This window comes from Natator depressus, chromosome 1, assembly GCF_965152275.1.
Source record: "Natator depressus isolate rNatDep1 chromosome 1, rNatDep2.hap1, whole genome shotgun sequence".
Lineage (NCBI taxonomy): Eukaryota > Metazoa > Chordata > Testudines > Cheloniidae > Natator > Natator depressus.
In genome coordinates this window covers 88,866,054-88,938,142 of record NC_134234.1, presented here as the reverse complement: position 1 = coordinate 88,938,142, position 72,089 = coordinate 88,866,054, and the positions used below count along the sequence as shown (strand labels likewise).

At 42.6% G+C, this 72,089-nt stretch overlaps 1 protein-coding gene across 1 annotated transcript; it reads left to right on the top strand.

Annotated features, from left to right (window-relative positions):
- The first annotated feature begins 13,573 nt into the window (after positions 1-13,573).
- Positions 13,574-34,687, top strand: LOC141998130 (uncharacterized). Its single transcript, XM_074971156.1, has 5 exons — positions 13,574-13,808; positions 15,310-15,380; positions 17,387-17,795; positions 18,375-18,834; positions 34,534-34,687. The coding sequence occupies exons 1-5, from the start codon at positions 13,574-13,576 to the stop codon at positions 34,685-34,687; spliced, it is 1,329 nt and encodes a 442-aa protein (XP_074827257.1).
- Positions 34,688-72,089: the final 37,402 nt, after the last annotated feature.

Here is a 72,089-nt window from a genome sequence, read left to right as displayed (position 1 = left end):
CTGAGCAGAGGACCCCGGACAGCGCCCACCGCTCCTCAAAGGTGTCAAGGGAGTCGGTGGACGCCGCCCAGAGGAACTCTGCCTGGAGGCGTGAATGGACGGAGGATCGGAAATAGGCCCCGCAGTCGCAGGAGACTCCATCGGCCAACCTCCTCACCCTGGTTTTATAGATGGCCACTTTAGCCAGGGCCAGGAGGAGGTTGACCAGGAGGTCCCGCGACTTAGTGGGGCCACGGACAGGGAGTGCGTAAATAAGAAGGTGAGGAGAAAAGTGCAACCAAAACTTTAATAAAATATTGGTGAGGAGCCGGAATAGGGGCTGCAACCTGGCGCACTCCAGGTAGACGTGCGCCAGGGTTTCCCTCATGCCGCAAAAGGGGCAGGTGTCCGGGATTGGGGTAAACCGCGCCAAGTACACGCCCGTGCTCACGGCCCCGTGTAGGAGCCGCCAACTGATATCCCCGGCGGGCCTCGGGACTAAGGTGGAATAGAGGCTGGCCCACCGGGGCTCCTCACCCTCTAGAGGTGGCAGGAGATCCCGCCACTTTGTGTCAGGGCGGGACGCGAGGGTGAGGACATGAAGGGTGTGGAGCACGAGCGTGTAGAGATGTTGTTTTGGCGCGGTCTGGAACCGGACCGGCTGCAGATCGTGCAGCCGGCTCACGGTGAAGGGGCGGGGGGGTCGGTCTGGTCCACGGGGCAGGGGCCCGATGAAAAGGTCTGGAGGGCCTGGGGTGGAGGGTGGGCGGGGCGCGCCCTCTCGCAGGACCCGGTCGAGGTAAACCCCAGCAGCGGGCGGCAAAGCGGCCCTCACCTCCTGAAGTACGTGCAGGGCAGTACGAGGTCTGGAGAGCCCCATGCGCTGAGCGAGCGTCAGGGGATCCAGCCAGTCTCCCCGGTCGTAGTCCAGGAGGTCTCCGACTTTGGTGACTTCTGCCAGGACCAACCTCTGGCGCACTGAGGGGGACTCCGCCGCCTGCACACGCAGGTAGGGGTTGTGTAGCAGGGGCTCCGCGAGGAGGTCTTCCCCCACGGAGGCCGCCACGGACCTGGTCGCTGCAAAGAGTTTCCAGGTCCGGAGGAGGTCCTGGTAGAAGACCGGCAGCCCGGAGAGGTCTCGCGGAAGACCCCTCGGATGGAGATAAAGGAGCTGCCGGTCATATCGGAGCCCTCGGAGGCGGCGCAGGAAGGCGTGCGCCAATATGCTCCATGCCGGACTACCTGCACCATAAAGGAGCCTCTGCAGGGCTTGGAGGCGGAAGACATGGACCTGAGTGCGGAGACACTTCAGGCCCTGCCCTCCCTCCTCCAGGGGCAGATGGAGAACCCCTGCAGAGACCCAGTGCAGTCCTGACCAGAAGAACTCCAGAATCAATTTCCGGAGGTTGGCCAGGAAATCCGGGGCGGTACATCAGAGTAGTAGAAGGCAGATATATTGGCCACTGGATGAATAGTTTTCTGTTCCCTGAGTGACCAGAGCAGGGGCTGTGCTAGAGCAATCAGGAACCTGCTAGAACCAGTTAAGACAGGTAAACTAATTAAGATACCTGGAGCCAATTAAGAACATACTAGAATCAATTATGGCAAGCAGACTAATCAGGACACCTGGTTTAAAAAGGACCTCCCGTCAGTCAGTGGGGGGCATGCAAGGAGCAGGGAGTGAAAAGGTATGCTGCTGGAGGACTGAGGAATACAAGCGTGATCAGGCTTCAGGAGGAAGATTCTGCTGTGAGGATAAAGAAGGTGCTGGGGGGAGGCCTTGGGGAAGTAGCCCAGGGAGTTATAGCTGTCATGCAGCTGCTACAGGAGACACTGTAGACAGCTGCAATCCACAGGGCTGTGAGCTGGAATCTGGAGTAGAGGGTGGGCCTGGGTTCTCCTCATCCTCCCCAGCTCCTTATTTGATATAAGAGGAGTTGACCTGAACTGTGGGTCCCACCAGAGGGGAAGGTCTCTGGCCTGTCCCCCAACCCAGTAGGTGGGCCAGCAGAGACTGCGGGGATTGTTCTCCTCCTTTTCCCCATGCTGGCCAGTGATGAGATTAGTTGAGTGAATGGCAGGTTTGAGCCACTGGCAAAAGTGAGGAGGAACTTTGTCACTATATATATATATATATATATATACACTGTTTTCCTTTTCCTTCATAAGATGAACTGTGACCAGGGCCGGCTCCAGGCACCAGTGTTCCAAAGCAGGTGCTTGGGGGCAGCAGTTAGAAAGGGGCAGCCATGTTTCTGCGGCAGCAATTTGGTGGCAGCTCCTCTGTCCCGCCGGCCACGATGGCAATTTGGCGGCAACTTCTCTGGTCCGCCGGCCGCAGAGGCAAATCGGTGGCAGCTTCTCCCTTTTGCCATCCGTAGCGGCAGTTTTTTTCACTGCTTGGGGCAGCAAAAACTGTAGAGTCGGCTCTGACTGTGACTATTCTGGGATATATATATATATATATATATATATATAATGACAACAAGGATCCCAGAATAGTCCTAGTAGATCTTATGAGGGAAAAAGAAACCAGTAAAATCTCAAGAGGAATTGTAGATATGACTAACTTCATTGCAGCTAAAGGCTTCTCATTGAATAAAAATGAAGAATTTGTTAATGCTTATGTAGAATGGCTTGAAATATATTTCCTCTTTAATGGAAGTAAGGACAAAAACCTGTAAAGCAATATTTTGTATTATAATAGGAAAAAAGCTCAGATGTATTGACAGCTTTAATGTCACCACAAAAACCTAGTAAGAAGAGGGTTTAAGGATTTAATTGAGATTTTAAGGGGACAGTATGTTCCTGGAACAAACTGTTTGTAGGATAGTACATGCTACTGTTGGAAGAGCAGCAGAAAGAGGGAATATGATCAAAGAAACTCAGAAAATGAAAAGATAGAAATATTGTAGGAATAGTGTTAAGTGCCTGGAATATGTTATGCTTTGTTTACTTACTTTAATCAGATCTCAGTAAAAATGGTTTACTAAAATCTGTATCTTCTCTTTTGACAATGTGCATCTAGCAAACTGAAAGGGATCTCCTATACATTTAAGGGACTATATTTGCCATCTGAAATATAATAAAAATAATAACATAGCCCAACATAGATTTTTATTCTGGTGTAATGATACAAACATAGGCTTATAATTTTATTGAGGTGAAACACCATCATGCCAGTTAATAACTGTTTGAAACAAATTAAGATAAGAATTCAATGTGAAAAGAAGAGAATAGTATTTAAACAAAATATTCCCATCAAAATACTGTTTTGAAGAGGTAAAATTTTGCTCCATAGAAATACTACATTGCTTCGTGAGCAGTCAAATAAAACTGAAAATTCCTTTTACGTTCAGCATTGAACATGAAATGGCTGATAGCAACAACAAAGAAACTCAAATGCATGTATTTCAGACACAAGCAACAGCTGTTATAAAGTAGAAATAAAAGCAACTCTGCACACAATCCATAAATAGGAGCTGTCAATTGGCAAAATCTGCAGATGCTCTATAAGAGTGGTAAAGGCAAATGGTGGGATTTATACAATTTCCTTAGCCAATCATGGAATGAGTTTACTCCTATACATGGATAACTGTTTGTTTGTGTTTAGTACTTGGAGTCTTGCTTTAATAATTCTGTCAATGTAGTTCAAACCGCAAATGGACTAGGCTTTCTCATGCTGTTTAGATGAACCAAAACATGACAGCAATGTATCTAACCCATACATTAATGGATTCAAAGGCTATGAATACAACACTGAATCAAGCTTCCAGATCACAACAAAAGAAAGAAAACAAAACATGTCCTGCAGTCCTGCCTTTTGAAAGAAGAAAGTAGACACAAACAAATGTAGGAATTTACTTTGCTCCATTTATGAAGTGTGTTAATGCTTTAATTCTTTCTTAGTGTGAAGAAGTTTTCTAAGAGATCAGTCCATTTTACAGTTGCTTTATAATTAAGTCAAAAAGAACTGCTAAAGAACCCGATCTTGCTTAAACCAATGGGAATTTTGCTACTAACTTCTTAGCATCCCATCACCGGCTCCCCCTTCTCTATCTCACATACATGAGCTACTTGTCTTCACTTTGAGGACCCTTAACAACCTATTCTCATCCTACCTATCACCTTTCATTCAGTATCAGAAGGTCAACTCCCACCTCCAATAGGCCAATAGTGCCCATCTCCATGACCTACTTGCTACATTTTAAAACAAGCACCTTTTGTGCTTTCCCCCATGCTGTCCCTCACACCTAAGAGAAGCTTCCCATAAACATCTGCAAAACTAACTCATTATCCTCCTTCAAAACCCTCCTTACAACGCTTCTTTACCCATGATGACTACATAATACTTGACAATGGTTAGGCTGTTGCTGTGCTGAAACCAATGCCTGTCATGCTGACTAGTACTTTCTTCTGCTTCCTCCTCCGTCTGTATCCATCTGTTGTCCTTTGTTTTATACTTAGATTCTAAGCATTTTTGGGCAGGGACTGTCCTTTTGTTCTGTGTTTGTCCTGGTCCATGAGTAGCACCCCTAGCTGATATTGCAAATAATAAACAACAATAACTGCTTAAGAAAAGTGATCAGGACCAAAGGGCCTAATCCAAAGAACACGGAAGTCAGTGGAAAGAATTCCATTCATTTCACCAAGCTTTGGATCAGATCCCAAATAAATAAATAATTATTGTGTAAAACAAACAATGTGTGGGAGGATTTGGAAGATCAGGAGAGAGAAGGTGGCTGTGGGATTTCAGTCATTCTGTAATAAAAGGGTAGAGACTGGAATAAGATTACACTTACTTAAAGGCATCTTATTTTATTTTCCAGCTTGACTTGTTTCTTAATTGAGGAAAAAGCTTTGCTGACAGTATTTCTGAAGAAGTTATTCATTTCCTTTTCTTGTAGATTCCAGCTGCTGGCTCTTTCTGGACACAGGAAAGGGATTAATTGAGAGAAGAAATGGGTGATAACCACAGAACACGCAATGTTGTTAAATTGTAGTTTTTTAAGAAATATACCTATATTTAGGAATGGCACTCATATGAGCACAACATTTCTGTGTGGCAAACGTATATTAACCCCACATCATAAAATAAGAAGTAATCTGATCAATAAAACAAAAATAAGATATGTACCTATTCCAGTATGGTAAGCAAGAAGAACTGCAATTACCTTAGCAAAGCTTGAGTGAAATAATGGAGTCATTTCTAGTCTTTAAAGAAATGGTGGATCACCATAATCTGACTATTTTAGAGTTCAGTAAATGTACTATACTTAGGAAAGCACAATGCCACTCTGGATATAAACCATTAAGACACAATAAGCCAGAGTCATCCCTGAAGTAAATTCATTGAATTTGGGTGATTTACCCTCGGGGTGAATTTGGAGTTAGGGGCAAGGCTGAACTCGTATGAAAAGGGCAAAGGAACATATAACATCTACTGTTAAATGGAGCTCTTTTTCTTGTCAATGTGCTTGAATCGACAAGTAGAAATGCTTTGAGTGAACATTATTTACAAGTGACACAGGGGAATGTTCAATCAGTACAAGGCACAGAAATAGAAATGAGTACATAGTGTAGCAAGCAGAGTCCACTGAGCAGTGAAACAGGAGGAAAAGGTTAGGCAGTAATAGCAGGCAGAGAATCAGAGGGTAGTGTAGTTGATTGTTAATGTGGCAGTGGAGACCTGCAGCAGGGTCACAGGGAGAGAAAAATGCCTGCTAGACATATTAACATCTTATTAGTATTCTAAGTGGCCAGAGGCAGCCACAGGGGTAGGAGGGGGAAGAGCTAAAGTACTATTACAACAGCTAATAATGTTTCTGGCACTCTTTGAAAACTGGTTTGCTCCATATTACTGTACGTTAGTGATCATAATGCCCAGTTGTCTCTCAGTTTAATCCTTGTGAATCAGGTTGGCTCCTATATTAAGCCCAGGGTGGTGTAGACTCACTTCAAACTAGAGGCATAATTTCCAGCTCTAGAAGACATACCCACACTATCTCTGATTGAGTTACTTGACTACAACAAGAGGGTAGCCACCCCAAGTACCTACCTGTCTGAGACATTAGGCATGTGTAGCCCCACCCAGCATGCATGCTGCTGTGGCTGCACTCTGTTATTAGTGTGCTAGCTGTATCAGAGCTCATGCATGTATGTTTCCTCCCGCTGGGAATCACATTTTCCAGCTTGAGGTGTAAACATATTTTCACACTCCAGGACCCCCAACAAGCTGTTGAAATGTTCAGTTGGTTCCTGAAATCTGGATGTCAGGCTGCTCCATGGGTCAGTAATTATTCTGCTTAAGCCTGTGGCCCATAGTGTGGCATTAGCAAGCATGTCCAGTTTATGACTGGGAGGAACTTAACCCTTCCTTTTCAAGAGGCCAAGCAAAGGAGGTTTATAGTCAGCAGGATTCATTGCACAGCGGCTTCCCACTAAGAATCTCAGAATGATTCAAGTGGTCTCAGAATAGTGATTGTAAATCCAACAATGCACTGGGCTTGGCTTCCTCAGCCCAGTCAGGTCCTCCATGGGCAGTTTGGCACAAGCTGCCTCCTGAGGCTTAGGAACCCTAGGAGAAGCAAGGGATTATGGCATTTGAGTCTGTGAGATAAGAGCTGGACATAGTCAGTAAGCTTGGATTACATGAGGCATAAGGGATATTCTTGAAACCTGCAAAAATGGGAAAGACAAAAGCCAAGACCCCTGTTAATATACTGACCAGAATCATCTGGAAGAGAGAGGAGATTATCTAGAACTAGTAGTTCTGTCATGCTGCTCAGATGGTTGAAGATTCCTCTGTCAGAGGTGGGTTTCTGCTCCAGACTGTAGGAGCTGAAGAGGGGAGCCAGAAATGTCATGCCATTATAGAGGGAAGCAGATGCTACTCATTTGGGAGAAGAAGTAGGGGGGTCTGATCCAGAGAGCCCATATCAGCATTAGAAGTTTCATTAATAGCAGGGTAATAACTTAGATGGATATCAAGCATTTTTCCCCACAAAGGATCCTCCTGGAGTCACTTAGTGACTGAAATGCACCATTATCAGGGGAAAGGGGAAATTGTAGTCAAAGACAAAAGTGCTATTTTCTTATAAAAAGATACCCTTGGGATCTTTAACATCTAGGCAAAGCAGTTACAGGACCCTGCTTTATAAAAAAGTATCTCCACTATGTAAAATGATTCTGTAACGGTAACACCAAAGGCTCCAAGTTCACCCTCTCTTTAATTACAAATCAGATCTGTCCTCTTTAGGACTATGAACAGGTTTGTTGGCTTGTTTTTTTTCTACAGAAACAGCACAAACTTGTCCTTCAAACTGAGAGTTAATCTGGTACTTTCTGATATATGCAAAATCCCCAGTAACCCATGCATTGTCAGGACTTCAGTTTGGCATTTCATGCCAAGGAGAGCACTTTGAGAAGTACAGTTCCTGCTAGAACTATGCTATTATACTATTTGTACTAGTTCAGTCCTGATTCTGGGGGAGAGAGAGCAACTGATGGAGGATTGAGTTTCCTGTTTCCTTTCATACAAATACTGATTTAGACCATCCCTAGCTGATACCTGAGGGGCATGATAGTTCCTGAAAGTGACCTTTTAACAGTGTCGGGTGCTGCTAGGTCCAGTCAGACCTTACTTCTAGGATATGTTCAACAGTTCCTGAAAGGAATGTCAAGAGTGTGAAGTTCTCTCCATTATCCAGAGTACGTTAAATTATCTCTACATGGAGATGATATCACTAATAGCAGAACCTGATAAAGACATATTCGTAGCAACCAGCAGACTCTAGGTTAGACATCTGTACACACATCTTCTGGCTTCAGCAAAGGGTTTGTTTGTTTTTTTTTCCAGGAGAAAGGGGGCATGGCCAAGAAATCCTTACACCAGGGAAGTCTCCAGCTGCTGGAACAGCACTTTAGGAGCTGCTGTCCTGCTGCATCCAGGATTAGGGAGTCACAAAAGTAGCTTAAAGCCACATTTACACCTCTTCATCCAAACTGAGCAAAACACTGAAATTAATTCCTGTAATTGTGGCCCATAATTTTCATTATACACTGTTCTAGTAGCAAGAGCATTGGTTTGTGACATATTCTCAATCTTATTTACCAGCATAAATCCAGAATAACTCCAGTGATTTAATTATCATCCATGAAAAGGAGAACAGGATTTGGCTCATTATTAGTACCTTTGAGGTTGCATGATGCCACTTTCACTAGTTATGTAGTTTACTTGAGAGATATTTAGACATGCTGAGAACAGGGGCGGCGAGTTATATCTCCACGTGGTGCCTTAGCACCAGCAATATTCAGAGCCCAAGGGCCCAGCTCCACCAATATTTGGGGCCGGGTGTCGTCCCCTCCCCCCCGGCCCACCTGCTGCCCCCCGTTCCTCCCCCGAGTGTCCCCCAGCCCCTGCTTGCTGCCCCTGTGCGCCTTCCCAGGCCCCGGAGCAGAGTGTCCCTGGTTGCCTCTTCCATCCCTGGCTGCCTCTTCTGAGGAACTCCATGCTGCCCCCCCTGCAGCAACTGCTGCCGCCGGGTCCTAGTGCCCCCCCGCCATCGACTGCCATGGCAGACTGACTCTGAGCCTGCCCTTCCACCTCAGACCCTTCCCTTCCCCCCCCCCCATCCACAGTCACTGCTCCTGCCCCATTCTGGGCAAGGAGGCAGCCCCATCCCTCACCCCCAGTGAGGCTACAGTGAGGGGCACCAGGAGGGGAGGAGGTGCACGCAGCACCCCCTGGCACCCACCACAGGGGAGGCGAGGGAGATTCCTGGACCTGAAAGGGGCCCTAGGAGCATGTGCAGTGACAGTGGTGGGGGTGAATGTGCTGCTAGGGAGGTGGAAAGGGGGGCTCCTCCCACAGAGCTCTCTGCTGCTGGAAGGGAAAGGGCTGGGGGGAGTCCTCTCTGGCCCCTGTCCCAGAGCACCCTGCCTGCACCACAAACTCATCCTCAGCCCTGCCCCAGCCAGAGCTTTCGCCCCCCCACACACCCTCAACACTTTACCCTAGCCTTGATCGCCTCCAGCACCCCAAACCCCATATCCCACGTCCCAGTCAGAGCCCTCATCCCCCCTGCACTTCAACCCTCTGCCCCAGCCCTGAGCCCCTCCAACACCACAAACCCGTCATCTCCAGCCCCAGACAGAGCCCTCATCCCCCTGCACTCTAACCCTCTGCCCCAGCCCTGAGCCTCTCTAACCCCCCAAATCCCCCAGCCCCAGACAGAGCCCTCACCCCCCACACTCCTATTCTTACCCTGAGCCCCTCCCACACCCCACAGCCCTCACCCCTGCACCTTCTCTCTCCGCACCCGCTCCCATTCCCAAACTCCCTTGCAGAGCCTACACCATGCACACCAATCCCCTGCCCCAGCTTAGGGCCTGAACCCCAGACCTCCTCCCCCACCCAAACTCCCTCCCAGAACCTTGGGCAGGTGGGGGGCAGAGTTTGGGGGGGTGGAGTTTGGGCAGGGGCGGGTTCTGGGCACCTCCAAAAATTATACAAACCTGCCGCCTCTGGCTGAGACTGTTTTTATGGGGAATAGGTAAAAGTCTGTTTTGAGACAGGAATACCTTATGTTTTCCCATGTGGATTATACATAAATCAAGTGGAACCACTCATCCTTCCTTTCTTCTGCACACTGTCTTTCTTCTGAGTTTTTCCCATTAAACAATTTCTAGCAATGGTCATTAACAAAAAGTTACCTAATACAAGAATAACATCTTTCTTGTTATGTTATATTCTTATGTCATGACAACATCTTTTGTTCAAACAGTGATTTTAATTGGCCAGCATGTTTCCTAACATTCTATTTGGTTCAGTGTTCCTGTGCATTTAATATTCACCTGGCTATTCAGAAACACAACACTGACATTTTTTTAAATATATTTCAATGCCCGTATTGCCCTAAGCACTGTTCTGAATACTAAAGTTCTCTTGGCTGTTCCATTACAGTCAGTTCAGACAAATGATCTGGCAGCACATGATTGTTTTAGTGTAATCTGGCATTTAGCAACACTGAGGACAGGGGCTGGCATCCTTTGTTTTGAAACAGCATTTGATTTAACACTGAGCTAGCTCCATTTACAAGTTTAGTGAAGTAATACAGAGAGCATTTGGGCCCCAGACAGCACCCAGAATGTGAATGTCCTCCAAAAAGATCAAAAGAACAAACGTCTGATATCTTGTGGGGGAATATTTTGGGATTGGTGTTGGTGAGGAGGGTGTTTTGCTCTAGCTGACCTCTGAGTACTTGTGGGGAGGGTATTGTGTCTAAGTGGGCTCCCGTTGAGCTCTCTAGTGGACAGCCTCTGTTGGGACCAGAGAATGACCCTGAGAGGGGGGAAAAAGTGTCATGGCTACAAAAATCAACTCAAGATTACAAAAAAAATAAATCTGTAAAGTATGATGAAATAATAGATGCAGGTTTTAAAGACATAATGTCTACAATATACCAGCAACAAATATCTGGTCTGGATGAGGCTTCATCCAGAAAGAATGCCAAAGGCAGATACCACCAAATTCGAATCAAAGATCTGAAGTCCAAAAGATCTACATATGCCTCACAATCACTGGCAATTTGCTTTCATGCTTTCTTTTTGCTTGTTTAAATACCAATTCTATTTTCATTTCTGCATGGCTAATTATAACACAGAGTGGATGCACATTTATCTAAACACAAATACTTCACAGTATCATTTGTACATGCAAGATGCTAAATACTATTAAGGCATGATTTTTATCAAAGAATGTTAATCAAATAATTTAAAACTATATAGGTAAATGTAAATGCATGGCAGAAGAGCCTGAGCTTTTTCCTTGATTTGTCTACTCTCTGCTAAGCCTTGGGACAACCTGAGGCTGAAGAATACATTCTAAAGCCAGTAGGGACCACTATTATCTTCTAGTTTGACCTGCTGTATAAAGCAGTACAGAGAACATAAATTTATAGACTACTTCTGAAATGAAAAATATTTCAGGAGGATGTCAATGAAGTTATTTTTGTTGTTTTGTTATATGTTTGTGGAATACTGTCTACATTCCAACTACATAATTATCTTGTAGTACTTATATGATATTTACTAGCTTTTGTATTAATATTAGGAGTGACAATCATTTCAGAGAATTGATTTCTAGAAATATGAATATGGAAAAATAGGCAATGTCATACAGACAGAATCTGCATGAAGTCAAGGCAATCCTATTTTCCTTTACAAATATTTACTGGGACTGGGAAAAAGTAAAACAAGAAGAGCTGGTAGCAAAACTTGTTCATAGGAATGGTATATATTTACAAGGTTTGTATTTCATAACGACTGCATCACTTGAATTTCCAAAAGGCAAAAATTGATTTTAAAAAATGAACTTGATCAGAGGAAATGTACGCAGTGCTCATTTTACAGTTTCATTAACTATTTGGAACATAGTACCAATATACTACATAAAAAGTTAGTACTAGGTACTGAAATTTACTTTGGGTTAACAGAAAAATGTTCCTGAACATTGTTTACAATCAATAGTGTACAACTTGACTTGCTTGCTTTCAAGTTAGCTGTAAGAAATGTAGGAGTATGTCACAGAACTGTACATGAAGGAGACAGATTGGACAAAGATTTTTATGCTGTAGAAAGGCTGCATCATATACAGAGGGGGCAGAATTATGGTTTGATGGGCTACCATAATATGACATTTTTTAATTTTCAAATGCTTGTCTTTTCAATTTAAATAATGTACTTTTAATATAGATTTTTATATGTAACTTCCTAGGTACCCTAAAAAAAGGTAAAATCAAATTATATTACATGCAACTATAACAACCCCCCCGCCTCCCCTTCATCCATCATCATGATTTAAACTCTGAAACTTCAGCATTGAAACACAAACTGCTACTATTTGACTTACAGAATTAACTACAACAAGGGTCATCAGGAGAAGACTTTATTCCAGGGTGTGTGTGTAAAAAAAAACAAAAAACAGATTAGGGCCATGTTCTGGGTCCAGGGAATGAGGATAATCTATCCCAGCTCCCCACTCTCTCCCTTGGCACAGCTGCTTTAGCAGCAGCCAGGTTGTCTGCTTCTGTGGTTCCTTGTGCAATATGTAGTCACCCCAGGCCCAGCCTTTAGAAAGTGCACATTCAGTTATTATTTGGGGATGCTGCCAAAATTTTCCTGAGTAATTCAACTCATAGTGAGGAAATGGCAATTTTCAACAGCTTATATTTATTCAAAATCTGAGCAGAATTTCATGCCATAAAGAAAAGGTACTTCTCTAGCCTGAAGGCTTTCTCCCTGCTGAATTTCAGAAGCCAGTTGCACAAAATGAAGTGTTAGAACTTTTCACAAGAATATTATATAATGCAGCCCATGTTAGGTAAACCATGTTAACACACCCAAATATATCACTACCAGCGCCCCCATAATAGAATACTTACATGATAACTTTGTATCATTTCCCACATTAACAGTGACTCATTGACTGTGCATTGAAGTGGATGAAATATGTACAGTGTTATATGAAGACAGTAACCAGTAGACAAACTACTGTAACTGATTTAGTTAAACAGAAATACATAACAAAACACAAAAGGTTTTGTGGTCACAAATATTTATGATCTGTGTGGGCCTTTCACCTTTTTTTCCAATGTGGCTTTTTAAGTGGTTCAAAAAGTTATGTATCAGATGCAGTATTTTGTGTTATACAGTTACTTCATGTCTTTTATTGCAACTAGCAACTGCAATATTATAATTATTCTCTGATATCCAATACAATGCACTTTACTGCAGTACAAACCAAGTAAAACAAGTTATTTATTTATTCCAGTATGTAAGTCTTCACTGACAAAAAGCTAATACCTGTACAGGAAAAATGACATGTTGTGTAATGCACCACCTATATCACATTGTGGAGCCATTACCAGGACTACAGTAATCCTATACACTCTCAGAAACAATCAGTGAAGCTAGAGCTTCCAGAATTAGTCTACATGTTCTCAGAGGGAAAATCTATAGCACATGGAATTGGGAGGGTCTCTATAAGCAGAGCAGCCATGTTTTATCATCTTCATCCTGGCCCAGGAAGATGATGAGAAAAGTTGTGTCTGAGATCAGTTACATGCTGGAAAAGGATGTAGAGAGCAATGACAGCTCCTTGATAAACTGCCATCTGCCATAGCGATTCGAGGATGATCTCTACCACGGATTTACATATGGGTCCTGAGATGACTCAGGACTCCGATCCTGGAACTGCAAATCTGCCCATAATAGCCACAGACATTTCATGATAGGTCAGCTGCCTGCTGGGAGAATATTCTTTCTTTTTCCTTCCTTCTCTCTCTCTCTTTTCATCTTCGAGGGCAAGGCGCTTCTCCTCGAAGCGGCCCACTGCCTGATTGAGGATATGGCACCATTGGGGTCTGTTGGTGGCTTCCTCCTCCGAGTTTGTGATGTCCATATCAGTTTTCTTAAGATACGCTTTCAGTGTGTCTTTGTAGCATTTCCTCTGACCACCATAGGATCTCTGGTCATAGGTGAGCTGAGAGCAGAGGACTTGTTTTGCGAGGCAAGAGTCTGGCATCCACTCACAATGTCCACCACAGTAAAGTTGGTGCATGAGGATCGTTGCTTCAATGCTGATGACATTGGCTTCAGCAAGGATTCTGGTGTTAGTGCAACGATCTTGCCACTTCATGCGAAGAATCTTCCAGAGGCATCGTTGGTGGTACCTCTCCAGACTCTTGAGGTGCTGTTGATAGATCACCCAGGTTTCACATCCATAGAGGAGCGTAGGAACAACAATTGTCTTATAGACCTGGATCTTGGTATCCTGCCATAGGTCATGGTCCGTGAAAACACGTCAGAGCAATTTTCCAAAGGAAGCACCTGCACACTGGATCCTGTGCTGGATCTCACTGTTGATTTTTGCATTTTGAGAAAGTTGCCTACTGAGGTAGCAAAAGTGCTCAACTGTCTCCAAAGTCTGACCCTGGCTGGTGATTTGTGGTTGGTCATGTGCAAAGCCTGAAGGAGGTTGATAGAGCACGTTAGTCTTCCCAATACTGAATGAGAGTCCGAGGCTTCAGTAAACTTGTGCAAGAAAGTGCACTATGGACTGAAGGTCATTCTCAGTGTGCACGAGGATGACACAATCATCAGCATACTGTAGATCAGTAATGGATGCCCTGAAGATTTTAGACTTTGAGCAGAGACATCAAAGATTAAAGAGCCACCCATCTATTCCATATTGAATGTCACCTCCATGGGGAGATGATCTTTAATGAGGATCCAAATGACTGCTAAATAGATGGAGAACAGCATTGGGGCAATAACGCATCCTTGCTTAACCCCAGTTTTGATGATGAAAGGCTCCATCTCAAGGCCATTACAGAGAACCATGGCAGTCATCTGATCATGGAGAAGCCTTAAGACCTTAATAACTTTTGGAGGGCAGCCAAATCTGGCCATCACATTCCACAGGGCTTCATGACTGACAGAGTCAAAGGCTTTTGTCAAATCAATGAAGGTGATTTAGAGGTCCTGGTTTTGCTCCCGAGACGTTTCCTGGATTTCGCGGGCAACGAAGATCATGTCAGTTGTCCCGTGGGAAGGTCTAAAACTGCACTGAGATTCTAACAATATTTCCTTAGCAAGTAATCAGTTTAAGAGGATAGGGGCAAGAATTTTCCCTGCTGCAGATAGCAAGGCAATGCTTCAATAGTTTCCACACTCCGACTTATCTTCTTTCTTAAAGATTGTAACAATGTTAGCATTTCTCAAGTATCTGGGATCTTCTCATTATATCAGATATGAAGAAAAAGTTTGTGGAGCTTCCTTATCAGTTCTTCACCACCAAACTTGTAGACTTAAGCTGGTATGCCATCTAGACCTGCTGCCTTGTTGTTCTTAGTTTGCATAATGGCTCATGTTACTCTTTCAAGGGTGGGGAGGTCAGCAAGAGACACTCTTTTGGGTTGTTTAGGTATCGATTCAATAGTGGGATAAGAGACAGTTAACTCAAGTTTCACAAGTAACTCAAAATGCTCCTTCCATCTAGCTTTGATGGCTTCACTGTCCTTAAAATATGTTGACCCATCTTGGGCTTGGAATTGTGTGGATCCATGGGAGTATGGACCATAAATGTCCCTTATTGCCTGAAAAAAGACCCTCCTGATGTCGTGCATATCAGCGTAAAGCTCAATCTCCTCGGCCTTTTCTTGCCACCACTTATTTTTGATGTCACGGATTTTCCTTTGGGCTTCAGACTTGAGTTGCTTGTTTGACTCTTTCTTCTGCTGGCATGATATGTCGTTTTGCCACCTGCAGTGAGCTTTTCTTTTCTGGTCAAGCAGGCCCTGAATCTCAGCATTGTTCTCATCAAACCAATCTTGATGATGGTGAGTGACATAGCCAATGGACACAGCACATGCTGAGAGAATGGCAGTCTTTAATCCCTTCCAGAAATTTTCATTATCATCATCAGCTGTAGCATAGTAGCAAACTTCTCTTGGAGACACTGCTGAAGTTTCTCCCGAGCCAGTATGTCTTCAAGAGACTTGATGTTGAATTTCTTTCCTACTGATTTTGCCTGCTTGTGATGCCTTGAGGTGATCTGGAAATTCATGATTGATCTAACAAGGCTATGGTCTGTCCAACAGTCCCTTTTTGGGGACTGTCACCATCTACCATAGCACCGCAAATAGGGTTACCATACATCTGGATTTTACTGGACATTGACTCTTATTTTGAGGATCCTTCCTCCAACTGTGGGAATTTTTCAGTTAACAGGAAATGTCCTGGATTTTTTGTAGAGCATATATTGTAGCTCAGAAAGAGTTCCAATTGGTCTGTTTTCAGATTGGTCCCTCCCCTGCATCTATAAGTGATTGGCCCATTCCCTTGCAGCCAAAGTTGCTGGATCCAGCCCACTTAGGCCACAGCTCCCAGCCTGGAGATGGGGTCCCACAGGGAGGTGCTGACTGATGGCTGTCACTGCATCCTGTGCCAGCCATCCTACCACCATGACAGGGAGTGACACTGCCTCTCACTTCCAGTGAGTACCCCCACCTTGAGCACACCCAACTGTATCCCTGCTCCAGCTTCCCCTCCCTCATTCCCTCCATTCCCCTCACCCCCATCCCCACCCTGGGCAGTGTCCTCTTTTGGGGAACCTGAAATATGGTAACGGTAACTGTGGGGAGGATAGGAATGATTTCTCTGCTTCAATGGGACCACTCCTTCTCTGGGTAATTCTAAAAGATCCCAATTATGCCAAAGATTACAATCATGGGGCTCATGGAAATATTTCTGAAAAAGCAAGTGATTTACTTTCCAACTGCAAGAAATAATAATTTAATTTAAAAAATCTCAGGAGAGGATACAAGTTGCCAACCCTGATTATTTTTTTCATGAGTCTCACAATATTAATTTTTTTCTTAAAGCCCCAGCTCCTGTGGTATTATATTCATTTATTTGTTTTTGGGTATAATCCAGAAACCCCAATCAGGACTCAATCAAAATAGGCATTGTGAAAAAATAGAGAACAGCTTCTGTCCCAAGGAGCTTACAGTCCAGAAAGACGAATTAATCTACAGATCTAGACAAACAAATAAGCAACTTGTCAGAAATTATGAGGCTAGACTGTCTAAAGGAGTCTGTGAAGGTTGCTGGACAATTATTGTGATTATGAAATGCATCTAAAAGCAATACTCAGTTGAAAGTCAGAGATCACATTATCATCTTAAATTTTACAGATGAAGGTTATATGGTTATCTACATAAATAAAGCAGAAGGGGTTTTACGGTGGTTGAATTATTTTTGGGGTATGAAGCTCTGAGAGATGGTTGTTCTCAGAGAGTACAAGTTGTGCCTTAGCCCTGGTCTACACTAGGACTTTAGGTCGAATTTAGCAGCATTAAATCGATGTAAACCTGCACCCGTCCACACGATGAAGCCCTTTATTTCGACTTAAAGGGCTCTTAAAATCGATTTCCTTACTCCACCCCTGACAAGTGGATTAGTGCTTAAATCGGCCTTGCCGGGTCGAATTTGGGGTACTGTGGACACAATTCGACGGTATTGGCCTCCGGGAGCTATCCCAGCGTGCTCCATTTTGACCGCTCTGGACAGCACTCTCAACTCAGATGCACTGGCCAGGTAGACAGGAAAAGAACCGCGAACTTTTGAATCTCATTTTCTGTTTGGCCAGCGTGGCAAGCTGCAGGTGACCATGCAGAGCTCATCAGCAGAGGTGACCATGATGGAGCCTCAGAATCGCAAAAGAGCTCCAGCATGGACCGAACGGGAGGTACGGGATCTGATCGCTGTATGGGGAGAGGAATCCGTGCTATCAGAACTCCGTTCCAGTTTTCGAAATGCCAAAACCTTTGTCAAAATCTCCCAGGGCATGAAGGACAGAGGCCATAACAGGGACCCGAAGCAGTGCCGCGTGAAACTGAAGGAGCTGAGGCAAGCCTACCAGAAAACCAGAGAGGCGAACGGCCGCTCCGGGTCAGAGCCCCAAACATGCCGCTTCTATGATGAGCTGCATGCCATTTTAGGGGGTTCAGCCACCACTACCCCAGCCGTGTTGTTTGACTCCTTCAATGGAGATGGAGGCAATACGGAAGCAGGTTTTGGGGACGAAGATGATGATGATGATGACGAGGTTGTAGATAGCTCACAGCAAGCAAGCGGAGAAACCGGTTTTCCCGACAGCCAGGAACTGTTTCTCACCCTGGACCTGGAGCCAGTACCCCCTGAACCCACCCAAGGCTGCCTCCTGGACCCAGCAGGCGGAGAAGGGACCTCCGGTGAGTGTACCTTTTAAAATACTATACACGGTTTAAAAGCAAGCATGTGAAAGGATTACTTTGCCCTGGTATTCGCGGCTCTCCTGGATATACTCCCAAAGCCTTTGCAAAAGGTTTCTGGGGAGGGCAAACTTATTGCGTCCTTCATGGTAGGACACTTTACCACTCCAGGCCAGTAACACGTACTCGGGAATCATTGTACAACAAAGCATTGCAGTGTATGTTTGCTGGCGTTCAAGCAACATCCGTTCGTGTGTTATCCTCAGGAGAGTGAGATATAATCCATGGTCACCTGGTTGAAATAGGGTGCTTTTCTTCAGGGGACACTCAGAGGAGCCCATTCCTGCTGGGCTGTTTGCCTGCGGCTGAACAGAAATGTTCCCCGCTGTTAGCCACAGGGAGGGGGGAGGGTTGAGGGGGTAGCCACGCGGTGGGGGGAGGCAAAATGCGACCTTGTAACGAAAGCACATGTGCTATGTATGTAATGTTAACAGCAAGGTTTACCCTGAAAGAGTGTAGCCAGTGTTTTATAAAATGTGTCTTTTTAAATACCGCTGTCCCTTTTCTTTTCTCCACCAGCTGCATGTGTTTCAATGATCACAGGATCTTCTCCTTCCCAGAGGCTAGTGAAGATTAGAAAGAAAAAAAAACGCACTCGAGATGAAATGTTCTCCGAGCTCATGCTGTCCTCCCACACTGACAGAGCACAGACGAATGCGTGGAGGCAAATAATGTCAGACTGCAGGAAAGCACAAAATGACCAGGAGGAGAGGTGGCGGGCTGAAGAGAGTAAGTGGCGGGCTGAAGAGAGTAAGTGGAGGGTTGAAGAGAGGGCTGAAGCTGAAAGGTGGCGGCAGCGTGATGAGAGGAGGCAGGATTCAATGCTGAGGCTGCTGGAGGATCAAACCAGTATGCTCCAGTGTATGGTTGAGCTGCAGCAAAGGCAGCTGGAGCACAGACTGCCACTACAGCCCCTGTGTAACCAACTGCCCTCCTCCCCAAGTTCCATAGCCTCCACACCCAGACGCCCAAGAACGCGGTGGGGGGGCCACCAGCCAACCAGCCACTCCACCACAGAGGATTGCCCAAAAGAAAGAAGGCTGTCATTCAATAAATTATAAAGTTGTAAACTTTTATAGTGCTGTGTGGCATTTTCCTTCCCTCCTCCACCACCCCTCCTGGGCTACCTTCGTAGTCATCCCCCTATGTGTGTGATGAATGAATAAAGAATGCATGAATGTGAAGCAACAATGACTTTATTGCCTCTGCAAGCGGTGATCAAAGGGAGGAGGGGAGGGTGGTTAGCTTACAGGGAAGTAGAGTGAACCAAGGGGCGGGGGGTTTCATCAAGGAGAAACAAACAGAACTTTCACACCATAGCCTGGCCAGTCATGAAACTGGTTTTCAAAGCCTCTCTGATGCGTACCGCACCCTCCTGTGCTCTTCTAACCGCCCTGGTGTCTGGCTGCGCGTAACCAGCAGCCAGGCGATTTCCCTCAACCTCCCACCCCGCCATAAACATCTCCCCCTTACTCTCACAGATATTGTGGAGCACACAGCAAGCAGTAATAACAGTGGGAATATTGGTTTCGCTGAGGTCTAAGCGAGTCAGTAAACTGCGCCAGCACGCCTTTAAATGTCCAAATGCACATTCTACCACCATTCTGCACTTGCTCAGCCTGTAGTTGAACAGCTCCTGACTGCTGTCCAGGCTGCCTGTGTACGGCTTCATGAGCCATGGCATTAAGGGGTAGGCTGGGTCCCCAAGGATACATATAGGCATTTCAACATCACCAACAGTTATTTTCTGGTCTGGGAATAAAGTCCCTTCTTGAAGCTTTTGAAACAGACCAGAGTTCCTGAAGATGCGAGCATCATGTACCTTTCCCGGCCATCCCACGTTGATGTTGGTGAAACGTCCCTTGTGATCCACCAGAGCTTGCAGCACTATTGAAAAGTACCCCTTGCGGTTTATGTACTCGCCGGCTTGGTGCTCCGGTGCCAAGATAGGGATATGGGTTCCGTCTATGGCCCCACCACAGTTAGGAAATCCCATTGCAGCAAAGCCATCCACTATGACCTGCACATTTCCCAGGGTCACTACCCTTGATATCAGCAGATCTTTGATTGCGTGGGCTACTTGCATCACAGCAGCCCCCACAGTAGATTTGCCCACTCCAAATTGATTCCCAACTGACCGGTAGCTGTCTGGCATTGCAAGCTTCCACAGGGCTATCGCCACTCGCTTCTCAACTGTGAGGGCTGCTCTCATCTTGGTATTCATGCGCTTCAGGGCAGGGGAAAGCAAGTCACAAAGTTCCATGAAAGTGCCCTTACGCATGCGAAAGTTTTGCAGCCACTGGGAATCGTCCCAGACCTGCAACACTATGCGGTCCCACCAGTCTGTACTTGTTTCCCGAGCCCAGAATCGGCGTTCCACAGCATGAACCTGCCCCATTAGCACCATTATGAATGCATTGGCAGGGCCCATGCTTTCAGAGAAATCTGTGTCCATGTCCTGATCACTCACGTGACCGCGCTGACGTCGCCTCCTCGCCCGGTAGCGCTTTGCCAGGTTCTGGTGCTGCATATACTGCTGGATAATGCGTGTGGTGTTTAATGTGCTCCTAATTGCCAAAGTGAGCTGAGCAGACTCCATGCTTGCCTTGGTATGGCGTCCGCACAGAAAAAAGGCGCGGAATGATTGTCTGCCGTTGCTCTGACGGAGGGAGGGGCGACTGACGACACGGCTTACAGGGTTGGCTTCAGGGGACTAAAATCCACAAAGGGGGTGGCTTTACACCAAGGAGTAGTTCAGGCAGGACTTCACGGAGGGTTCCAATAAGAAATGGTGCACCTAAGTTATTGTTCTTATTGGAACAAGGAGGTTAGCCTGGCCTCTGATTGATACATGGCTAGATTTACCTCGCTGCACCTTCTCTGTGAGTGACTGCAGTGTGACCTAGAGGAATGAGTCCCCTAGACAGGGGAGAAGGCAAATGAGTACAAAACAAATCTGGTCTATTTCTTGTTTTGATCCACTCCATCTATCTTTTACATCTCAGGGCTGCTCGGCAGAAGATGGTACAGTACGACTGCTAGCCATCCTCATCTCTTGCCTGCCCGGCAGAAGATGGCACAGTACAATTGCTAGCCATCGTCATCTCTTGCCTGCCCGGCAGAAGATGGTACAATACGACTGCTAGCAATCCGTATTGCCTGCCTGCTCACCATTAGACGGTTCAATACGACTGACTGCAGGACTAAAGAGAATGACCTGGTCAAGTCACCAAAAATTTAGTCCCTGCGCCCATGTCTGCCCAGGCGCTCCCAGCCGACGTGGCCAGGAGCACCTTGGACATGACGAGGACGGCTATCAGTCATACTGCACCGTCTGCTGCCAGAAGGCAATGGGTTGCTGCTACTGTGTAGCAATGCTGTACCGCGTCTGCCAGCACCCAGGAGACATACGGTGACGGTTACCTGAGCGGGCTCCATGCTTGCGGTGGTATGGCGTCCGCACAGGTAACTCAGGAAAAAAGGCGCGAAACAATTGTCTGCCCTTGCTTTCACGGAGGGAGGGAGGGAAGGGGGGACTGACGATATGTACCCAGAACCACCCGCGACAATGTTTTAGCCCCATCAGGCATTGGGATCTCAACCCAGAATTCCAATGGGCAGCGGAGACTGCGGGAACTGTGGGATAGCTACCCACAGTGCAGCGCTCCGGAAGTCGACTCTAGCCTCGGTACTGTGGAAGCACTCCGCCGAGTTAATGCACTTAATGCACTTCTGTGGGGACACACACACTCGAATATATAAAACCGATTTCTAAAAAACCGACTTCTATAAATTCGACCTTATTCCGTAGTGTAGACATACCCTTATTCTTTAGTGCATTATTTCACTTCCATGCTGATATAACCAAAAGGAATTCCACTAATGTGAAGGAGGAGTAACACTACCAAACACCTTATCCTTATAGTAATGGGACTAGTTTCAGTTATTACTAAAGAAGCATTATAGTATAATTTGTATTTAGTTTAAATAGAAGCTGAATACTTTTGAAAATCTGGCCCTTTAAATGTCAGGTATAAAATTCCTTATGTTATGGTACTTAATTATTGAATTGTTCACAACTTCAACATTATTTAGAGTACCATATTTTATTCCTATTTGGTTAAAATCTGGTTGAGCCAGAGTAAAGCAGCACTAATTATTCAGCTATTACTGAGGGGCTTTATATCGTACAGTAACTAAGCTTCAGCCCCACTGGTGGAATATCATTGTCAGATCAGTCCTGAACCTGTTCACTGTACTGTATATTGAATAAATAGTAAGTCTTAGTCTGTGGTTTACTTAGCAATGGTTTATGTAAGGACTTTGCTTCTTGGTCTCTTGTTGTATGTTACTACTTGGATTATAGTAATTATAAACATTTCAAATGTAAAGAAACAGATCCTCAGTTAATGTAAAGTGGTGTACCTCCTTTGAAATCAATGAAGCTATAAAGACTTACGGTCCTAAATTGCCAGAATCCAATTATCTGTTTTCCTAACAAACATGCTATAGACAATGGATAGAAGGAACTGATGATGTTAATTTGGGTATGTGACACTTAGATACACCTTAGATAGATGTGATTATCTGTAAAGCAGAACTGCAAGCTAATTTCTAAACAGATTCAAAAGCACATTTCCATGATCATTTGTTTCTGGCTGTTTATTAATAGAATAATAGGAAAAAATTATACTCTGCCCCCACTTATGGAAGGATGAGGTGGTGCTTGGGTGTGTAGGTGTTAAAATTGTTTAAGTGTGCACAGTTGTTTGTGTGACAGCCGTCATCTTGGCTGAAACTGAAGACTGCACTGAGGACATCCAGATCTAAAAGTATGACTCTCTTTACAGCTTGATCAGGAGAGCCAGGCTTGCAAGCTGAGAACTGTAACAGATCCATATCCTCTGTGTATCACAGAGGGAGACAGGTAGCACTATTCTGCTCTATTTGCACCTACAAACTTCAGACAAATGTCCTGTATATGCACAAGTAGAGGCCAGGGGGCTTAAAATCAGGTTCTACAAACCTACATTTATACCAGACTAGGTAATTATGCTCATGTCCAGAATTATGAATGTCAATGAATTAATAAAATATTAGAAATATTTTAGTTATTTCTTACATCTTACTTTAATTAAATTGTCACAAAACACAGCAATCTTCTAAACAAGGAGACTTCAATATAATGAAATATGTTGTATTGATTCAATGGAAACAAGATTTAATCTATATTGTATATTATACATAAGTGCTATTCTTTGATTTCAGATTCATTACAATTGGGACAGACTTGCTTAGGGTAATGTTATCCCTATTCAGAAATCATCTGTTCTGATTCCACATATATACACAGTAGCGCCAGATGTTTGTTTCTGAAAGCTGGCCTCCTCACTTTCATCCTCAAATATCAGGTGAATACAATTATGGATGAAACTATTTATGGATGTTATTAATTGAAGTGAACTGGATATTTAAAATAAGTGATTTAGAGGTGCCATCAGTTGCATAGATGACAAAATTATGCCTGCAAATAAATGTAGGCACAAAACTGTGGATGTAGTTATTTGCACCTGAGGTTGGATGCAAAGAGGCCATGTTGAGTCTGGCCACAACATCATACCCACAACATTAAATTCTGCCCTTAGATGCCTGTCTGTGGTGGACTACACTAGTGTGCACATGTATGAGAAGTAATATGAACAAGTAAAGAGAAACCAAAGCCAAGTAAGGGTGAAAATAAGGCTAAATGAGCCATAGTCACATTTATACAGACACTTTACAAGTTCTAGTGCAAAATGTAATTGGGTAGAACACACATATTAATAAATAATGGTTATTGGAACCAACTGATATTCAAAAGTCATCCTGAGCTCTAACGCCTCAAAGCTGATAGACATTCTATTATTTTGATATTATTTCCAGAAATTCTAGACACCAGAAACTGTTACTTCAGGGAATTATGACAATCAGCTTTGGTAAGTACGGTATGTTCCAATTTGTCTGTGCAGTGCCTAATACATTTTGGTTCAATAAAATATTAAGTAATAATAATAATTAATAAATTAATGATAAATAAGCAATTGTCTCATTCACCGTGCACAGTCCAGTATGCAGGCACAAGTCCTACAGAGAATAGTACTGGATCACATAGTACTATATTGCAAATCAATATACACCACACAGAGATAAGTTTGCTCAGGCAACCTTACCTTGTGAATCATTGCACTTCCACATGTTTCACCACAAACCTAAATATTTTTAACACTATCTTTATATTGAATGTTACAGAATGTTTGCTTGAAACACATTTCCCCCAAACAGTGTGATTTTTTTTTCCATAGCAAATAATTTTTTTAGTTAGAAGAATATAAAACTAAATCCTTCTGTCACATCTATTCGAGTGTATAATATAGCATATGGTGTACTGAAACAGGAGATATTGCTCCCAGGTAAAATCTTGGATCTTAACTCTTTTTACAATGCTGCATTGTCAATATTGCAGGTCTAGCTGCACCTCTGTCTCCTTCCTGGGCTCTCTGAATGCACTCTGTTTTTTCCACCAGCCTTTTCAATATAACTCATTACAATCATACAGTGAACATTCCAATAACCGGGTCAACATACAATTTTCATAAATTTCATAAATATTAAATAGTAGCTTCATGTCTGTCACATGCACATTCATCCAAATTTCATTCTTGCTAATGTGAGACCTTCCCAATTCCTGCAATGTCAATCATCTATATCTACCAGCAAGTATTGCTCTTCTCAGTGGGAGTTCTGGAATAATCTGGATCTTAATAAGGATGGAGTGTTTACACTAAACCAGTCCTTGCTGTCCCCTTTGCATAGCATTAAGTGCTCAGCACTAACCCTGCAGGGTCTTTGCACTGAATGAGCACAAGACCTCTCACTGCGATTTGTACCTGCATGGATGGGCACAAAGACAGAGAGGCTCCTTGTATATTTTGGTTGGATGTGTATTTCAGGCTGTCTGGAGTGGCTCACAAATAGGGTTGCCAGGTGTCCAGTTTTCGACTGGAATGTCTGGTCAAAAATGGACCCTGGCGACTCTGGTCAGCACTGCTGACCGGGCCGTTAAAAGTCCAGTCAGCAGCGCAGAGGGCCTAAGGCATGTGCCCTGCCTGCCGTGGTTCCTCGCGGCTCCCGGAAGCAGTGGCAGGTGTAGCCATGGGGCTCCGCATGCTGCCCCCGCCCCAAGCGCTGTCCCTGCAGCTCCCATTGGCTGGGAACCACAGCCAATGGGAGCTGCAGGGGTGGTGCCTGTGGATGGGGCAGAGCGCAGAGCCACCTGACCATGCCTCTGCGTAGGAGCCAGAGCGGGGACATGCTGCTGCTTCCTGGAGCTGCTTGCTGCACCACCCGGAGCCTGCACCCCTGGATCCCCCCTGTGCCCCAAATCCTGCTCCAGCTCATATCCCCCTCCTGCCTTCTGAACCCCTCAATTCCAGCCAAGAGCACCTTCCTGCACCTCAAACACCTCATCCATGGTTCCACCCCAGAGCCCACACCACCAGCCAGAGCCCTCACCCCCTTCCATAAACCACTAAACCACTAAACCACTGCCTCAGCCTGGAGCCTCCTCCCACACCCTAAACTCCTCATTTCTGGCCCCTCCCCAGAGCCCGCACCCCCAGCTGGAGCCCTTCTGCTCCCCAACCCCCTGAGTTAGCCCTCTGAAAATGAGCAAGTGAGTGAGGGTGGGGAGAGCAAGTGACAGAGGGATGGGGGATGGAGTGAGCGGGGGCAGGGCCTCAGAGAAGGGCTGTGGCAGGGGTGGGGCCTCATAGGAAGGGTAGGGTGGGGGCAGGGCAAGGCTGTTTGGTTTTGTTCGTGTAGAAAGTTGGCATCCCTACTCACAAACATTCGAGCCAACCTCATGACTGACTGTTACAAACCAGGACACAAACCCCAAATTGGCTGTGTGTTCTATAATTAGATTTCTCCAACCAAGTTACAAATGTGAACTCTTCAATCACTGTAACAGCTTTAACATGGAGTCACAGACATAACCGTTCGGCACTCCAGTCTATCTTGCAACCCATGCAAGCTTGCCTTTATGATAGATGGTCACTATACCAAAAATCACAACAACATTCAGGTTACTTCCAATTCCAAAGGACTAGTCACTTATATCAGCTCAATTGTACCTCAGATCTCACACCAAAGACAACACTTGCAGCTAATCCTATAACAAAGTAACTAAAGATTTATTAACTAGGAAAAATAAATGAGAGTTATTTATAAGGTTAAAGCAAATAAACATAGACACACCAATGAGTTACAGTTTTAGGTTGCAAAAAGTAATAAAAGCTTTGGTAAATATGCAAGCTCTATATGCCATTTAGGGTTAATCCAGGCTAAGCAGCTTGGGGATCCCTTGCTTATGCTTAGAAATATTACCCTGTAGAAATTCCAAGCAACATATTGATGACAATTTCTTCTTGACAGAGGTTTTTATTCCCTTCCCTCAGAGTTTCAAGCTCTGATGGGATGAATGTTTGTGCATGTCCCCTCTTCATGGCTGTGGGGGAAAACATTCAAAAAAGTCTTTTGTCCACTAAAGTTCCACAATGGTTTGTCTGGTGTCTATAGGCCTTCTTTTGTTGGGCAGGAGATGACATTTCTTGTGGGAAACTAGTATTTCACACAAGGTAATACTTCTTCCATTTCCAGTTTCATAGCAAACACTTTTATACTTACAGAGCAAACACTTAAATATTAACTTATGGGATTCAGATATTATAAGTGAGATTAATGCATGCAGCAACTCACACGCATTTCATAAAGTCCAAACACTAAACACATTTCTATAAATCTAATACCTATTGTAACAATACTAATACATACATGAGCCAGACTGGTTTTCAGCTATGCATTTGTCATTGTTCAGTGAGGCCAGAATCATTGTGCACATTGGAACCTTTTTTATCTGAATGTAGGAGGGTTTCTGTTCTGGCTCTTATACTGCATCCTTCACCAAGGTATTTATGTCCTCGTTAAAATTTAAACTCATGATGTTCTGTCTACTTAAATTTCCCTAAATACCTCAGGGGAACATAGTACTCTTTAATTCCTTTCTTAATCTGTTGTGTAGCACTGTGCAAACTTAAATAGCATCCTCATCCATTCATTTGTGTTTTGTTTTCGGTGGTGGATAATCACACTGTATAATTTGTATATAAGCCTTAAATTGGCCAACTGTTGAATTCTTTGAATATGAAAGTACATTTGTTATTATACATTTGTTTTATGGTAGCTTTTAACTAATCTTGTTCTTTAACGCTGGTTTTTTCAGCTGTTTTCCAATGGAAAAAGGGTTTTCAGCAAAACAAAGTGCTTTGTGAAGCATGTCTACTTTCTGTGAAAATTTCAACTTCTAATAAAAAAACAACAACAACTAAATATTGAAAGATTTCCCCTGAAAATTGAAACATTTGATTAGGACGTGCTGCCACAGTACCTCATGGGAGTGGTAATTCAGGTGTGTCATGCCCCATTCTCTTATGTGGACTGGGATCCCCAATTGGACTACATCTCCCAGAATGCACTGCCACTGCTCAGTAACAGGAGGAGACCATGGTGCATCATGGGAGATATAGCCCTCACCTTTTTCTTTTAAGTATGATAATGCCTTGTTCAAAAATGTAATTCTTTATCTTTTGTTGTAGAATATTGTTCATTTATGGTAGTTTATGGTAGTGCACCACACTTTCCAAATCCTGAAGAATTTACCAAGTGTATTTCTCCATCACTCGAAATTTTTAAATCACATTGAGATGTTTGTTTGTGTGTTTGTTTGTTTTTTCTAAAAGATAGACTCTAGGAATTATTTTGGGGAAGTTCTATGGCCTGTGTCACACAGGATGTCAGACTAGAGGATCACAATGATCTCTTCTGGCCCTGGAATATAAGAAGGAGGGGCTCTGTTTTAATGGGTTCACAATATAAGGGAGCACATCATTGTTTAACTAGAAAGCTCTTTATTTGTTCAACAACCTATCTTTTCCCTGCTGGTTTATACCCATTTCATGTTTTAATCCTAGAGGGTGATGTCAGGCAATCTGCTAGAGCAGAGATAGTTGCCTAGTCAAATTACCAGTGTTCCGTGAATTCTGAACATATGTGTCACTTCATTTCTTACACTGGTATTTTTTTTCCACAATGTATTCTTGACCCTAGAAGGATAGCTCAGTGGTTTGAGCATTGGCCTGCTAAACCCAGGGTTGTGAGTTCAATCCTTGAAGGGGCCATTTAGGAATCCGGGGCAAAGACTGGGGATTGGTCCTGCTTTGAGCAAGGGGGTTGGACTAGATGACCTCCTGAGGTCCCTTCGAACCCTGATATTCTGTGACAAAACTTATATGACTAACCAGCATGAAGCGAATTAATATTTGAAGGCTTGAAGGAAATGGAGTGATGTTACTGGAGATACCTAGGGCTAGCTGCTATATACATTAACCAAAAAAACTCATATTGAAGTAAAGGAAGTTTTGCCAGATTAAGACTAGAGAATCAGTCCTATAATGCCAATAAGTGTTCTCATATTAAACACATTTGTAAAATGTTATAGTATTACATTCTTTGTGTGTATCCCAGGCATTCTTGCAAACAAAGATATAATGTAGATTAATTTTTCCTCCTAAAATATTTTAAACAAGGAAAAATGCATTCAAGATTATATGAAGGGGACTAATATAAGACATCTGATTGGAAGAAATATGTTATTATGTAATATCTTTTCCAGAGGCATGTATCTGAGGTAAAAGTATGTGGTGTGTCATTTATACAATATAAAAAGCACTAAGAAGAAATGGTCTGGACAGAATGGAATGTACTGTTTGGAGACTGCTTTCCTCAGGCTTCAAAAATTCACTTAGATTTTTCTTGTAGAAAATTATTTCAATGATTTTCACTATGTTGATATACAGTAGCTGTCAATTTGTGCATTAGAATCAAGGTTTAAACAATGTAAGAAAACAACAAGCCAAAGAGGTAAATTAATGGATTGTATACAGTGCTCCCTTAAGAGATTAATGTAAATATAAAATTAAAAGAATGATTGGATGTATTGGGGAGATTTTTAATCCTTCTGGCTAGTGTGACCCAGAGAAAGAAATCAGTGGTTGCAACACCAGTGGGCCATTGTTTTTTGTGGCAGAAGTTGGTGTGAAATGTTCTCTGTTGGAAGCTTTACAAGCTTTTGGCTTTGGGAAATTCCTGCTTTTGTTTCACACAGAACCACAGACCTAAGCGTGGGATCTCTTCAGATGGATAGCTTTAGAAAGCACAAGTATTTCTTAATCCACCCCTTTCTTAGTTGAAAAGTATATTTAACTAAAAAAAAAAAAAAAGTGCTGAATATAGCTGTTTCATTACTTGACACAGCCTGACAAAACCCACCTTTGCATTTGGATCCTGGCTTTGTCTTTTGCCACATTTAATTATTTTAATTTTTAAAGTGAGTAAGCATTCAAGAACAGTATCAATTTTAAGGGTTTCTATCTTTAGAAGCAGCACTTCATAATCATCGTATGATTGGCACATATCTCAGTGCACTTTTGTAAAATTCCTAGAATTTCATCTTGAGGAAACTTTCAGTAAGAAATTTATTTAAATGTTGAAGACAGCCAAATAACTTAAAAGAACTGATACATGATAATGGTTTTATATAGAGAGCATTATATCCTCCAAGAATTATTTTAGTCTCATGCAAGAACATAGACATCAGGGACTGAGCATTTGTTCTCCTGGATTTGGAACCCAGGAAATGCCATATACATCTAATCCAGCATCATGCCTCTGACAGTGGCCTATACCAGGTTGGGCAGAAATCCCTGGAATGTACAATCATGGACTAATATACCTGAAACATGCTGCTGGGAATAACCAGAGTTTTGAGCCACTGTGTTACCTATGCTGCAGCAAGAGGGAGTTTTGCTGGAGATTAGACTGTCTGTCAGCTCCCTGCCGCACAAGTCTGTCTTCCTCATCAGCAGACTCCTCAAGGCTCTCCCAGCCCGAACCTCACCTAGAAGGTAACAGTGAACTCCAGTCCCCAAGCACCTCAGAGATGTTTCTCTGAAATGCACAGCCCCCAACACTGTACAGTCTCATAAGATATTAAGTTTGCTGCTCTGTTAAAGAGTCAGTACATCACATCTTATTAATTTAAGTGGGGGTAAATAGACCTTTCCCTTCAAATACATTGCTGATTTGGTTTATAGTAAAAGCAAAACAATCTTATTAACAAAAGAACATGGCTTATGTTATATTAATGAAGGCAGTGGTTCTCAGCCCAGGGTACATTTACTCCTGGGGGTACGCAGAGGTCTTCCAGAGCGTAATCAATTCATCTACATATTTGCCTAGTTTTACAACAGACTACATAAAAAGCACTAGTAAATTCAGCACAAACTAAAATTTCATACAGACAAAATAAGAAAGTAAGCAATTTTTCAATAATAGTGTGCTGTGATACTTTTGTATTTTTATGTCTGATTTTGTAAGCAAGTACTTTTTAAGGGAGGTGAAACTTCAGGGTATGCAAAACTTCGGGGTACGCAAGACAAATCAGACTCCTGAAAGGGGTACAGTAGTCTGGAAAGGTTGAGAACCACTGAATTAAGGAATAAATGGAAACATGGTTATAAGCAGGTGAACACACATCTAAAAGTCTAAAATTTAATCGAGCAAAATGCAGTCTTTGTTCAAGAAGGTTTCTTTTACCCACAGTCTCCTTTCCAGCATTTTACTGGCAATCTTGGCCCAGCACCTATCACAGAGGTAAAATTGCTTGGATTACTTTGTCTCCTCAGCTGCTGGATAAAGATGGAGCCTCTCTCTATTCCTTTTATTCCCAAAGAAATTTGTCTTACAAGTCAGGAAGTACTTCTGAGGAGTCAGCCAGGTTGCTTTATTAAAGTTTTATTCCTTTCTCATTCACTGGTTTGTTATGTAATGAACCCCAAGATCATTAAATGGTATCAGAAGTGCTAAATGAGAGGGGGAAAAAAACTGCAATCATTTTGAAGTTAACTCCTGTGTTTGCAACTGAAAGCAGACACAAAGGGAGGCACCAGAGAAGCAGGTGAAGCACCAAGCACAGAGATTTTTACATGTATTTGGTGAGCATAATAGTAGCTTGACTAGCTTAAGAAGGGGGACAAAAGCAAAAATGGATGTGTTGTAACCTCAATCCAGTCTGCAATTCTCAGGCAATGTTGCACAGAACTGGAAAACATTTTGAGATTTGAATTGTATTTAGCAGCCATAGGGGTAGAGGAGAAAAATGATAATATGAAATCAATCTTTCTGAATGTGGTTGGAGAGGAAGCATTGGATATTTAGAACAACTTTAAGTTTGAAGAAGGTGAAAGCATCAAATTAAGTAAAATATTGACAAAATTTGAGGACCATTGCATGTCAAAAAGGAATGAAACGTTTGAGAGACAATCTTTTACATGCAAGCAAAAAAACTGAAAACACCAGTGTATTCCTCAGGAATTGAAATTAGGGGTTTGTTTTAAAATACACAGGCGGGGTGAGGACAGATGAGGGGTGAAACTGTTAGGGTGAAAATGGGCTGAATGGCACCATAGTAAAAACTGAAAAATGTTTCGCTACAATTTTATTAGATTTAACTCATCTTTTTAAATCATCACACAAATTAAAGTTGGCTACACAAGCCTACTATGAAGCACTGTATCTACATCCTCTTTGGTTTCTTGTTGCAGTTTTGCACAATTCTGTTAATGAACTTCTTGAATGCAGTGCATCCATTTTTGGTGGTTTTTCCTTCATGATATGCTCGTGATCACGCAGAAGGCAACTTCTTTCGGAACACAAAATTCTATTCAATGAGGAAAAAGAACTGGGACTAGAAAGATGAATTCTTACTTCTTTCATCCCAGGAAACAGCACAAAAATTGGGTCAAACCACTAGTGATGATACAGAAAAAGTTGAAGTCAAATCTTCATTTATTTATCGTATGATATTGCTCTCTGTGTTCAAATTCTCTATTCTTTCTGGGTCACATGGCAACCCCATTGCAGGTAGTGCCTCACTCCACTCAACTGTCAGTGTTTTATACGACAGTCATCTGTAAAAGCAATGTAGAAGTCGATAGAATCCAGAAGTTGCTGTTGTAGAGATGTAAGAATCAAGTCTGTGTACTTTACTTTTTCAGCTGGCTTAACAAACACTTCTTGTCCTCTTCATTTAAGGAGTCAATATCAGTGCCCTAATTAGTCAACTTCAGAACTGAAGTCTTTGCTTCTTCCACTATGTTTTAAATGGATATATCTCTGATTGATACAAGTGTAGCTTCCATTGCTGGACAGAGATCTACTATTGTTGGATGGCATTGTTTCATAATTCATGTAGCTTCAACTGTAGACTTACGAGAGAGTGGCAATTGTCTTCTCTGGACTTAGTAGCAAAAGTAATCCACCAGACTCACTACTTAGATCCATCCCATCTCAGTAGATACTTTCCAAACCCAATAATAATAGTTGCAGTAATTTTAAGACAACAGCTAAAGGATCACTCATGAGAAAGCCAGCGGGTTTTCCCAGGTTGAACTAATTTGAACTTCAGTCCCAGTGTATCTTCTAGATTTTCCAAGATGTTTAGTCCTTTTGGACTCTTGCTGAAAAAAGGTATAATGAAGACATTAAATTTATAGCTTTTAAAATGCCTTTTGAAGATTCTGCAACTCCTCCTAGTGATAGTTGGAGTAGATGGCCTTTGCAGTATGTATAGGAAAGTTTAGAATTACACCTTTCACTGAGCAAAACTTGTACTTCACTATGTTTTCCAGAGAAATGTGCAGCTCCATGAAATGCAAAATCAGCCATCTCTTTGGGGTTCAATTTATAAGCATTTAACTCTAAGACGTGGGTTGTCAGAGATGCAACTGATGTGTCTTCTACAACCTGAACATCTAGAAATTCATCTACTGGCCTACCGCTGACATCAAGATAATGTACGCAGTGACTTAATACTTGACATCCATTTGCATAAGTTCATTCATTGGCCACGTATGCATTTTTTCCAAATGCAGTGAGAGCGTTCTTCACTTTTTCAACTGCTGAGTCTTTCACTGTTGCACTGCATGCTCCTAACCAGTCAGATGAGTTTCTTGCAGAAATGTAGTGAGCATTTGGTGGTCTTGGTGGGAACCAGTGTCCAACTTCAGGATTAACAAATGACAATACACTTAACATTTGCCTCCAGTTTGTGGTATCTCTTGCTTAAAGACAAAGTATGATGTGACCGCCATGTTTGAATAAACTGTGTTGTGTCTCTAGCATTTTTAACAGCCTCGGTAAGTACTTCTAAAACTGGCTTTGACAATGACTGGCTTTTAAGGCTTTCTGCATGTTGATGCAGTCCGGGGATTGGTGTTTTGCAGCTTTTCCACATAGTTTGTCAGCATTGGCTTTGCTGAGTGGTCTGGCAAACCAAGCTCCTCCACTTTTCCTATATAAATCCATGGTATGCTCACATCTTGAATACTGCATGCAGTTCTGGTCAGCCCATCTCAAAAAAAGATATCTTGGAGTTGGAAAAGGTACAGAGAAGGGCAGCTAAAATGATTAGAGGTATGGAACAGCTTCCATATGAGGCAAGATTAAAAAGACTGGGACTTTTCAGCTTGGAAAAGAGGAGTAAGGATACCACAGAGGTCTATAAATCGTGACTGGTGTGGAGGAAGTGAATAAGCTCCTTCACATAACACAAGAACTAGGGGTCACTCAATGAAATTTATAGGCAGCAGGTTTAAAACAAACAAAAGGAAGTACTTTTTCACACAACATACAGTCAACCTGTGGAACTTTTTGCCAGGGGATGTTGTGAAGGCCAAATCTATAACATGGTTAAAAAAAGAACTAGATAAGTTCGTGGAGGATAGGTCCATCAATGGCTATTAGACAGAATGCGCAGGATGTAGCAGCATGCTCTGAGAACCTCTTCTTGCCAGAAGCTAGGAGTGGATGACAGGAGATGGAACACTCATTAATTGCTCTGTTCTGTTAATTCCCTTTGAAGCACGTGGCATTGGCCACTGTCAGAAGACAGGGTACTGGGATCAATGGACCATTGGTCTGACCCAGTATGGCTGTTCTTATTTTCTTACACAAAATTAATTACAATATAATAAAATATTTAGTACAGAAACTCCCCAATGTAATGACCTCTCGAGAAAGCAACAATGTGAGTTAATGACCTTGGGAAATGTGTTTTAAAAATCTAGAAAATGTATATTTATATAAGTTTTTCAGTCACAAATCTAGCTTGACAAAGCCCTGGCTGGGATGATTTAGTTGGGGTTGGTCCTGCTTTGAGTTGGACTAGATGACGATGTGAGGTCTCTTCCAACCATAATCTTCTATGATTCTATGTTTCTAAATCACAAGCCAAAGAGATGAGTTCACCAGAAGTTCATCCATGTACTAAGTATAAAAGAATATAGCCAGATTAGGTCAAATCAAAGAGTGGAACCACTCACCATGAAAACTACTGCTGGGGGAAGACTGGTTAAAGATGTTCATGTGGAAGTTATGGATCACAGCATGGCCCCAAACAGTGTGTTGCCTTTGGGAAACTCTGTCATAAATGTGTGAAAAATAATCATTTTGCAAAATTCTGCAGATCACAAATGCAGAAAAGTCAAGTGTATTCAGTTGAAGACAATCTGGTTGATGAGTTTTTTCATAGATCTAGCAAGCCTGATGACAGGTACTGGATACTGCCTATGACAGGGAATGTAACTATTATTCCACTGAAACTGGACATAAAAACATAACATCAGAACGGCCACACTGGGTCAGACCAAAATTCCATCTAGCCCAGTATCCTGTCTTCCAACACTGGCAAGTGCCAGTGCCCAGAGGGAATGAACAGAACAGGTAATCATCAAGTGATCCATCCCCTGGTAACCATTTCCAGCTTCTGGAAAACAGAGGCTAGGGACACCCTCCCTACATGGGATGTTCAGGTTAATATTCTGTCTGAATAAGGTTATGAGAGACTAAAAATAAGACCAAAACTGGGACCAACAAAAATAGAACTTGTTATTCTGGAACAAATATACCAGTGACAGAGAGGTGCATTGCCAGCATCAACCATAAAACCACCAGTTACAGACTCCTGTTCATTGTAGTGCCAAAAGAGGTGACAACAATTTTAGGCCTGGCTCCATGTGATAAACTCAATCTGGTAAAATGCGTGCTCTTTCTACAAGATCATACTGAATCTGGCTATGAGGCCCTCTTTCAGGAATATCATGACCTATTTCAAGTGTTGAGTTGGTAGCAGAATGAACTTACAATCCAGATAAACTAGCATGTCTCTCCAGTTATCCACTTCTGTAGAAAGGTGCCCTTTGAATTCCAGGGTAAATTCAAGGCTCCGCGTGCAAAGATGTAAGTATGTAAGTAATACAAAAAATTAAGGAGCCACAGAATGGGTGAGCTCCTTTGTGATTGTGGAGAAAAGTAACAGCCAGCTATACATCTGCTTAGATCCCAACGATCTCAACAAGGCTATAAAACAAAAAAATTCAAACTACCAACCAGAGAAGAGATTATGGCTCAATGTTCAAATGTTTAATATTTCAGTAAATTGGATACATACTCAGGTTTTTGACAGCAAAAATGAACTTAAGAAATCTCAAAGCTATGCACATTTAATACCCCATTTGGCAGATGGAGATTCTTATGGCATTTGGATAGTTTCACCAGAAGTGTACCACAAAACCATATATGTAATCTATGAACATATTAATGGTGTTGACACCTCAATGGATGACATTATCTGGGGCTCAACAAAAAAGGAACATGATCGTAGACTTTGGGAAGTCCTGGAGGCAACTAGAACTGCAAACTTTTATCTAAATTGGAGAAATGTGTTTTAGGGGTTACAGAACTGACTTTTGTTGGGGACATTATTTCCAACAAAGATGTAAAACCTGATAAAAGGAAGATTTCAGCCATGGAAATGATGCCACATCCCCAATCAAAGAAAGATGTCCAACGATTCCTGGGAATGGTTAATTATCTTGGAAAATTCATACCTAATCTACCAAAGCAGCAGCTTTGAGAAAACTCCTAGAGAATAAAAATGAATGGTATTGGGGTGCAGAACAGGAGGAAACATGGGAAGGTTTAAAACAATAACTGATACAAGAAAAAGTGTTGAAATTCTGTGCACCAGGAAGGCCTATTAAAATTTCAGCAGATGCTTCACAGTCTGGGTTAGGTGCAGTGATTTTACAGAAGCATGAGGATTGTTGGCAACCAGTGACATATGTATCCAAATCACGGACTAAGGCAGAAACCAGACATGCACAGATCAAAAAGGAGCTTTTAGAAATATTGTTTTTCAGTGAGAGATTCCATCAATATATTTATAGACAGACAGTGGATGTTGAAATGGACCACAAGCCCCTGATACTGTTATTTAGCAAACCACTAAATGGCTGTACCTTAAGGATTCAAAGACTGATAAAAAGCTACAAAAAGTATGATTTTGTTGTGACCTATATGACCGATAAATTCATGTTTACTGCAGATGCACTTCTCCCACAAAATCAGAGAAGACTTTAAAGACAGATATGCAAGCCTATGTACATTGGATTGTAAAGTCAATGCCCATAGCTAAGAGGAAATGAAGAATAAGAGAGGAAATGGAGAGAGATGAATTGTTGGGAATCCTTAAAGAAGTGATAATTAAAGGGTGGCTTGAAGAAATAAGCATTTGCTGTCCAAGTATAAGATATGATTGGAACTGCAGACATTAAACTTATTGGGACGGATGGGGTGATTTTCAAAGGCAGTAAGGCTGTAATTCCAACAAGCCTCTGAAAAGAATTGCTACAGAAGATCCAGGTTCATTTAGGAATTGAGAAGTGCAAACAATGAACACGAGACATGTTGTACTGGCCATGGATCAATCACAACATCACTAATGTGGTAGGAAACTGCTTTTCCTACTTGAAATACAAGCCATGCCAACAGACAGAGCCACTGAGACTTTATCAAAGTCCACAAAGGCCTTGTGAGAAGGTAGACATCAATTTATTTACCTGGCAATCAAAGGATTATTTAATAGTCACAGATTATTATTCTCTGTATCCAGAAATTTGCACACTGCACAGTACTAATAGTAAGTCAGTGATAGCCAGCATGAAGGGAATCTTCTACAGACATGGAGGTGAAGTCTTTAGTGATAATGGGCCACAATTTTCCAGTGCAGATTTTAGGCAATTTGCCCTAGATTGGGATCAAAAAATATTTTCATCACAAAATATCAAGTCTGGATTACCCTCAATTAAATGGACTTGTGGAAAGGTTATGAAAAACACTTTAGACAATGGGGGTGATTTGATAAATCTTTATTGGCTTACCGAAGCTCACCCCTGGAGAATGGCTTTTCTCCAGCTCAGCTGTTAATGAGAAGAAGGATCAGATCTAATTTACCAATTATTGATAACCTGCTGAAATATCATAACAATGAAACCATACAGAAGATGGAAGAAAATCAGAAGTGTAAACAGAAATATTATTTTGACAACAGGACCTATGGTCTCTTATCTCTTAACCCAGATGATGGAGTGTGCCTGAGGAATCACACCTCTAATACTTAGGGCCAAAAGGGTACCATTAAAGAACAACTGCATCCAAGATCTTATGTAGTTTAGACAGACCAGGGGACATATTTCAATGTAAGCAAAGGGATCTATGAGTAATCCCAGAAACTGTCAACACATTGACAGCTGGCGTGGACTCTGCCATTTCCCATCTGACGGATCCATTATCATCAAAACACAAAGGAGAAACTGCCAAGGAACAAGAGAACAACTCAGACTCTAATAAAAGCCTGGTACTGAGAGGATCAGAGCTGGAGATTAAACATCCTGAAAGACTCATAGAGACTTGCTAACCTGCCTGGAGAAGTGTATTTGAGGAAAGTGAGTGGTAAAGACTCATTCCAGAGTGATGTGCTCATAACCTAATCTCTCTAGGTGACTGACACATTGGATTTATAGAAATGTATTAGATGGTTTGAGAACTTAATGTATGTGTTATTAGATAGTTGTTAACTATTTATATGTAGGAATATAAGAGTTCAGAATATAAGTGAATGCATAGTTCTTTGCTTTTAGTATTTATATAGGAAGTACATGCCAGATTGTTGAATAAAATGACTGCTATCTCTTTCATACTGGTTTAAAGTGTGTAACAAGCCTTTCCATTTTTGAACCCTGGGAGGATGGTAACCCATCTGGCTAAGTGGCAGGCAATCTGCTGCCACTTAAGCAGATGGATAAACTGGGAATAGAGCTATAGTTATATTTTACTTTAATGTTAAATCGGAAGACTTTAATCTAATCAGTCTATCTTCATATACAGAATTTGTACAGAGAACACTGGGATTAGTTCCCAAATACTATGGAGATGGGTGACACAAAGAGGGGCAGGCGGAGGCATAATTCCTTTTCTGTGTCAATCCTGGGTGCAGCAGATGCACATTCTGCTTTACACAGGGCTTGTATCAAAGCCATTATCTAGTTCACTGTGATTTGATGGATGTGAGCTCTATATTCTAGTAGTCCAATAAAATTTACTAATCCATGGTGAGTGTTCAAGAAATGTTCAATGCTCAATTCAATGTACTGAATGCTCTTTAAGTTACCTAAAAGGTTAATCCAACACAATCAACAAAAATTACACCTTTCCAAGACTAGACTGAGGTCAGGTCAGGCTGCATAACAACTTGCTATCATAATGACAGTAGTCAGTACCATCTGCAACTGGCCAAAGCCTCAAGAATTGCTAATGGCTTTGGAGAGATCCACACCTGGGGAGCATAGTGGGATCCTCAATGGAGGAAATGTCATCAAAAGGTAGGAGAGTTAAGCCACAATTTAACAAATGACAGCCACAAAATAGAGGTAAGGCAATGGTAAATTAGTCTCTGTATTTTCTCCTATGAATCATCAGAGTAGTAACATGGAATATTAGAAGTATATAAAAGGGAATTGTTGCCAAAGAATTAGAAAGATATAAGATAGATATGTGTGGAATGTCAGAGCTGCAATGGAATGAGAGGGATCATTTCATGATGATGAATGGGTATGTAGTGTACTGCTCAAGTTTGGAGAAAATGACAGAAAATGGGGTTACACGTATGCAAGGAGACATCAAAGTGTGTGCTTGCATGCAATACATTCAGTGATATAATCTTTACAATTCGTCTTTGAGTGAAGTTATTTACTATGTAAACCATACTGGTTTACACCCCTACAAAAGCAGCTGATGAAAATGCAGTTGCTGAGTTCTCTGAACAGTTTGAAGAGACACTTGTTAAAACACTACGCAAAGACATCACCCTTATAGTTGGAGATTTGAACACAAAAGCTGGAGCTGTAAGCTGTCATAAAGAATTAATGAGAAACAATGGTCTGAGTTTACAAAATGAGAGAGGCAGGTGTTAGTTGACTTCTGCAGCTCTAATAATCTGGTCATTACAAACATCTTCACCCAAATTCCAAGGTTTATACAAATGGAGGTATCTGATGGCATCACAAAAAACAAAAAGGACTATGCAATGATACAGGAACACTTGAGATCAAGTGTCCAATAGATAAAGACTTTCCCTGAGTTCAGAGTAAGGGTCACACCATTAACTTTTAGCTTCAAAGATAAAATTATAACTTAAAATAAAAGATGTTCAGCAGGTCCATTCTGTCTGAATTTGTCCAAAAAAAATACAATTAAATTACATAACTTCTGTAAAGAAAAGGTTTAATTCATTGTCCCAGGTGGAAGAGAACAATCCAAATGAACTTTGGGGTAAAATGAAAGTGATCACACCTGAAGCTGCCAAGGCATGCATTCCAAAAAAGTCAGCATTAGACCATACCATGATTAATGGAGAAGGTGCTTGAGTGAAAGGACATGGCTTGGAGACTGAAGAATGCAAGGACTTGAGCAGGGAGATTCAAAGCTGATTAGATGAGACAAAAATGAGTACATGAGGGCAAAATGTGAGGAGTTTTTAAAAAAAGTAATACAGAAGTCATGTTCAGTGGTCAGACTTCTTAGTAAAAAGTTTTCCCCATGACCAAGCATAATAAAAAAATCGCAATGACAGAGTTCTTAATGAAGGTGACGATATCCAATGCGGGTGGAGAGTATACTGTGCCAGTCTGTATGGCTCATCAGAGCAATTTACAATACAGGATCACAGAAAAGAGAATACTGAGCCAGAGCCATCAATCCTGAGAGAGGAAGTGCTGCTTGCTATTATGAAAATGAAGCCTAGGAAAGCACTTGGGGTATAAAACATACCAGAAGAATTGCTAAAAGCAATTGGTGACCATGGTCTGTATCTCAAGTGGAAAGTTTGCCACACGGTATGGATGACTAGAAATTAACCAGATGAAGGGAATCTTTCTGCCTTTACCAAATACAGATAATATAACAGAGTGCAGTACCATACCAGCTACTTGCTGTTGCCCTAGTAAATGCTTCTGTACATAATCCAGTATTCCAGAAAGAGAATGATAGAAGCAGAACTACCACCACAACAAGTTTGCTTCAAGGAGGGATGAGGCAGATGTGATCAAATCACAAATATCTGTCAAATCACTGAAAAATTCAGAGAGTATAATGAAAAAAATAATCAATAGGTGATTGACTAATCTAAACTGTTTGATACTGTCTGACATGACTGTCTCTGGAGGATACTGGCAGACTTGAGGATTCCAGAGCACCTCGTTGAACTAATTGCAAGTCTCTACTGTCAACAATAGACCATGGTGTGGACAGCACTGGGTGGCAGAAAGTGTTTTTCCATTGGGCAGGGGGTGAAACAAGAGTTAATTCTATCCCCAAGTCTTTTCAACATGTATACAGAATTTATTATGAGACAAGCACTGGAAGGTTTTGATAAAGTGGAAGAAGCTGGGATTTCCATTGGTGGGCACTTCTTAATCAGCCTCAGATATATTGATGATATGATGCTCTTTGCTGCAACAATCAAGGCAATGCAACAAAGTGCAATGTTGGAGTCTGTGAAAATAGTTAGTGAGGAATACAGATTATTCCTGAATTTTGTAAAAACAAAATGCATGTGCATGTTGATGTGCTTAATAATAACAGAATGCAAGCATACAACATAATTAATGGGCAAGCTGTAGAGCCAATAGATTAATTTAGTTATCTGGGATCATACATATGCACCAAGAAGGCTGCTATAAAGAAATTAGAACATGACTAGCTATGTCTCTTTGAGCCACGGCTTTCCATTAAGAATGTGTGGAAAAATTCTTGCATCTCAACATTTACAAGTGTTTTGTTGATGAAAAAGATTATTTTTTTCCATAGCAACTTATGGATGTGAATCCTGGTGCTGACAAGAAGAAAATTGAAGCCTTACAGATGTGGCACTCATGAAGACTTTTGTGCATATCCTAGACAGAAAAAAAGGCCAATATTGTATTAGAAATATTATTACTGGTTAGAAATGGACTCTGCTCTTGGATATCAACCTGCACAAATTTATCTGTTTTGGTCATATCAGGATAGAGATGGACATCACCTTGAGGAAGTTATTGTGGAAGGAACGATGTGGGTCATTGCAGTTGGGGATGACCAGCTAGGAGATGGCTAGATCGTGTGCAGCAGATCACCGGGACTTCTGTTGCTGAGTGTGTGCAGTTAGCAATAGACCAAAAAGGCTTCTTAAAATTCAGTTATGTTATTACTGCTATTCAGACATGAATACATGGACTTTACTTAGTTACTTATTAGATTGCATTTATTTTACCGATTGTCTATGACTGTACTAGTTAATATTTTGATTCAACAACTATTTTCAATTTGAATTTAATTACTTATTTTTTGTTACGAAGAACTAGGTCAGAAGGGATGCAGAGACCATGCTGCTTCTTTGTTTCCTTGTGTTCTGTTGTACATTTTATAGCTACACTTTAATTAATTGAAATGTTTGTCAAGTATATCTGTCTGAATAATTCTTCCTCCACTACCAAAGAAAATACTGGGTAGAGTATTTTCCAAAATTATATTTTGAAGACGATTCTGATAATTTCAGCATTCCTTGTTTGATTTAGTGATTCTGTCTCATTACAAAACATCTGCACTGTGTGTTTATCTGAATTCGTAACCTTTTTTGACTTTGTTGTCAAACACAGGGGACTGGTTCACCATGGTTTTACTTCAGTTTGACACGGATATAACACCACTGAAATCTGATGTAAAACCAAAATAACAGTGATGAATCATGTCAATGACCTTTTGCCAAACACATTAATCATCTTATGAAACTACTCTGCTAGTCCTTCTTGAGTTACTTCTATTAACTCCACACATCACTTCTGATAACTCTCTACATCTGCTGGAACTCCTACTCAGAGTTTTCTTCCCCTGGAATTTTATTAGTTGTTGGTACTTCTCTTGCTTTGGCATATAATTGGTATTAATATAATCACTTTCTATAAACATTCTGTGTATGTGATAGTGTTTGGTTCACCTGAGTTGTTAGACTCAGTACTTATTATTCATTTGTACTGCAATGCCTAGAGGCCATTAATCAAGGTACTGTACAAAAAAATAGCAAAAATGGTAGTCCCCATCACAAAGATGTTACAATCTAATTCGATACTAGAATACTTGTATGAACTGACACAAGAGAAAAGGAGTACTTGTGGCACCTTAGAGACTAACCAATTTATTTGAGCATAAGCTTTCGTGAGCTACAGCTAACTTCATCGGTAGCTCACGAAAGCTTATGCTCAAATAAATTGGTTAGTCTCTAAGGTGCCACAAGTACTCCTTTTCTTTTTGCGAATACAGACTAACACGGCTGTTACTCTGAAACCTGACACAAGAGAGTACCTCACGTCCTGCTTGCAACATAGAGTTGCATTTATTATAAGGTACACATTTGCATATGTATTGCTGATAGGGTTTGAGCTTTTTTTAGAATATCCTGTGCACCCACTGTCTGAAAAATCAAGGTCCTTATGGTGTCTCAGATTCCATACCAAAAAATTGAGGCATCCCAAATCTCTACTCACTTCTTAAGGTGTTGAAATAGCTTGCCATGGTGTGTGGGTCATAATGGATGAAGATGGGAAGGAAAGTATCCTGTTTACCAGTATAGGAGACCCATTCCTTTCACGTGTGAAATTTAGAGTACCTCCTATCTGATTCTGAATTCATATAATGGCCAATGTGCTAAAATCATAGTTGGAAAAATATGTTTTTATTTCCTCAAACAGCATTAGCAGTTCTAAATATCAAAGATATAACAGATGAATAAGACAAAGAAATTGAAGAAGAGGAGATATTGAAGATGATATAACAATAAAGTGAGAATAGCATTGTACAAGAATTAAGATTCAGCTCACCACCAACTTTGCCATTGTCAGAGAAACTATTTTCCATCACCCTGAACTCAAACTTATAGCTATGGAAAGTCCTCCTGGGTAACCTCACTAAATCTCTATATTATAAGGACTTTTCTGCTCAGCAGCATATGAACTATAAGCCACCCACCCTTATCAACTGGTAGGGGAACTTGATGGGGCCATCAGCAAAAGGAGAACAGTCCCAGCAGCAAGGGAAGGAGACATGCCACAAGGGGCACAGTTACTTTCTTCCCCTGGAAGTCTCTGGCATTCACTGACCAACTGGCTTGGGAAGGGGTGCTGATTAGCCATCATTTCCCATTTCCCTCTTTCAGCTCCATTCCAGCAAAGAAAGCATAATTCACCAGCTTCCAGCAGCAGTAGAAGCAGTCTTCAAGATGCAGAGAGATGCTGGTAAGGATTATGGGGCTCATCTCCCTAGGGTCAGAGGGTCTGCGTATGGTGTGGGGTCTATGTCCCACTGCAGGGTTTGTATCTCTGCCCCACTGGCATGGGGTTCTGCCTGTTATCAGAACAGGAGCCCCCGTAGGAAGGATTCCATGTTGACTCCCACCCTACCTCCTCAAAGGTAGGGGAGGCCAGGTATCTCATGGGGAAACTGTCTGATCCCAAAGTGGTGCAGTCGTGGTCAGGCTCCAACTGTGCCCCCCACTCACTTATGGAGGGGAAGCCTCGGAGCCACCTGGTGCCACAATGGTGGCTGGGAGTGGCACTGCTGGAGCCGAGTTTGTTGCCACATCCCCCCAATCCCCTTGCTCAAAACCTCATTGAATGCAAGAGGATGACAAGGAGTGGATGAGGACTTGGGCCTCATTCCCATAACCTGCCAAAAGTCCAGTAGGCATCCTTAGGATGCAGTGATGCGTTGTACAGTGGCGTGCAGATACTGACAGAGGGGATTGCGTACCTTGTCACTCAGGGACAAGCATGGCGGCCCACGTCAAATGATGGTAAAATCATTGTTATTAGTGGCTCATAGGTTGGGCAGCCTTCCTGACAAGAATGGGTCCCTCTCAGATGAGGGGGTGACACTCAGGCTTTGGGTGGGACTGATATCCTGAAAAGGAATATGCCAAGTAGCATCATTCCTAACAAAACACACCCAGGAGACCTGGCAGCTAGCGCCCAGAGAGCTTATGCAGGTGTTTCTGGTGTGACAACTAAACTGTGCTGCATATTGTAAACAGATACTTGGCTAAGACTGCTTGGGTAATGAGGCTGGTCAGGGACTTTATTTTATACCCCCTATGGTTTAACATCTTTTTTCATAAAGTGGATGTCCTGGGAGAGGCTCTCAATTTCAGGATGACCGATACCAGGAACCTACCCTGTTGGTCAGCAGGGATCTGTGGAACTTGGCTCATGACAGCTGTAGGACTAGTAAAGACTCAGTTGACCCATGGTTTATGTGGGCCTATAAGCTGTTCAGAATTCACAGAATTTAGGGCACAAGAAGGTCTTCACCACGAAAACAATGAGGAGTCCGGTGGCAAATGAAGTGTATAAATAAAATTAGGAAGGCCAAAAAAGAATTTGAAGAACAGTTAGCCAAAGACTCAAAAAGGATTTTTTTTTAAAGTACATCAGAAGCAGGAAGCCTGCTAAACAACCAGTGGGGCCACTGGATGATCAAGGTGCTAAAGGATCACTCAAGGACAATAAGGCCATTAAGGAGACACTAAATGAATTCTTTGCATCGGTCTTCACAGCTGAGGATATGAGGGCGATTCCAAGACCTGAGCCATTCTTTTTAGGTGACAGATCTGAGGAAGTGTCCCAGACTGAAGTGTCATTATAGGAGGTTTTGGGACAAATTGATAAATTAAACAGCAATAAGTCACCAGGACCAGATGGTATACACCCAAGAGTTCTGAAGGAACTCAGATGTGAAATTGCAGAACTACTAACTGTAGTCTGTAACCTATCATTTAAAACATCTTCTGTACCAGACAACTGGAGGATAGCTAATGTGATGCCAATTTTTAAAAAGAGCTCCAGAGGTGATCCCGGCAATTACACGCCTGTAAACCTGACTTCAGTACCGGGCAAACTGGTTGAAACTATAATAAAGAACAATATTTTCAGACGTATAGATGAACATAATTTATTGAGGAAGAGTCAACATGATTTTAGTAAAGTGAAATCATGCCTCAATAATCTACTAGAATTCTTTGAGGAGGGTCAAAAAGCATGTGTACAAGGGGGATCCAGTGTATATAGTGTACTTAGATTTTCAGAAAGCTCTTGACAAGGTCCCTCACCAAAGGCTCTTATGCAATATAAGCTGCCATGGGATAAGAGGGAAGGTGCTCTCATGGACTGGTAACTGGTTAAAAGATAGGAAACAAAGGGTAGGTATAAATGATCAGTTTTCAGAATGGAGAGAGGTAAATAGTGGTGTTCCCCTAGGGGTCTGTTCTGGGACCAGTCAACATATTCATAAATGATCTGGAAAAAGGAGTAAACAGTGAGGTGGCAAAATTTTCAGATGATACAAAACTACTCCATGTCTAGTTGGCAGCCGGTGTCAAGTGGAGTGCCCCAGGGGTTGGTCCTGGGGCCGGTTTTGTTCAATATCTTCATAAATGATCTGGAGGATGGTGTGGATTGCACTCTCAGCAAATTTGCAGATGATACTAAACTGGGAGGAGTGGTAGATACGCTGGAGGGGAGGGATAGGATACAGAAGGACCTAGACAAATTGGAGGATTGGGCCAAAAGAAATCTGATGAGGTTCAATAAGGATAAGTGCAGGGTCCTGCACTTAGGATGGAAGAATCCAATGCACCGCTACAGACTAGGGACCGAATGGCTAGGCAGCAGTTCTGCGGAAAAGGACCTAGGGGTGACAGTGGACGAGAAGCTGGATATGAGTCAGTGTGCCCTTGTTGCCAAGAAGGCCAATGGCATTTTGGGATGTATAAGTAGGGGCATAGCCACCAGATCGAGGGACGTGATCGTTCCCCTCTATTCGACACTGGTGAGGCCTCATCTGGAGTACTGTGTCCAGTTTTGGGCCCCACACTACAAGAAGGATGTGGATAAATTGGAGAGAGTCCAGCGAAGGGCAACAAAAATGATTAGGGGTCTAGAGCACATGACTTATGAGGAGAGGCTGAGGGAGCTGGGATTGTTTAGTCTGCAGAAGAGAAGAATGAGGGGGGATTTGATAGCTGCTTTCAACTACCTGAAAGGGGGTTCCAAAGAGGATGGCTCTAGACTGTTCTCAATGGTAGCAGATGACAGAACGAGGAGTAATGGTCTCAAGTTGCAATGGGGGAGGTTTAGATTGGATATTAGGAAAAACTTTTTCACTAAGAGGGTGGTGAAACACTGGAATGCGTTACCTAGGGAGGTGGTAGAATCTCCTTCCTTAGAGGTTTTTAAGGTCAGGCTTGACAAAGCCCTGGCTGGGATGATTTAACTGGGAATTGGTCCTGCTTCGAGCAGGGGGTTGGACTAGATGACCTTCTGGGGTCCCTTCCAACCCTGATATTCTATGATTCTATGATACTAAAGACAGTTAAGACCCAGACAGACTGCAAAGAGCTATAAAAGGATCTCTCAAAACTGAGAGACTGGGCAACAAAATAGCAGATTAAATTTAATGTTTATAAATGCAAAATAATGCACATTGGAAAGCATAATCCCAATTATACATATACAATGATGGGGTCTAAATTAGTTATTACTACTCAGGAAAGAGATCTGGGAGTCATTGTGGATAGTTCTCTGAAAACATACACTCAATGTGCAGCAGCAGTCAAAAAATGCTGGGAATAATTAAGAAAGGGATAGATAATAAGACAGAAAATATCATGTTGCATCTATATAAATCCATGGTATACCCACATCTTGAATACTGTATGCAGATGTGGTCACCCCAACTCAAAAAAGATATATTGGAATTGGAAAAGGTTCAGAAAAGGGCAACAAAAATGATTAGGGGTATATCTTCCGTATAAGGAGAGATTAATAAGACCGGGACTTTTCAGCTTGGAAAACAGACGGCTAAGAGGAGATATGATTGAGGTCTATAAAATCATGACTGGTGTAGAGAAAGTAGACAGGGAAGTGTTGTTTACTACTTTTCATAACACAAGAATTAGGGGTCACCAAATGAAATTAATAAGCAGCAGGTTTAAAACAAATAAAAGGAAGTATTTCTTCACACAATGCACAGTCAACCTGTGGAACTCCTTGCCAGAGGATGTTGTGAAGGCCAAGACGATAACAGGGTTAAAAAAAGAACTAGATAAATTCATGCGGGATAGGCCCATCAATGGCTATTAGCCAGGATGGGCAGGAATGGTGTTTGCCAGAAGCTGGGAATGAGCAATAGGGGATGGATTGAAGGAATGTGCAGTTGAGCGCTTGTGACCCATAAAGGCAATGAGAGCCTTACTAAAAAATCCAGGGCCTGCTGCACACAATGATGGCAACTTCCTGACATGGTACCAATTCAGCGTGGTTCTGTGAAAAACCTGATGGTACTGCTATCTTGGCCTGGGTAGATTTGGTATTCTGAATGATCTCACCAGGGGATACTAGTCCAGCAAGAGCAAACCTAATGCCAAGTGTAAGGAGAGGTTTCTGAAGTCTCCCAAACAGAGCCACAATTCCCCTTAGAAGCTTTTGGACACCAGACAGGATGAGAGATGTGAAAAGGTTTTTCAAGGAATCATTAATTGCCTAATACATGTCCCAGTCCTATACTTTGCTGATTCAAGCAAGCCTTTTATGCTAAGTGTGTACAGCAGTGGTGGGCAACCTGCAGCCCGCAGCCTGCATGTGGCCCATCAGGGTAATCTAATTGCAGGCCGTGAGACATTTTGTTGACCTTGACCATCCACAGGCATGGCTCCCTGCAGCTCCCAGTGGCCACAGTTCAATGTTCCCGGCCAGTGGAAGCTGCGGGAAGTGGCGGCCAGCACATCCCTGCGGCCCGCTGCTTCCCACAGCTCCCATTGACCCATCAGTCATTACACATATTGAATCTATTTCCCCATGTTAAGTATCCTCACACCTTCTTGTCAACTGTCTAAATGGGCCATCTTGATTGTCACTACAAAAGCTCATCTTAATTAATTAGCCTCTTACTCTACCTTTTCATGTTCTTTGTGTGTGTATATATTATATTATATACACAGACACCATGATGTGTATATACTATATATATTATATACACATCATGGTGTCTGTGTATATAATAATGTATTCTGCAATTTCCACAGTGTGCATCCGATGAAGTGAGCTGTAGCTCACGAAAGCTCATGCTCAAATAAATTGGTTCGTCTCTAAGGTGCCACAAGTCCTCCTTTTTACAAGTCCTCCTGTTCTTTTTACTGATTTATGTGTTAACAAATGCCAAGCTGAATGCTACAGGGCAGAGATGGGCAGCCAGCTATGAGTTCAGCATTCATTACTAATCAGGGAGAAGCAATGTAGATGCAGATCATTGTTCTGGAGTGGCATTAAAAATTGCTGTGATTTCTACAGATGGAGTGACAGCTGTTTGCAGTATGACTCATCGGGAATCAGAGGTGCAAGATAGTCTTCATGGTTATGCTGCAGAAACTCTGGGCCTGCCACCTGAAAGTGTGCCATTAATCTCAGTGAATTGTATTGTGTGGGACCAATTTGCATTGCCTAGGCTCAATGCTGCTGAAAGGCACAACACAAGGCCTTTGTTTTACAATGCATGCAGTTTAACATAATTTTTCATGCAGTGTATGTCCCGGAATGGATAATGGTATTGCCGAAGCTCTATCTTGATTTCAGGATGACGGATTCTGGGAACTCACCCCACGGACCAGCAGGGATCTGCGAGTGATGCCCCAACAACTCAGAAAATTGGCTCATGACAGCTGTGGGACTAGTCAAGGACTCACTTTCTCTGTGGCCTCTGAGGGCCTCTATGGCCACCCATTCAGAGTACATGGAATTTAGGGCACAGGAAGTGCTTAATTGGGGGGCCTGTACCTACCCAGCAAGTGGTGCAAAATATAAAGTCTTTGACCCATTGCGGGTTGGCTCCCTCCAGTTTCTCTGACCAGCTGTTAGGCAGGTTTCCCAGACCCACAAGGGCATTTCATAATATGGAATCTTTTAGAAGGGTGACCAAGGAAGGCTGGCACCGGATGGATGACAGGTTACAGATAACAGAGGAAAACGGACCGGGTTCTTAAGGTCTCTATCACAGGTTTACAGCTGTGGGAGGGAAGCCATTTTGGTGAGGGCAATTTTAGAATGAATGAGCTGGTGCCTTTGGCAGCTGAGGACAGGTCCTGGCATGCATTGAACTTAAAGGATGTACGACTAGATGCAAGAGCAGTATACTTACATTTAAGCTACTCAAAAATGGACCAGAAGTGAAGCGGGGACTTGAAAGAATGTGCAGACAAACATTTGTGCCCAGTAAAAGCCTTATTAAAAATCAGGGACAGCTGCTGGGCCTGCTGTTCATACAAGATGATGGCAGCTTCCTGACAAAGTACGAGTTTGCCATGGTACTGAGAAAAACCTTGAGCTACTGCAGTCTTGATCCAGGTAGATTTGGTATTCATTCTTTCAGGAAAACGACAGTAAAGGCAGAGGCTGTGGTGGGTTTCGGCTCATGGCAGGTGCAGGTAAAAGGGCACTGGAAATCAAGGTGTTATGGGACTTATGTCTGAACCAAGGAACAGAATGTCTGTGAGTGACAAAATGTAACTAACCCAGTGCTCTTATTTGTTTCAGAAGCTACCCAGAGAGTATGCAATATTTGGATTTGCAGGCAGTCTGTAGTCCATTGGGCTCAAAGATGGCAGATAGATCTCAGCTGGACTTCAGGGCCAAAGATGTTTGCATCCAGAAGAGGCATGCAGGGGGATCAGCTCATACTACTTCTGCATTCACTGAAATGCAAGGGCTGGAGCAGACCCAGCCTGTGTGGACACGGCTAGAAAGAAAGTAAATAGGGAGGTCACCAAGATATTCTTGGAGATAGGGTCTTCAGTGATACAGCATAGGGACATCCATTACAATCGGCCGGAAGTTTTCAGAAATGATGGCATACAATTGTCAGATGGAGGTGCTGACATATGGCTATGGAATGCAATTGCGTAGTTTGGTGGGTGTTGTGATACCAGGTATTGTGGTTGGATGGGGAGTGGTGAAGCTTGTCTCTGGCACCCCCGGTGGCTGGTTTCCAGTGCAGTTAACAGAATAAAATGAACAGTTCCCAGATGTAAAAGACTAGGGATTTTGATGATGGGTCTTTGGCCCAAGTGATAGGGTGAGACCGTGTGGCCTTCGTGGGCTGAGGTCCAACCTTGTGACCCTCACAAGCCGAGGTTCTCACTCTGTTGCGCTCTCTATACCGTTGCTGTGGTGAGGCTGCTAGGACTCACAGAGAGCTATGTCCGGGAGTGTAGGCTCCAGAGAGCTTCTCATGTTATGGTTTATATGATAAGGAGCCCTGTAACCCCAGCACTGGAACTGATTAAATGCCTAGTAGAGCAGAGTATGGGTGTTGGGCAGGTAGTCCCCTCCCCTTGTGCTAAAGTTCAGTAAAAGTTGTGGCCAGCCACATAATTCTATGCAAGTGTCTGTCCTCGTTTTGCTGCTTTATCCACATCAATGTAATGTCTGGTGTAAATTTCTATAGAATAAATATATAATATGTATTTAAGCATGTGATTTTTTTTAAAAATGGATGGTTTCATTTTGTCTTCAAGGGCCTTTCCTACGGGTTCTCATGTTGCCATAAATTTCCTACTCAGAGACTTTGATTATTAAATAAAATTGAAAATAAAAAAGTGAGCCATAGATCTATACCAGCACCTAATTTGACGATTTTTCCTTCATCCTATTTACAAAAACATCATTCCGTATTTGTTTTACTTTTATGCCACTAATGTCAATTTAGGCTGTCCCCCATTTTCAATTAAAGTCAAGTGAAAGCTGCATCTCAGTGATATGCAGTTGAATAGAGGGACAAGAATCAAGGTTAAAAGAGTCCCTGAAACATTTAGTTTGTTACAATTGCTTACTTTGCTTCTCTAAGATTATATTTTTCTGCAACAGACAAGGGAGAAAAATTATAGGTGTAATACTATACAAGGTAAGATAGTAGCTGTAAACTGCAAAATGATATTCAGAAAGCTAAAAGTGCTGATCATTCAAAAATACAAGCTTTGAAGTTCTTAATATGAACAATTCCACTTCGCTACCTAGGGATTTTGCTAATAAGTATCTGTTGTTCTCCCTCTCCAAAAATGTTTTGTTTTTGTTAGAAAAGCAATTTTATTTTTAAAATGCCAATGAGAAGTAACTGGATCTGATTATGATGTAAGGCATCCACACAAACTGGGAAGTGGAAACCACATAGTGAACCTAAGTGTAATGATTTTTCATAATATCAGCAGACCATATCCTGTTTCCATGCTTGACAGTAGAACTAAGAGATACTCAGCCAGCTTAAGCCCCAGAGTCATTCCTTTGTTCTAAATGGAGTTACATCCAGGCCCATCACGTTGGCCCATTTTTTGTGAATCAGCCCCTATGTTTTTATCTCCATTTTTCTTTCATTTTGTCATATCTGATGTATTGTTACTCTTAGTTTATAGAATTTTGTCATGCTTCATAATTTGCTGTTTCTGCACTGTCACAGTTTTCATCCACAACTGGAAGTGATTGATGTTATTTGGATATATGCTACAACATTCATACATATGCGCTACTCCTGCTTTCATAAGTAATGTGTTCTCATTAATATTCTATGAACCATTGATCTATTTCAGCAGACATCACATATGTATATGCTTAATCAAACATCTATCAATTTGGAGGTAGGAAGGAGAGAACTATAGATCAATATTAATTAGACTAATTGATGGGTATAAGTAATTATTTTCCATGATGATGAGCATGTCATAGATAATATTTTATTGTTTTTTCAGTGCCTACTGAAGCTAGCAGACTTTTGTAGGACCTTGGGTCACTGTTAACTATAGCTACCTTGGGGTTGTTTTGTTTTGTTTTTGTTTCAGGTGATGCATCATTGTCCCAGTTGTTGAGGAAAATACCAGACAGTGTTTCTATTTCTTAAGCACTGTACAAACATTAACTCATTAATCCTCACATCAGCCCTGGGAGGTACATAACTAAAAAGTACCATTCCCCCTTTAAGGAGGGGGAAACTGAATCACAGGGGTTAACTGACTTTTGGAAGGGTTGTGCCAGCAAGTTGTGAAACAGCTATGGAATTTCTGGATTTGAGTCCCATTATTCCCCTGAATAATTCCATTGATGCTAGTAAGTTTTACCTCACACACACATTTCTAAAGCAGGTGCACTCAACACCCAACCTGACCCAAACCCTCAAAAACAGGAAATAGAAAGTTAAGTCACCTAAAAGGCACTTCAACCTTCCTTTCTCTACCCATTTCTGACCTTATTAGTTGTAGATGCTTGTTGTAGTAATGTGCTGGGACAGAATAATTTTGCAAAGGGGTTGACAGTTTGATAGCTTTATGAAGAGAAACACAACAAAATGTACATAAAAAATTCAGCGGGCATAAAATCTCTTTGAAATTTCATACCAATAAACAACATACTTTCTGAGGAAAAATAAGAACGTATGGTCCATTTTAAGTCCATTTTAGAACATTGTCCTACTGGGTGACACTATAAGTAAGTTCTCAGTTATTCTTTTTGGAATGGAACCCTCTTTTTAGATTTATCAGTTAGGATTTTGCTGGGGTCATCAAGAGATTGTATTATTTGCTGTGGGAATATTTTCTGCCTACATTTAGAAGTGATCATATCTAGCAACCTGTTAAGTATAGCAGGACTTTGATACTAAATAACGAAATAGCAGGCATAGATCTTTTTTCTTTTTCTTTTTTAAATTACTATTATTAAATGGGGATGAGGGAAGTGTTCAGGACTTGAAGTTGCACCATACATGGGGGGTACTGGAGCGAATGAATTCCCTGAGTGCTACTAAATGTTGTGGCTGAAGCATGTTTTGAATGTTGTGGTTGTTGTTGTTGCAAAGGAATAATGGAACATTTTGTTTGAAACAAAGGGTTTTCAAGCTTATCTAAGAGTTTTTGATCTACTAAAGGTTTTTGATGATTATGAAGGAATTTATCACCATCCAGTTCACTGTAGCTCTTCAACTTGTATATCTGCAGTTTCTGAAAAAAGTTACTGTAATGTCTCAGTAATATTCCTGTCTTTATTGAATGTTCATTTTCTTTGGTCAGGGTCCTAGTTTTAGCTATAGATTATTTGGTATATCAAACACTTGGCAAACATACAGTTCAAATGATTAATTTCACATTAACATTTGCTAACATTTGTAAAGTAATGCACATTGGAAAAAATAACCCCAATTATACATACAATATGATGGGGGCTAATTTAGCTACAACTAATCAGGAGAAAGATCTTGGAGTCATCATGGATAGTTTTCTGAAGACGTCCACGCAGTGTGCAGTGGCAGTCAGAAAAGCATACGGGATGTTAGGAATCATTAAAAAAGGGATAAAGAATAAGACGGAGAATATCTTATTGCCCCTATATAAATCCATGGTATGCCCACATCTTGAATACTGCGTACAGATGTTGTCCCCCCATCTCAAAAAAAGATATACTGGCATTCGAAAAGGTTCAGAAAAGGGCAACTAAAATGGTTAGGGTTTGGTAAGGGTCCCATATAAGGAGAGATTAAAGAGGCTAGGACTTTCCAGCTTGGAAAAGAGGAGACTAAGGGGGGGATATGGTAGAGGTATATAAAATCATGAGCAGTGTGGCAAAAGTGAATAAGGAAAAGTTATTTACTTGTCCCCATAATATAAGAATGAGGGGCCACCAAATGAAATTAATGGGTAGCAGGTTTAAAACAAATAAAAGGAAGTTCTTCTTCACTCAGCGCACAGTCAACCTGTGGAACTCCTTGCCTGAGGAGGTTGTGAAGGCTAAGACTACAGCAGGGTTTAAAAGAGAACTGGATAAATTCATGGAGGTTAAGTCCATTAATGGCTATTAGCAAGGATGGGTAAGTAATGGTGTCCCTAGCCTCTGTTTGTCAGAGAGTGGAGATGGATGGCAGGAGAGAGATCACTAGATCATTACCTGTTAGGTTCACTCCCTCTGGGGTACCTGGCATTGGCCACTGTTGGTAGACAGGATACTGGGCTGGATGGACCTTTGGTCTGACTCAGTATGGCCATTCTTATGTTCTTATGCTTGCAAAAACAACAACATAATTGGCTGTCTTTCCACTAAAGGTGGGGCATCCAATTCAGGAAAGCACTTAATCTTTTGCTTAAGTCCAGCCCTACTCAGGAAAAGCACTCTCCTGTCAGTACCCACAAGAGCAATCCATTCTTGTACTGCTGCCTGGCTGAACCACTAATGGATATTGCAAGATGTCTTGTTAAAGAAGCCATGCTGGCCTGACTTCTCAAATTTAACTTCCCACTAACAGATGTAAGTTCTGCATGGCTGTTTAGCACAGGAGGATATGCAGTCTTGAAATTCATATTGCTATCAGAAAATGTACCTACAGACGCTGCTAGTGAATGACTAAAATAAGTTGCAATGTCTGTAAAGAAATTCCTACTCTAAACGTCTCATCTCTGTCCCAGGGAGTCCCCATCATCATTTTTCCCACCAGGTCCCTATTTCCTAACAATAGGACAACAGCTGGAAATAGCAGATTGATGTGCCCACTATATCAGGGTCACATGGCATTTATCTACTCAGATTGTTATGTAATCCAAAATTATTTTTTTCACACACTGAGAAGCAGAGCAGTTAAGCAACAATGTGTTCAAACCCCAGATCAAAGTTTTGCATGAATTTATTATCCATTCACTGGCTCTGCATGAACATATCCATCCACTAGTTCCCCTAACTTTAATGTTTCTAACATATCCCTGGACTACTGGTTTTGTGCTGTTTTGGGGCAAACAGAAATCTGAATGATACTCCAGCAGCTCAAAACCTCTCACATTATTAGTGTGTGGGTTACTGTGATGTTGCACTCTATATGATTTTATAAAAATATGCTAATGAGTGTGAATATAATGTAACTGGAATATGCTTCATGCAAAAGGTCTCTTGTAAGGTATCATTACAAAGCTTATAATCTACTGAGTCTGGTCATCCTATTTGTATAAACGTATCACTCTTGTATCTGAAACTGAAATTGTATTGTATCTGAAATATGAAATATAACTCGGAAGTCCTATTGTAGTTATGCAAAGTGTGAGCCATTAATGGTGGTTTGGAATTTTAATGGCTCCCATTAACCAGGACAATTACCTGTTGATGGCTCCGTTTTACTTGTAAGTCTTCCTGTATATGTGTGGGTAATGAAGTCTTACAGTGACATGTGATCATGTCACCTGAACTGGAACCCATCTTTAACCTGGTGCTTTTCCATGGAGAAGAGGGGTGGGAACCCAGAGGGACAAAGGATTCCCACCTTTTGCAAAAGATGTATAAGTGGGTGGAACAGAACAAAGAGGTGGCCATCATGAGAAATCCCCTAGCTACCACCTGAGCTGGAACCAGGGGAGAGGATTGTGCCCAGATTAGGAAGGCGTCCGGTCTGTGAAAGAAACTTATTGAAACATCTCGGAGAGTGAGATTTTATCTGTATTCAGTTTTATTACTGTACTAGACTTAGACTTGCATGTTTTGTTTTATTTTGCTTGGTAATTCAGTTTGTTCTGTCTGATACTACTTGGAATCACTTAAATCCTACCTTCTGTATTTAATAAAATCACTTTTTGCTTATTAATTAACCCAGAGCACTGGTAAGATGCACTGTTAAAGACTGGAAGAAAGCTAATGCATATGTAACAAAGAACTGCGTGAAAAGGGGCCCAAGTTGGAGAATACCATATGAAAAACTAAGGGAGAATACTGGACCAGAGACTGAGATGTTCATCATGAAGTGGAGTAAAGCTTCCCAATACCCTGGAACTTAGTAACTTGGACCCCTACCTGTTCTATTTTATCTGATCATATATTTATGACAGACTATAGGTGACAATGATTATTTCTGAATATTTATAAATAAAGGCAAACATTGATTTTGGCTGATTTGGGTGGACTTGTGACTCAGTTTCCCAGCTTATATATGCAACAATTGAAATATAAGCTATCATCTCATTCTGAACAGTTTCCCAGTCTGTGACGTTGGTTTGAAACTGTAGCATTGGTATTATGTTTGATTTAACTCTAGCAAAATGTTTTGTTTGTGCATATGGAGTTACATATTGTTTTCTATGGCAGTCAATAGAAATTGTGTCTCTATTAGAGAAATTGCTTCCTTTCAGGACATTCATTCTACATTCAAAAGGAAGCATAAAGTGTGTGGGGAGTGAAACATTTATACTTTAGCCTTTAAAACAGACCTTTGATGTGAGTTTTTGTGGTGGCGCGTGTATTTTAATTTCAGACACAAAGAAAGGACTGAGGGTAAGTAAACTAGAGTAGATGAAGTCCCAAAACAACATCAGGGACAGATTATACAACAAACAGTCTAGTTGCCACAGTTATGGTTTTCAATCCTGCTCTGGTCCTTTTACATTTTTGTTTGGGCTCTCAAATAAGCATGGTCCCCTTCTTGGGTTTTAAACCACTTTACCTGTGGCTGGTAAGGGAACCTGGGCCTACCTACTACTCCAGGTTTCCACCCTGTAACCAGGAGCCATGTACTGCTCAATGTCAGTCTGTCATTGCTATTTCCCTGGGCTTCTTCCTACCAGGCCTTTTATCTCCAGCCCCATCTCAGGGCCAGCATGCTCAGATCCTTCTTCCTCTGAAATCTCAGCTACATATATTCAGCCAGTCATGAATTTTGACTAATTATTGGGATCCTTTGGTTAGAGAGGAGCACCCTTCTCCACTTTTCTGTGGCCAGTCAGGAACTAACCTGCTAACCCCCTGCAGCTCCATTTATCTGAGCCCGCAGGGCCTTGATTGGCAGTTCTTCTCCCCTCTAGGCCTTGGAGGACCAGGTTCCTGTGATTTGCAAATGCCTGCTCCAAGACTCCTCTCTGGGCAAGCCTAGAGGACATGCCTTTCCTGTTCTGTTCCTCTCAGCTTGCTGCTACATGGGACAGTATGTAATTGGACCATGGGACCAGCAGTAGGGATCTGAATATACCACGTTACAGATGCATATAGTATAGGGATGCTAATGCAAGACTGAAATGAGTAACATTGTTAAACAAAATCACTGTGCTGCAGGGCATAAGCCAATTTCAAAATAGCAGAGATTTTAGGAGGAAGAAAAATATTCAAAACCAGAAGTTTTTGAATATCTATAAAATAAACAAACAGGCCATCTTGACATATGAATGTCAGCGTCTTGGGAACTAAAATAGCTCATGATTTTACATTGCTTTCTTTTAAAGAATTCTAGTAGATTAGTGAGGCATGATTTCCCTTTACAAAAACCATGTTGACTCTACCCCAACAAATTATGTTCATCAACATGTCTGCCAATTCTGTTCTTTACTATAGTTTCAACAAGTTTACCCGGTACTGAATTCAGGCTTACAGGCCTGCAATTGCCGCGATCACCTCTGAAGTCCTTTTTAAAAATTGGCGTTGCATTAGCTATCCTCCAGTCATCTGGTACAGAAGATGTTTTAAATGATAGGTTACAGACTACAGTTAGTAGTTCTGCAATTTCACATCTGAGTTCCTTCAGAACTCTTGGGTGAATACCACCTGGTCCTTATTACTGTTTAGTTTATTAATTTGTTCCAAAATCTCATCTAATGACACCTCAATCTGGCATAGTTCCTCTGATCTGTCACCTAAAAAGAATGACTCAGATTTGGGAATCTTCCTCACATCCTCAGCTATGAAGACCAATGCAAAGAATTCATTTTGTTTCTCTGCAGTGACCTTATCGTCCTTGAGTGCTCCGTTTGCATCTGGATTGTTCAGTGGCCCCACTGGCTGTTTAGCAGACTTCCTGCTTCTGATGTACTTAAAAAAAAGCTATTACTTTTTTGAGTCTTTGGCTAACTGTTCTTCAAATTCTTTTTTGGCCTTCCTAATTATATTTTTACACTTCATTTGCCAAAGTTTATTCTCCTTTCTATTTTGCTAACTAGGATTTATCTTCCACTTTTTAAAGGATGCCTTTTTGTCTCTCCCTGCTTCATTTACTTTGTAATTTGGCCACAGTGGAAATTTTTGGTTCTCTTACTATGTTTTTTAATTTGGGGTATGCATTTAAGTTGATCCTCTATTATGGTGTCTTTTAAAAGTTTCCATACATTTTGCAGGGATTTCAATTTTGGCATGGTACCTTTAATTTCTGTTTATCTAACTTCCACATTTTTGTGTAGTCCCTGTTTCTGAAATTAAATGCTACAGTGTTGGGTTGCTGTGGTGTTTCCCCTGCCACGGGGATGTTAAATTACCAACCGGTCCAGCTATAATCACTTCTTGGACCAGACCTTGTACTCCACTTAGGACTAAATCAAAAAATTGCATCTCCTCTTGTGGGTTCCAGAACTGGCTGCTCCAAGAAGCAATCATTTAAGGTGTCAAGAAACTTTATCTCTGCATTCCATCCTGAGGTGACATGTACCTAGTGAATATGGGGATAGTTGAAATCCCCCATTATTATTGCTTTTTTTAAAATTTTGTAGCCTCTCTAATCTTCCTGATCATTTCACAGTCACTATCACCATCCTGGTCAGGTGGTCAGTAATATATCCCTACTGCTATATTCTTATTATTCAAGCATGGAACTACTCTCCATAGAGATTCTATGGTAAAGATTTGTAAATTTAAGATTTTTGCTTCATTTGATTCTACACTTTCTTTCACATATAGTGCCACTCCCCACCAGCACAAACTGTTCTGTTCTTCCCATATATTTTGTACCCTGGTATTACTCCATCCCACTGATTATCCTCATTCTCCCAAGTTTCTCTGATGCCTATTATATCAACAGCCTCATTTAATACGAGGCACTCTAGTTCACTCATCTTATTATTTAGATTTCTAACATTTGTATATAAACACTTTAAAAACATGTCACTGTTTAGCTGTCTGCCATTACATGATGTAATTGAATGGGCCTTTTTTTCATTTGATTGTTTCTCATGAGATCCTACCTATATTTTGTAAAAGAGGTAAAGAGTCCTGTGGCACCTTATAGACTTACAGATTTGGGTTATACACACCTATATTTTATCATCTTCCATCCTCTCCTCCTTACCAGGACATAGAGAATCTCCATTAATAGATCATCTTCTAAGAGAAGTCTCTAACTGAAAAACGTGCTCCTTCACACCTGTCAGCTTTTCCCCAGCCTCTAGTTTAAAAACTGCTCTACGACCTTTTTAATTTTAACTGCCAGAAATCTGGTTCCATTTTGGTTTAGGTGAAGCCCATCCTTCCTGTATAGGCTCCCCCTTTCCCAGAAAAGTTTCCCCAGTTCCTAATAAATCCAAACCCCTCCTCCCTATGCCATTGTCTCATCCATGCATTGAGACCCTGCAGTTCTCCCTGTCTAACTGGCCCTGCGCGTGGAACTGGAAGCATTTCAGAGAATGCTACCATGGAGGTCCTGGAGTTCAATCTTTTACCTTGCAGCCTAAATTTGGCCTCCAGAACCTCTCTCCTATCCTTCCCTATGTCATTGGTACCTACATATACCATGACCACCAGCTCCTCCCCAGCACTACACATAGATGTCTTGAGAGATCCATAACCTTTGCACCAGGCAAGCAAGTCATCATGCAGTTCTCCTGGTCATTGCAAACCAGCTATATATGTTTCTAATGATCAAATTGCCCATTACTAATATCTGTCTCTTCCTAATAACTGGAGTTCCCTCCCCCAGAGAGGTATTCTCAGTGCGAGAGGATGCCACAACATCATCTGGAAGGAGGGTCCCAACTATGGGATCATTTTCCTCTTCTCCAGTTGGATGTTCTCCTTCCCTGAGACTTTCATCCTCCTCAACAGAACAGAGGCTGTCAGCCCAGGGGTGGGACCGTGCTACAGTGTCCCAGAAAGTCTCATCTGTGTACCTCTCTGTCTCCCTTAGCTCCTCCAGTTTAGCCACTCTGGTCCACAAAGCCCGTATGCAATCTCTGAGGGCCGGGAGCTCCTTACACCAAATGCACACATATGCCACCTATCCATAGGGCAGGTAATCATATATGCTGCATTGGGTGCAATAAACTGGATAGCCTCTACTCTGTTGCTGGACTTCTGCCTGCATTCTGTTTTTACTCCTGCAGCTCATTCCTTTGTTGAGGTTTTGTTTTTATCAAGGGGTATTTTTGACTTTATGTTTAAAGAATTTTAAGTGTATCTAGCCCCCCCTCACAACTGCCTTGCAAAACTCCCCTGTTAGCTGCTCTTGTTCGCTAGCTCCTCTGGTCACCTAGGAGAAGGCTTTTTAAAGCCTTGGTCTTCCTGAGTAGCCCCACCCCCTGGTTAAGAGTTGATGGGTGCTAAAGAGCTTAGGAATCAAAGCTTCATTAAGAAGCTCTCAGCCTTGCCTAGCAGGCCACTAGGCTCAGCACATGGTCCCCAAAACAAATAGATCGCACAATATATTTCAGTCAAGCAGCAAGCACACTACAAACACAGACACTACAGACAACAAACTTACCCCAAGGGTCATATAATCACTCCTACTTCACCTGGAGAACTCTCTCCCTCCTTGTGAGTTATCTAACTCTTGTGATGTTTGACATGTAACTCAAACTTTTATCATCATCATTTTGTTTATAATTAGCCTTTGAATAATGAAGAATTAAATAAACAATACATTGTACTTCTGTAATACTTTTCATTAGGTAAACTCAAAGTGCTTTACTAATAATCTATTATAAACCATCATACTTGAGTGATATCTTTGCATGATTGTTACAATCAGTACCTAAGATCACTGAAACCAAAAGTACTGCATAGAACTACACAACATTTTCAGACAGGAAATAAATACTGCTCCTGTTGAAACTGCTGACAATATTTAAGACCATTTCTCTACCATAACTCATACATTTATTACAATTCTATGTTCTCCTCATTCTTTTGATTCACTCCCCCACCCTTCTTATGGTTCACACTTTGTGGGTCTTGCGCTTATTGGTGGATTTGCTTGCCTTGGAGCTTCACGGCAGCCCTCAGCTTGGCCATTTTTCTGAACCCACAGTCCAGGTCGACTCCTCCTGTGTCTGACCAGGAGTTGGGAGGATTTGGGGGGAACCCAGGCCCACCCTCTACTCCGGGTTCCAGCCCAGTGCCCTGTGGAATGCAGCTCTCTATAGTGCCTCCTGGAACAGCTGTGCAACAGCTACAATTCCCTGGGCTACTTCCCCATGGCCTCCTCCCAACACCTTCTTTATCCTCACCTTAGGACCTTCCTCCTGGTGTCTGATAATGCTTGTACACCTCAGTCCTGCAACAATCCGTGTTCTCACTCTCAGTTCCTAGTGCCTCTTGCTCCCAGCTCCTCACATGCACACCACAAACTGAAGTGAGCTCCTTTTTAAAACCCAGGTGCCCTGATTAGCTTGCCTTAATTGATTCTAGCAGCTTCTTGATTGGCTGCAGGTGTTCTAATCAGCCTGTCTTAATTGTCTCCAGAAGGTTCCTGATTGTTCTGGACCTACGGAGCCTGCTCTACTACTGCTGCCCTCTGGCCTAGGCTTTCCTTGCTTTTTGCCCCTGCTTTCAGCTTCCCCCCTCGACCGGGCCAGGTGCTCTCCCCCTTTCTTTTCTTTTTGTTTTTTTTTTTTCCTTTCTCTGCTGTTGCTAGAGTGCTGGCCAGCTGCCCACCCTTCCACCCTCGGACGCTACTGCCGCTCCAGCTGAAACCACCCCCCCGAGAGAGGGGGAGCCTGCTGACCCGCTCCCCGGAGGGGGGAGTGGAAGGAACCAGCCCCCGGACCCAGCCGCTTGCTGTTTGTCTGCGGAACTGTCTCTGGCTGAGAGAATTTCTTATCATCCGCTCCCGCATCCCTGGAATGTTTGCAGCTGCGACCCAGAACAGACAGAGACAAAGCCGTCTACCGGAGGAACACTGCCCGGGGAATCTACAAATCGCCGTGGAGGGGCCCTAAGACTGAGTAATTTTCGAACTGTGCTCTTGTGTGGTGGGAGGCCTTGACTGTGTCTTAACTGTGTTTGTAGGGCCTTGACTGTGTTTTAACTGTGTTTGCAGGGGGTATGGCACAGACATGCGCCCCGATCCACTCTGTGTCCTCCCAACCCCCACGCTACCATCTTCACAACTGCCTCCTCCACCATCTTTGCTGGCTGTCTAACATCTACCTCTGGACTTAGCTGCTCACCCTGATTCCACTGTGTGGGCCAGAAGCACCAGCCAACCAAACAGGACTCTCTGGACAAGCGTATGGTGGTTCATGTGCACCCCCCCTCCGAACTGCCCATCCGCAGTATCTTTGATAACCTATTTATGGTTCGGGACCTTTTGGAACTCGGGCATAGAGACGGTCTGTCATTCGCCCTCCTGTCCCTAGATCAGGAGAAAGCATTCGATAGGGTGGACCACGGGTACCTCCTGAGCACTCTGCAGGCGTTTGGCTTTGGACCCCAGTTTGTGGGTTTTCTCCGGGTGCTGTATGCTTCCGCAGAGTGTCTGGTTAAGCTCAACTGGACCCTTACCGAACCGGTCAGCTTCGGGCGAGGATTACGGCAGGGGTGCCCCTTCTTGGGCCAGCTGTACGCTCTGGAGATCGAGCCCTTCCTCTGTCTCCTCCACAGGAGGTTGACAGGGTTGGTGCTGCGGGAGCCGGAGCTGCGGCTGGTCCTGTCGGCGTACGCTGATGACATGCTCCTCGTGATCCAGGACCCCAGCGACTTGGCGTGGGTGGAGGCTTGCCAGGCCATCTATTCGGCAGTCTCCTCCACCTGGGTCAACTGGGTCAAGAGCTCTGGCTTGGCGGTAGGAGACTGGCGGCAGGCGAGCTCCCTCCCACCCGCGCTTCAGACCATCCGGTGGAGCGTGGGTCCGCTGCTCTACCTCGGAGTTTATCTTTCTGCCATGCATTCCTCTCCACTGGAGAACTGGGAAAATTTAGAGAGCGGGGTGATAGAGCGGCTCCGGAAATGGACGGGACTACTCCGATGTCTCTCCCTCCGAGGGAGAGCGCTGGTGCTTAATCAACTAGTCCTGTCCATGCTCTGGTACTGGCTCAACACCCTGGTCCCGGCCCCGGATTTCCTGACCAACCTGCGGACATCGGTTCTGGGGTTCTTTTGGTCAGGAACGCACTGGGCCCCTGTAGGGGTTCTTCATCTACCCCTGAAGGAAGGAGGACAGGGCCTGAAGTGTCTACACACTCAGGTCCGTGTCTTCTGCCTCCAGGCCCTACAGAGGCTCCTCTATGGTGCAGGCAGTTCGGCGTGGAGCACACTGGCGCACGCCATCCTGCGCTGCATCCGAGGGCTCCGATATGACCGGCAGCTCTTTTATTTCCATCTGGGAGGTCTTCCGCGAGACCTCTCCGGGCTGCCGGTCTTCTACTAGGACCTCCTCCGGACTTGGAAACTGTTTTTAACGACCAGGTCCGTGGCGGCCACTGAGGGGGTAGATCTCCTCGCGGAGCCCCTGCTACACAACCCCCAGCTCCGTGTGCATGTGGCGGAGTCCCGCTCGGTACGCCAGAGCTTGATCCTGACAGAAGTCACAAGAGTCGGAGACCTCCTGGACTACGACCGGGGAGACTGGCTGGATCCCCTGACACTCGCTCGACGCATGGGGCTCTCCAGACCTCGTACCCCCCGGCGCGTACTTCAGGAGGCGAAGGCCTCTTTGCCACCCGCTGCTTGAGCTTACCTCGAGCGGGTCCTGCTCGAGGGCACGCCCCGCCCACCCTCTACCCCAGGCCCACCAGACTTTTTAATTGGACCCGTGCCCCACAGATCCAATCGACCCCCGCACCCCTTCACTGCGAGCCGGCTGCATGAATTGCAGCCGGTACGCTTTCAAACCGCACCAAGGAAACATCTATACACGCTCGTGCTCCACACCCTTCATGCCCTCACCCTAGTGTCCCACCCCGACACAAAGTGGCGAGACCTTCTGCCACCTTTGGAGGGTGAGCAGCCCCGGTGGGCCAGCCCATATTCCACCTTGGTTCCGAGGCCCGTCGGGGACATCAGTTGGCGGCTCCTTCATGGAGCTGTGAGCACGGGCATGTACTTGGTGTGGTTCACCCCCGTCCCAGATACTTGTCCCTTTTGTGATGTGAGGGAATCCCTGGCGCACGTATATTTGGAGTGCGCCAGGCTGCAGCCCCTGTTCCGGCTCCTCACAAATCTCCTATTACATTTTTGGTTGCATTTTTCCCCTCACCTTTTTATTTATGCACTCCCCATCCGTGGCCTCACAAAGTCTCGGGATCTCCTCCTGGCTCTGGCTGAAATGGCCATCTATAAAACCAGAGAGAGGAGGTTGTCTGATGGAGTTTCCTGTGACTGTGGGCCCATTTTCCGATCCTCGGTCCGTTCACGTATTCGGGCGGAGTTCCTCTGGGTGGCGTCCACCAACTCTCTTGATGCTTTTGAGGAGTGGTGGGCACTGTCCGAGGTTCTCTGCTCGGTGTCCACGTCCAGCTTCCTTTGTTTTGACCCTTTGATTGGGGGAGAGAGTAAGAGACCCCAGCCCCAGCCATTGCTGCTGCGGACACCACCACCCTAGAAGGGTCCTTTCACACGTGGGTGCACGTGCCCTCCCCCCCCCAGATTGTCCACCCCACAGCCTGCCCCTCTTGTTGGGTGCTTTCAGAGGAGGGAATTGTTGGTAACACTCGGGCGTGGCACCAGGTAACTCGACGGGGTGGCAGACCTTGAGAGTCGATGAAGCCCCCTCGCTCTGGGCCACCAGGTAACTCGGAAGGGTGGAAGACCACGAGAGTCAAGGAAGCCCCCCGCTCTGGGCCCAGGCAAGCTTGAACACTTCCCTCCCCTGAAGCTAATGAGAAAACAACTGTGATTGGTTGCTGTGTTACACATTGCATATGCTGCTGTTTTTACTTTGTAAGTGTGTTATGCAAATAAAAAATACCTTTTTTGCTTCAAAAAAAAAATTACTCTCCTATAGCCATCTGGCCCAACCCTGTCACAGAAGATACAAAATAGACTAATCTTGAGGAAAATAATGGAAAGTCCCAAGATATTTTGCTATGGTTAAAACATGCTTTGACATTCAAAAGGGCAAAAATATGGACAGCGTATCCTTTTGTTTGTGTGCATTCCAATTATTTGAACTGGGGCCAGCTGCTACTTTATATCAGATCAGAATAAGCAATTATAATAATTATAATATCTAGATAGAATCATTTCATATCCTCTCAATGTCTCTCTACATTCTCAGCATGAAAATGAAATGGATTATGGCCTTTCCCCCCCCCACCCCCTTAAGGCTCTGTTTTATTGCTTTCACTCTAACTCTGATAAAAATATTGTATGTTAACTTTTTTGTTGCTGCTAGAACCTGCAGGTAGGGATGTAATATCATAATATAAATGTAAATTAATTCTGTGTGTATGTTATGCACCACAGACATTTTATTTATTTAATCTTGCTAATATTGTAAAAATAAGCCTTGTCTCACCTTTTAGCAAAACTTGAAATATTTTGCACCCAGAGATGTTGGAGCAGAATCTAATCTCAGTTACATGGCTGCACATCCAGAGAAACTGCTTTGAAGTCAATGGAGTGTGATGCATGCAGCCTTTGGCATCACCTGATTTGAGAGTTTAAGCACAAACAGAGTCTTTCTCTCTCTTAAGAGGGATTTTTAAAAGGACTTTTACAGAGCATGTGCATCTAATGTAATGGTTATATGTCCAATTACAATGAAACAAAACAACCCCAAAACAACAAAATATTAAAAAAATAAAGCAAACACCTCCAGAAAATAATCCTGGCACTCAACAGAGGGAGAGTGACCTTTAACCATACCCCTTTGGTATGTTTGTTCTGCTATTCATATAGGTCATGTTTCATCAGTAGTTACCACACACCATGGTGTCTGAGGTAACTGCAGTAGCTTACCTAACACCATATTTTCATAAATACTGAAGGAAAAATCCTGCCCTTATTGAAGTTAGTGGGAGATTCACTGATCTCCCTCACTGCCCTCCCCCCTAATGCCAGGGGGAAAAACAATCAGTACCCCCCCCACACACACACACACAAAGGCAACTCATGCAGATGCTCGTCTGCCCCAACTACACTGCTCTCTTGTATAGGCTGGCACCATACAATATAGTCTTTGATCCCAAAGAGCCACAGACATGGGTGCTAGACAAACTGAGGAAGGGAATGTAAAAAAGAAGACAACCTGGAGAGAAGGTAAGGAATGGGAAAGTAGTGGAAAGAACTCAGGGGGAAGACTCCTTTTGCATATTACCTTCCTTTATCAATGTCCACCTATTTTTCTCTGCTTGTTTTCTGTTCTGTCTTTTCGTGTATATAACTTGTGACTAGCGTCAATTAAATAATTGATTTTTTTATTGTGCCGACAAACTGAAAAATCAGAAAAAATATTTTGTTCAATTCCAAATATATTCTTAATTTGTCAAAAAATCAGAAAAGTCTGTTTGAATCTCCACTCTGGAGAAGGGACTTGAACTCAGATCCCCATGTGAGCATACTGACCACCAGGCTAAGCTTAATCTGGGGTAGGTTGCTTTCAATCTTTCCTGTTGAAGCTGTTCCACTTTGCATAAAAACTTAAATATTCATTGGACCAAAGAAAGAGAGAGTGAAAATGACTGTATAGCCTCGCGATTAAGGCTCTTATCTGGGAAGTAAAAGATGTGGATTCCAAGCTTCTCTCTTTCTGATTCAGAGGGTAGATTTCAGTCCACATCTCCTATCCTCCAGAAGAGTGTCTGAATCATAGAATCACAGAATTGAAAGGGACTGCATGGGTCATCTAGTTAACCCCCTACCAAGATGCAGGATTTGTTGTGTCTAAACCATCCAAGACAGATGGCTATCCAGCCTCCTTTTGAAAGCCCCCAGTGAAGGAGCTTCCACAACCTCCCTAGGCAGTCTGTTCCATTGTTCTACTGTTCTTACAGTGAGGAAGTTTTCCCTGAGATTTAATCTAAATCTGTTATGCTGCAGTTTGAATCCATTGTCTCTTGTCCTGACATCTGTGGCAAGAGAGAACAGCTTTTCACCATCTTTTTATGGCAGACTTTCAAGTATTTGAAGACTGCTATCATGCCCCCTCCCCCTTTAACCTCCTTTTTTCCAAACTAAACATACCCAGTTCCTTCAGCATTTGTTCATATGGCTTGTGTTCTATCCCACTGATCATCTTTGTTCCTCACCTCTGGATCCTTTCCAGTTTCTCTACATCCTTTCTATACATTTGTGACCAAAATTGGGCACAGTATGACAGCTGAGGCCTAACTGGAGCCACGAAGAGTAGTACTATCACCTCCTGTGACTTGCATGCTCTGGCTCTGTTAATGCAACCAAAAATTGCATTTGCTTTTTTCACAACAACATCACATTGCTGACTCATATTGAGGTTATGATCCACCACAACTTCCAGATCCTTCTCAGCAGTGCTGCCGCCAAGCCAGTTATCCCCCATTCTGTATTTATGCATTTGGTTGTTCTTCCCTATGTGTATCCACTTAATGGTTGTTCCACAAAGCCTACATTTCTCCAGCTTACTTATCAGAATATCATGTGAGATTGTGTCAAAAGCCTTGCTGAAGTTCAGGTATATTATGCCCACTGCATTCCGCCTATTCACCAAATCAGTTACCCTGTCAAAGAAGGAAATCAAGCTGGTTTGGCATGATTTGTTCTTCGTAAACCCATGCTGGCTGCCAGAGATTACCCTTCCTTCTCCAGGTATTCCTAAATAGAATGTTTTATATATTGCTTTAGTAGCTTCCCAGGTATCAAAGTCAGGCTGACTGGGTCTATATTTCCCTGGCTCCTCGTTTGCCCCCTTTTCTTAAGATGGGTGCTATGTTAGCCCTTCTCCAGTCTTTCAAGGCCTCTTCTGGCATCCACGAGTTTGCAAGTATTATTGTCTGTAGCTCTCAGATTTCTTCAGCTAATTCCTTCAGTACCCTTGGGTCAATAGCATCTGGCACCACTGATTTTAAGTCATTCAAATTGGTAAGAAGATCTCTACCTATTCTTTACTTATCCTGATGTATGGCAACTTCACTAGTTATCGGGCATATGTTATTTTTCATGAGAAGACTGAAGCAAAGTAGGCACTGAGCAGCTCTGCCTTCCTATCATCTTCTGTAACCAGCTCACCTTCTCTATTGAACAGTGGACCCACACCATCCTTGATCTTTCTTTTCTGTCTAACATATTTGAAGAACACCTTCTTCTATTTCCATGTATACTTTCTTGGTGACATGTCCTGCGTTCCATTTCCTGTATGTATCCCTTTTGGTTTTTTAGGTAGCTAGAAGATAATCACAAGACTATGGAGTAATTCTCTTTCACTATCTCTTTGGCCCAATGAATATTTATGTTTTTGTTCAAAGTGGAATAGCTTCAACTAGAGAGAATGAAAGTAGAAGATCCTGTAGCCTGGTGGTTAGTCTACTAACCTGGGATAGAGAGTTCCTTTTCTAAAGTGGGGATACAAACCTGGATCTCCCACATCCCAGACAAATACCCTAATCATTGGGCTCAAGGTTATGAAGGATGCATACATGCACTATGTTTTTCATCTAAACATTATAAAGCACTGTCACTCTCTAACTTTTCTGTAGCTGGCTCCAAAAACTTTTTTGCCCAGTCAAAATTAGTTGGACCAAATTCATGAATAGTTTTGGGTTGACTGAAACTATTTTTCAGTAAATACACTATGGAGCCAAAAAAATTCACCCAGCCCCAATTTGATAGTGTGTGATAGGTAAAATTACACATCCTCAATTAAAAAGAAAGAAAAAGTGGGAGGAAACATAAGTGGTATTTCTTAGCTGAAGAAAACAAAGATACAGCCAGCAGCTATCAATTACAAAATGGCTAGTTAGTTTACAGGTACAGCTGTTTTGCATTGCCAAATTTAAAGCACAGACACTAGAATGGCTTGCTGGAGAGAATAATCAGTATAAAAAAGAAACCCTTTTCTAGTGAGGGTTAATAGGGAAACTGAAGTTTTGTTTGGGGAGTGGCTGCTTTTGTGTTAACTTAGAGGCTGCTCATATATACTGGGCTTGACAGTTTGACCCAAACTACTTGGTCTGTGGTCTACTTAGGAGACATTGTGGAGTAAAGAAAGAAGACTATAAAACATCACAAATACACACACAAATACGTCATATGTCAGGCATAGTGGAAAAATAAATTCAGAGAGTCCTTGATCAAAAAGAGGGAAAGAAAGTGGAGCGGGGTGGTTCTGCCTTGAAGGGCTTAAAACAGCCCTGGGAGAGGGCTGTGGCAGGGGGAAAGCTGGCTGATTGGGGGAAGCAGCCACAGCTGTAGCCAGGGCAATTAGGGCCCAGCTGGCACTTATAAGAGGGCAGTGTCTCTCTCTCTCTCTGCCTGTGTGTGTGCGCCTTTAGAAGGAGAAGGGCCTGGCTGCTGGGGAGTGTACCTAAGGTGGAGCAGGGCTGGGGGAAGGCCAGAAGAGCTGAGGAGCTCTGGCCTGGAAACCCCCCAGGCTGCAGGGCTAGGGGAAGGCTAAAGAAAGGTATTGGGGTTGCAGAGGGCAGCCCAAGGATAGGCAGAGGCAGCAGGTCCAAACCCCCCTTGCCAGTGACGAGTGGTTTATGTACTGCAGTTTGCCCCAGTGAATGGGGGCTAGATGGTGACTGGCAGTAGCCCAAAGACCGAGGCAAGGTGGGGATAGAGGGTGGAGGTTCCCCTGCGAGGGGAAGATTCAGAGTGTGGAAGTTACTGCTGGGGGCAGCACCCCAAGAGAAAGGGGCACCAGGAGCTAGTGACAGCGAGACACTGGCCTGCAGAGGGTGATCTGGAGGCTGGAACCCTAATTCCCTGGACAACCAGCAGGAGGTGCTGCAGGGGGTGAGTCCCGCCCAGTCACAGACAAAGGGGAAAATAGCAAAATAGACATAGAGTTCAATAAATGATCTCCCCTCCTGCCAGTCTTGTTTTTGGGGTGTTGTGTTCTTAATATATAGTAAATTGTTTCTTTTAACCAAAATATACCTTAGCTGAATGCTTTATGTTGAAATAAGGATGGAAGTTAGTTGCTGGAAAAAAAAATTCACAAAATTAAGCAATTTTTACCAACACTGTGAACCCTGCAAAATAGTTACCAGTTTTCAAAATATTGAACTTCATGAGATCCACAGCTTTGATGCTTGTCTCTCCTTACTATTAAACTGTGTGAGATTAAAAGAAGTGTTAGGAAGATGGACTACTGTGAAGACAGTTGGTTAATACCTCCTATCTTTGCTGCAAAGATAATTACTATAATCTAAATCATCTGAAGAAAAAGAGTAGCCTGGTGTTATCAATTTGTCCATGAATCTGAAAATGTCAGCCCTAGTTATTAATAAAACAATTTACAGTAACAGAGTCCAGTTTCACAAAGGGATCTGAACTATTTCAACTACTAAACATTTTTTTTAAAGGACAGATTAAATTAGACGTTCAGAGTCAGATGAAGAAAGGAAGGGACAGGCTGTGCAAGTAAGAGACTGTGTGTGAAAGGAAAACATTATTCTTGGATACACAGAAACTCGTTTTTACCAATTCCAGATTACACCCCTTTTTGTTGCAGGGATTCACAGTAGAACAGAATACATTCTGTAATAAATTGCACTGGCATTTGATGTTGATAGAGATGTAAAGAATGTGCTGTCAAATCTGTTATTACCCACCTCTGTTTCTTGGGCAATAAGGAATAAAGTGAAGAAAGGATGGTCATGAAACCATGAAAATATGTGTAAATGATGAAAACATATTGCATTTAGTTTTCTCCTTAAATGGGAGAATAATTTTAGAAGGCATCTGCAATAAGCTTCCAGCCTCTCTGGAGCATATGGCTAAGATATGTCCCAATTTAAAGAATAAGACATTTGAAGTTGTAATTCCCCATGAAAAATGAAACTTGAAGAGAAAGTTGGACAAGAAGCAGCAGCAAGGGATGGAGTAAGTGTATTCAAGACCAAATGAAGGTATACCGCAAAACTTAAATAATACCTGTGTAGTCTAGGTTAAGACTCTCTTTTATAACCAGGTCATATTCTATGTTTGGGGGGGGAAAAAAGCCATTTAAAAATAAGCATGCTGTGTCTATTTAAATGCCTAATTGCGGGGTTAGTCATTCAAGTTTCTAGGTGCTCATGTTCTAAAACTGTATGAAAGACAAAGAAAATGAAAATAAGTTATACAGGAGGTTAGATTACATAATCTTCTGCCCCAAACACCTATGAATCTGCAAAAAGTTGGAAAATAAACTGTAAACAAACAAACAGCCCATGGACTACCAATCATTCCATTATTTCAAATCCCCTTCTTCTGTTCAATCAGTGAGAAAAGATCAACAAAGGAACAGATTTCCTGCAATTCAGTTATGATAGATGCTCAAAAAATGAGGGACATCATGCCACTCTTGGGAACAGAAGAGATACACAGATAGTGGGTGCTGGCCTTCTTTTAGATAATCTTAACCAGGAAACACACAAGAAGTGAGGAAAAAATAGATTAGGTTATTTTGTGTCTTTGCTAATTGTCAAGTACCACAGGTGGGTCTTTTTAGCCC

Coding starts and splice junctions, on each gene's coding strand:
- LOC141998130 (XM_074971156.1), top strand. CDS start 13,574: ATGTCCACCACAGTAAAGTTGGTGCATGAGGATCGTTGCTTCAATGCT. Junction 15,381..17,386: donor TCAAACCAATCTTGATGATG/GTGAGTGACATA, acceptor AAAATCTCCCAG/GGCATGAAGGACAGAGGCCA. Junction 17,796..18,374: donor AGGCGGAGAAGGGACCTCCG/GTGAGTGTACCT, acceptor TTTCTCCACCAG/CTGCATGTGTTTCAATGATC.